At 35.1% G+C, this 72,089-nt stretch overlaps 2 protein-coding genes, 1 long non-coding RNA gene and 1 pseudogene across 4 annotated transcripts; 3 read left to right on the top strand and 1 right to left on the bottom strand.

Moving 5' to 3' along the window:
- Positions 1-76: 76 nt before the first annotated feature.
- Positions 77-1,461, bottom strand: LOC127833911 (uncharacterized). The gene is made up of 3 exons (XR_008027673.1): positions 1,334-1,461; positions 941-985; positions 77-725 (listed from the first exon to the last, which is right to left on the bottom strand). It is a non-coding gene; the product is annotated as an uncharacterized LOC127833911 (long non-coding RNA).
- Positions 1,462-7,992: 6,531 nt separating this feature from the next.
- LOC127833903 (putative nuclease HARBI1) lies at positions 7,993-10,715 on the top strand. 2 transcript variants are annotated; one of them, XM_052359420.1, is made up of 4 exons: positions 7,993-8,767; positions 9,536-9,716; positions 10,306-10,378; positions 10,503-10,715. In XM_052359420.1, the coding sequence occupies exons 2-4, from the start codon at positions 9,712-9,714 to the stop codon at positions 10,686-10,688; spliced, it is 264 nt and encodes an 87-aa protein (XP_052215380.1). In that variant the 5' UTR covers positions 7,993-8,767; positions 9,536-9,711; the 3' UTR covers positions 10,689-10,715. The 2 variants fall into 2 exon arrangements, with proteins under 2 accessions (XP_052215380.1, XP_052215379.1); XM_052359419.1 differs by having other exon boundaries at positions 9,525-9,716.
- A 29,660-nt stretch (positions 10,716-40,375) lies between these two features.
- Positions 40,376-47,085, top strand: LOC127835723 (uncharacterized; annotated as a pseudogene).
- A 15,794-nt stretch (positions 47,086-62,879) lies between these two features.
- LOC127835722 (uncharacterized) lies at positions 62,880-68,081 on the top strand. Its single transcript, XM_052362159.1, has 5 exons — positions 62,880-63,083; positions 63,758-63,945; positions 66,174-66,290; positions 66,798-66,919; positions 67,146-68,081. The coding sequence occupies exons 1-5, from the start codon at positions 62,916-62,918 to the stop codon at positions 67,811-67,813; spliced, it is 1,263 nt and encodes a 420-aa protein (XP_052218119.1). The 5' UTR covers positions 62,880-62,915; the 3' UTR covers positions 67,814-68,081.
- Positions 68,082-72,089: the final 4,008 nt, after the last annotated feature.

The following is a 72,089-nucleotide window of genomic DNA, read 5'->3' as shown; positions in this document are numbered from 1 at the left end:
ATTATATATGGAAAAACGTATGATTGTTTCACTTTACACACGCACATACGTTTGCAAATGTTTAGCTAAGATTTGCAGTAGATTTACGCTTGTTGCAAGAATGATATTTATTTTTGCATGCATTTATTATTGCATGTAGAATACGCATTTAATCCGAATGCATCAACTCTTGTAAGTAGACAAAATGGCACCTCCATTATAATGGCTTTTTACCGCTCTAAGACAGTGAAGGAATATTATTTTGGCGATGTCCGGAGGTGTTTATCAATAATTATTTATTAAATTTCATTAAACTTAATATGAAAGTGTTCAATCATACTGCGGTGCACGCGTAATTAATTTATTGCCCCTTAATAGATTGAAATTCAGGAAGGTTGTACGTCCGGAGCTGTTTCACAGTACCTATTTCACGAAACTTTAAACAAATATGCATCATCATTCGCCGATATTGTTTCTGTATGGTTCTCCGTCCTTCCACTTTCAATGTCCGGAGCTGTGTGACAGTAACTATTGCATGAAAGACTATAAAACTTAAATGTCATCATACTGCAGTGGTGCACACTTAAGTTCTGTCCGGATCGATAACTCAACAGTTAACAGTAAACCGGTGTCTGTAATGCAACGATCCCATTTTTGTCCTTACACATCTTCCGACCGTACGGTGTTGTCAGCCATGTTGAACTTTTCTGCAGGATGTTAGCGTCTTTGTGTTCACCAGGCTTTACCTTTGAAATAGATTGCAACAAAATCCAATCTGGTACGACATATTGACTAGGATTCTCACACAGTTTCTGAGTACCATGAAAGTTGTGACATAAGCTACAAGAAAACTTGCTTTTTAACATAAATATACATCTACTATCCAGAAAAATTTCTTACATGAAATTTCATGAGCACCTACAATTTCATCTGTAAAATATATGTTCCGTGTTTTACTTACGTCTATCCGCTAGGGCGCTTGACCAATATTCTTTTATGCTCGAGCCTGCATTAAAAAACCCAAAATATTTGTTAAAATGAACTAAAAACACATCAAGTTACATAACAAGTCAAACTTTTAAAGTGTCAAAGGCTACGAAGACACTTATAAGTAATTGTTTTATTTCGATGATACGATAAACTTTTACTAATCATAAATTGCCTGTGACTAGTAATTGTATTAATGGCTTGGTTATGCTAAAACACGTTACAGATATCTCTTTAAACCATTTTGTAAAACGTAAATCCGAATGAAATTTCTATGACATTTATACGAAAAGAAAAACCTAATATGACTGCTATATTTTTTTACAAAACTGATCATTGTAGTATTAATGATATGGACAACACATACGGTGAGTTGTTGCCAGGCTATATGCTGTGAAAATACTTTTTGCCACCGTTCGTTGCAGGGCCTCTGTGGCCTCTTTATAACTACATCCAGTCGCCTGCAGTTTTATGATTGGAAACAAACGATTATGAGAATATTTAACAAATTTTACATACATGTACTGTGAAAGATTTTCTGTACGAATATGTAGTTTACTTTGATACCAAAGAAGAAAATAATTATTGTATGACATTCGAAACCGATATACTTTTTTCAATTAATTATATAACTTTAAATTTTTGCCTTTACTATTTATATTGTTCGGACTCGACTTTAAAAACCGCGTAAAAAATAAAACGGGATTCTATGTCTATTGACAGTCTAACAGGCATGTTATATGGAGATATTGTACATTTTAAGACTTTGTTCTTCCCATTAACCTTTAAAATATTTACATTTCACGGATTAAATTTACACAAACACAGCGCAAGTTTATACTTTCGTGAATAAAATGTGGTTGTGCACAAAATGAACAAAATGTTACGCACTCTTATAAATAAAATCATGTTTTGAAAACGTATATATTATTGTAAGATAATACTTGTTACTAAAAATAAGCAAAGACCATACTCTATACCTCTTGCATGATCTCTGAACACGCTTCCTTGGCGAGGACGGATTCTGTATACGATGAAACTAGTCTGTAATTCAATATAGAAATGGTATTGGTTTTAATTTTTATAAGTTTAAGTTAAGTTTTTAACAAATGTTGATGGCAGTTTAAGTAAGCAATCAATTTCCCATGTTTTGTGAAATTTGTATGAAATCAAAGAAAGGGAAAGTTTTACATTGTGTATGGTACCGTTTGTCAGGAGAAATTGTGAATAAGCGAATAACACATATTTTTTCTTTACAATCGAACCTCGACTTTTATCGTTGATTGATTCAAAATATTTCGGCTCTTATCCTAAATATAAAGTGGTCATATAAATAAGGGAACACAGATAGCTTTCAATATAATTGGTATTTTGAATGCCAAGCGCTTATGCAATATACAGTTGCCATTGCTTGGCATTGTACTGTACTAAGTGCCTGTTCGTAATGCAACCGGATCATTGCGATACTTTGGTCTTTACGAATTTCTCATATAGAGTTTATTTATTTCGTTCGGAGCTCATAGAATTCGAAGTAGCTCTTGACTTTGGGCAAGTAACAGACGCATCAAGACCAATTCCACAACACCGTCACACATAGGTTTCGGTGGCAAGACCGAGTTCGAATACTACGCCGTTTACAAAGCTTTTCTGCTGTTAAAGTCAGTTTTTGTAAGCATTAACGCACATTTTGAAGAAGCTTAGTATATCAGTGCCTTGAATTTAATTGCAGAAAAGCTACCTTATTTATGACAATTACAACTTACCCGTTTTCTGAAAAGGTATCTTGGATGTTTTTCTCCACGACAGTCAGTGCCTGAATTACATGAGGAAAAAACTGATAAAAAAAGAACCAAATGATTATAGCATGTACACTGTTTCAAGAGTATGACAATACGTTAATGAAATTGTGCATTAATATTTGAATATGATAATCAATAGGCATGCAACGGAGAGTAATGTATGAATTAATACCTCTAACGTGAAAACGCAAAATCCATATCCGATGGAACTTTTTGGTGCCGCGTCTACGTTTGTAATAAATTTGCAATGGTTTTGCAACCACAAAACGTCACTAACATATATATATATATAAGATCGGAATGAAATGGCGATAGAACTTCGACCAAATTCCTATGAATTTATGTGATCCAATGGAGAGTAAAATATATATGACTTTCTTTTACAATATTGTTACCACTAGAACATGTAGAAATCCTATGAAACCATTGCTCACCGTTCTTCCACCGTCGATGTGACAATGGAAAAGCACGTTTTGTATGCCACAGGGACCTAGAAAGCATTAACTGTGGCCATAGTCGACTTGCAGTAATGAACGATGGTGTCATTTTAAGAGTCATTTACTGTGGCCATAGTCGACTTGCAGTAATGAACGATGGTGTCATTTTAGGAGTCATTTACTGTGGCCATAGTCGACTTGTAATGAACAGTGGTGACATTTTAAGAGTCATTTACTGTGACCATAGTCGACTTACAGTAATGAAAAATGGTGTAATTTTAAGATTCATTTACTGGGGCCATAGTTGACTTGCAGTAATGGACAATTGTGATATTTTAATTGTCATTTACTGTGGCCATATTCGACTTCCAGTAATGAACAATGGTAACATTTTAAGAGTCATTTACTGAGGCCAAAGTCGACTGGAAGTAATTACCGGTGATGTCATTTTAAGAATCATTTACTGTGGCCATAGTCGACTTGCAGTTATGAGCAATGGTGTCATTTTAAGATTCATTTACTGTGGTCATAGTCGACATTGCAGTCATGGACAATAGTGTCATTTAAAAAGTCATTTACTGTGGCCATAGTCGACTTCCAGTAATAAAAAATGGTGTCATTTTAAGAGTCATTTACTGTGGCCATAGTCGACATGCACTTATGAACAGTGGTGACATTTTAAGAGTCATTTACTGTGGCCATAGTCGACTTTTAGTAATGAACGATGGTGTCATTTTAAGAGCCATTTACTGTGGCCATAGTCTAATTGCAGTAATGAACGATGGTGTCATTTTAAAGAGTCATTTACTGTGGCCATAGTTGTCTTGCAGTAATGAACGATGGTGTCATTTTAAGAGTCATTTACTGTGTCCATAGTCGACTTGCAGTAATGAACGATGGTGTCATTTTAAGAGTCATTTATTGTGGCAATTATCGACTTTTAGTAATTAACGATTGTGTCATTTTAAGGGTCATTTACTGTGGCCATAGTCTACTTTTAGTAACGAACGATGGTGTTATTTTAAGAGTCATTTACTGTGGCCATAGTCGAATTGCAGTAATGAACAGTGGTGACATTTTAAGAGTCGTTTACTGTGGCCATAGTCGACTTCCAGTAATGAACGTTGGTGTCATTTGAAGAGTCATTTACTGTGGCCATAGTCGACTTGCAGTAATGAACGATGGTCTCATTTTAAGAGTCATTTACTGTGGCCATAGTCGACTTTCAGTAATGAACGATGGTGTTATTTTAAGAGTCATTTACTATGGCCATAGTCGACTTTTAGTATTGAACGATGGTGTCATTTTAAGAGTCATTTACTGTGGCCATAGTCGACCTTTAGTAATGAACGATGGTGTCATTTTAAGAGTCATTTACTGTGGCCATAGACGACTTGCAGTAATGAACGATGGTGTCATTTTAAGAGTCATTTACTGTGGCCATAATCGACCTGCAGTAATGGACGATGGTGTCATTTTAAGAGTCATTTACTGTGGCCATAGTCGACTTGCAGTAATGAACGATGATCTTATTTTAAGAGTCATATACTGTGGCCATAGTCGACTTCCAGTAATGAACAATGGTGTCATTTTAAGAGTCATTTACTGTGGCCATAGTCGACTTTCAGTAATGAACGATGGTGTCATTTGAAGAGTCATTTACTGTGGCCATAGTCGACTTGCAGTAATGAACGATGGTCTCATTTTAAGAGTCATTTACTGTGGCCATAGTCGACTTTCAGTAATGAACGATGGTGTTATTTTAAGAGTCATTTACTGTGGCCATAGTCGACTTTTAGTATTGAACGATGGTGTCATTTTAAGAGTCATTTACTATGGCCATAGTCGACCTTTAGTAATGAACGATGGTGTCATTTTAAGAGACATTTACTGTGGCCAAAGACAACTTGCAGTAATGAACGATGGTGTCATTTTAAGAGTCATTTACTGTGGCCATAGTCGACTTGCAGTAATGGACGATGGTGTCATTTTAAGAGTCATTTACTGTGGCCAAAGTCGACTTGCAGTAATGAACGATGGTCTTATTATAAGAGTCATATACTGTGGCCATAGTCGACTTCCAGTAATGAACAATGGTGTCATTTTAAGAGTCATTTACTGTGGCCATAGTCGACTTTCAGTAATGAACGATGGTGTCATTTTAAGAGTCATTTACTGTGGCCATAGTCGACTTGCAGTAATGAACGATGGTGTCATTTTAAGAGTCATTTACTGTGGCCATAGTCGACTTCCAGTAATGAGCAGTAGTGACATTTTAAGAGTCATTTACTGTGGCCATAGTCGACTGCCAGTAATGAACGGTGGTGTCATTTTAAGAGTCATTTACTGTGGCCATAGTCGAATTGAGGTAATGAACGATGGTGTCATTTTAAGAGTAATTTACTGTGGCCATAGTCGACTTGCAGTAATGAACGATGGTGTCATTTTAAGAGTCATTTACTGTGGCCATAGTCGACTTGCATTAATGAGCAGTGGTGACATTTTAATAATCATTTACTGTGGCCATAGTCGACTGCCAGTAATGAACGGTGGTGTGATTTTAAGAGTCATTTACTGTGGCCATAGTCGAATTAAAGTAATAAACGATGGTGTCATTTTAAGAGTCATTTACTGTGGCCATAGTCGACTTGCAGTAATGAACGATGGTCTTATTTTAAGAGTCATTTACTGTGGCCATAGTCGACTTTCAGTAATGAACGATGTTGTTATTATAAGAGTCATTTACCGTGGCCATAGTCGACTTTTAGTATTGAACGATGGTGTCATTTTAAGAGTCATTTACTGTGGCCATAGTCGACTTTTAGAAATGAACGATGGTGTCATTTTAAGATTCATTTACTGTGGCCATAGTCGACTTGCAGAAATGAACGATGGTGTCATTTTAAGACTCATTTGCTGTGGCCATAGTCGACTTGCAGTAATGAACGATGGTATTATTTTAAGAGTCATATACTGTGGCCATAGTCGACTTCCAGTAATAATCGATGGTGTCATTTTAAGTGTCATTTACTGTGGCCATAGTCGACTTTCAGTAATGAACGATGGTGTCATTTTAAGAGTCGTTTGCTGTGGCCATAGTCGACATTTATTAATGAACGATGCTGTCATTTTAAGAGTCATTTACTGTTGCCATAGTCGACTTTCAGTAATGAACGATGGTGTCATTTTAAGAGTCATTTACTGTGGCCATAGTCGACTTGTAGTAATGAACGATGGGTGTCATTTTAAGAGTCATTTACTGTGGCCATAGTCTACTTGTAGTAATTAACGATGGGTGTCATTTTAAGAGTCATTTACTGTGGCCATAGTCGACTTTTAGTAATGAACGATGGTGTCATTTTAAGAGTCATTTACTGTGGCCATAGTCGACTTTGAGTAATGAACGATGGTGTTATTTTAAGAGTCATTTACTGTGGCCATAGTTGACTAGCAGTAATGGACGATGGTGTCATTTTAAGAGTCATTTACTGTGGCCATATTTGACTTGCAGTAATGAACGATGGTCTCATTTTAAGAGTCATTTACTGTGGCCATAGTCGACTTTCAGAAATAAACGATGGTGCGATTTTGAGTGTTATTTACTGTGGCCATATTCGACTTTTAGTAAAGACTTTAGACTATTTATAGTCAAGAACAATAATTTCGATTTTAAAATAATCTTTAGTGGTAAAGGATGAGGTGTGCTAACGAATGCAATTTGAATTATTATTTTCTCACGCCTTGGCTAGACTTCTAGAAGGAAAGAACTGAAAAAAATACACTATTTGTTTTAAAATGTATTAGTCCGTCGGTACCGTACATATTACGAACAAACGTATTCGCTTTTAAATGTAACTTAAATCTTTTGAACATCATGCACAAACTATTTAGCGTTGAACTGTTTTGCTAAATAAAAAAAAATGTTGCATAATTTCGTGTTTCACTGCCTTTTTGCAGACAATGGAAAAGAGACATTTCAGACAATGGAAAAGAGACGTTCCCTTGTTTTTCATCCGTTTGACCACAGGCTCAGCCGCCATCATTACTTTAAGCGATGTTTACGTCTGCTGACAGAACGCGCGATAACTACGTCATGCATTTTTTTTTAGACTGCGTCACTATGTTTATCGGTTACAAAATACGTATATTTATGTAGTCGTATTTTATGTATGGTGCATTTACGATTTCGTTGATGAAACGGAATTTTTGTAAAGTCGTAAACGACTGCATAAATCTCGATACGTAATTTACGATCGTATAAAAAACGTAAATATTGATGAAACGGCCTCCTGCGAGCCGTTTCATCAACGATTTACGACTAGTTGTAAATTACGTTTTACATAAATTACGACGTTTCAGTGAAATAGCGTTTCATCAAGCAAATCGTAAATTTATCTTACATAAATTTCATACATAAATATACGACTGGGTAAGGGCAACCGTAAATTAACGTAAAAATGGCGGTCGTTTTCCTCGTCGACGATGAAAGAAGACGCAAAGTACCGATTCCAAGGCTGTTTAGAGAGAGAATAGTTCTCGAAAACTTAAGAGATGAGGACATTGTATCCAGATATCGTTTAAGTAGGGGCGGTATAGAGCGTTTGGTGGTTTTGATTGGGGAAGAAATAGCACCAACTTGCCGGCGATCTCATGCCAATGATCCCGTCACACAGGTATGTAAAAAGTGCGAAGAAACTTTTGATTTACGCAATTATAGTTATAAAATTGTATTTATTTTCAACCAACAAAGTAGAATTTAACCTTACAACTTTAGAGTAGTTGCTCTTTACAAGTTTGTTTACATAGCAATTGACAACACACATTTAATCGCAAAACAATCAAACGATGACTTTTGTATCTTTAATGAATAAAAGCTTATATTGATAATTAGGTTTATCTTAAATTGTTGTGGTGCTTAATCATAATTAATGTTTTACTCATTTTATATTCGTCGATGTGAATTTATCGAAGAAAATAAATGAAGACTTATTTACCCCACCCGCTAATGATGACCTTGTAATACTTCTACAAGTTGTGATTGAAAAATACTTACCAAAACAACAAATGTCTTTAAAATCATACGGTTATCCAAAGAGTCTCTTAAAATAAATTGAATGGTGATAATACCATCATGATTAAGAAAATTACTATGCATATAATTATGATGACATCAAAATACTGTTTGTGTTTGTTTCTATATTGTTTTCATTTGCTAACAATTTATTTATAAGATAATTCAATACTGCACCCAAGTCTGCAGTGCCCAATTATGCCATATAACTCTACAATCCCATTAAGATCTACTCTAAAGCCATTTAAAGTATTTATTTTTATCATATTCCCTTTTTGTGCATTTGTTCCCTTTGTTTGTTTTGGTAATGTGAAAATGAAAAATCATATATATAATTAATTCTTTTATTTATAGATTTTAGCATCATTGAGGTACCTTGCTAAGGGAGATTTTTACTCGGAAGGGGGTGATATCCACGGAATAAGCAAGTCGAGCTTCTGTCGGATTTTACAGAAGTTCATCTCAGCTGTAAATCAAAAGTTGAAAAATATCAGGTAATTGCCTTAATATTCCAGACCCATTCCAAAAATGTACTTAATGTATCATTTATTTTTGTATGCGTATAACTGTAGGCTCACAATATATGGATGATAAAGTTGTTTGTGCTATGCATAATGAAGATTCATTTATTTTAGGATAAACCCAGAGTATATTATATTTTCCATTTTCTGATGTTTTCTTCCTGATATATATATCTTGCGCTTATTTGAATCATTTTTACTTGCATGTTTGAGTTTGTATGCCCCCAGATCGCATGATCAGGGTATATTGTTTTTGGCTTGTCTGTCACTGTTTGTGTCTGTCACAAAACTTAAACCTTGGTAATAACTTTTGCAATATTCAAGATAGCAACTTGATATTTGGCATGCATGTGTATCTCATGGAGCTGCACATTTTGGGTGGTGAAAGGTCTGTGTTATCCTTCAAGGTCAAAGATATGGCTTCAAAGCGGGCAGTCGGGGGCATTGTGTTTCACAAACACAGCTCTTGTTAGTTATATCATAGCAATTCAAGTCAATTCATTCTCATCGGATCATTTAAATTATTTAGAATTGAAAATGATCAAGCCTCATTAAAACCTTAACCTAAGCTTATACAAAATAATGTAATAGACTTTCATTTAAGAGCTACAACCTGTAGCTACAATATGATGATCTTAAATTGTAATAAAACTATTTTAATAATGCTCACTTAATTATTTTTATTTTCAATTTTATACTCAGTTATATAAAAATATATTTATATTTTTAGATTTCCACAAGGACCAGCTGTTCTGCTTGTCAAGCAAGAATTTTTCAGAAAATGTCAGCTGCCAAATGTAGTTGGGGCAGTCGACGGGACCCTTGTACCCATTATCAAACCTGCTGAGGCTGAAGAGGCCTATGTGTGCAGGAAGGGGTTCCATGCCATTAATGTACAGGCTGTCTTTGACGCCAACATGAGGTAAATGTAAATATAGTATTATGATTTTTTATCATCAAATAATATATAAAAGAGACATACCATAAATTGAATCAAGCGCAATTGTCATCATCAAATAGTGTTTATTTATGTACATGCCCAAAAAACATTATGGCCCCTTTTATACTTAGATAATTGAATATTAAATTAAATGACACACCCCCAAAGTATACCCTCCTCTCCATGATGGCTTACGTTATACTGTCAAGCACTCGAATAGTCGAGCACGCTGTCATCTGACAGTTCTTGTTATAAACAACTGGTGGCAAGATGAATTATAGCAGATAAATGGTCTGTTACAACATTTTAACTAACTCTTTTGACCTGTTTATTCTTTTCAGCTCAATTCAACAGTAAAAAATGCCCATAATATCTTAAAAGAAAAAAAAAAACATGCATCTTGAGAAAGGAGAGTCAATTTTAACTTGTGTTCACAGAAGTGCCTTCATATTATTTTTCAGGACCTCCGCCATTATCAGATAAAGACATTGGCAGAGTCAATGCAAAGTATGTACTGTGGTTATCTTTAAAACCTGGTTCAAACTTACACAATCATGTACTATTCTTTAAGGTTCACAGATGTCGTGTCAAGATGGCCTGGTGCGACTCATGATGCTGCGGTGTTTGATAGCAGTGGCGTAAAGGTAACCTAGTTGCATTTATTTAATTTACCATAAAATAAAATATACTTAAGCTAGGTTGGTGAAATTTATTAAGATGCTATATCATAGACAAAGTGACTGTTCAATAAAATAGTTTAATTTACAGGAATATCTGAGCACCAATGATGTGGGTCATCTGCTAGGGGATAGCGGATATCCATTAAGGACCTACCTCATGACCCCTGTACCTCATCCCTCCAATGATGGTGAGCAAGCCTACAACGACCATTTATGTAGAGGACGGATAGTCGTAGAACGAGCATTTGGTGTTTTGAAATCACGATTTAGGTAATTTATTATATAAGCAGCGAAGTATAAGTCTCATCGCGACAGTTGTCAACTTCTATATAATCATTAGTTTCAGCTTAACTACTAAAATGTTTGAATTCATGACTTCATTAAGCTTTTTTTTAATGAATGAGGATTTTTGCAATAATGTTTCAGAAAAACGCTATAGGCCACGATGTCGCAAAAGTTATTTACGCGGGTATGACAATACACAGGGTCGAGTGTGTACACGGGTAATCTCGTTATCGATTTTTCCTGCTTGATGGCCCGATTTTCAGGCGTTTCGCATTCGCCGGAAAACTTGTAGAGGCAAATTTATTTTTGATGTAGGGGGATAAAATAATCGCAATTTTTTCTAAACAGTTTTAAGAAATAATAGCCAGTTGGATTATATAATGTCTGGCAGCAGCGTGAGCACTGGATTGGGATAGGTAAGAAGTTTGTATGAATTTTGCATTTATGAAAATTGCTTTTGATAACATCTGTTTGGAGTACGAGTGTAATTTTGCAAGTAAATGTAGCTGTGCAAGTTGATAAAATGACTTTTTACACTATGAGCATTAAAAATAACTATTTTGGCAACTGCCAAGTAGTTAAAACATTATATTTCGAAGATTGCTATTTTTCCGTTGCTTTTCTATCTTTCGACTGAATGTTTCAATCAAAGATATAGGCTGTACTGTCCAGAATTCGGGACCGTCTGAGCTGTTTAGTTAAGGGGTTGTTAAATTTTGGTGCAATACATGAAAGTTACTTTTCAGTGTATTTTCTTACATTTACAGCAACGATTGATGGATTAAGTGGTGCTGTAAAGGTCAACAATTTCCTGTCAGCCCTGGACATGAAAGAGGTCCATCCAGAGATTCTCAAACTGATGGAAAACCGGGCTGGGGAATTCATTGAAGCTGTCGCCAAAGAGTCTGCAAAAGATGCAGGTCAGGAGAAGATGGCCTCCGAGACACCTTCACTATGAAAAACTCTAACGGTCAACCGCGAGTTACTATTATGAAGAAAGTACTCGACAAAGTTCTGCGCAAGCTGGCAGCTTTCTTTATCACTTAAAAGTGTGTAAAAGTAACACAGCTGTTTAATTATGTGTGATTTGTAATAATTCTTGCTATCAAGCACATAGTTGTTCAATGCATACACATCTATCTATTTTCTTGAAATTTCTACAGAGTTGCAGCCCTTAGAGTCATCAAATGTCTCGTAGAGTGCTGATTTGTTGTTAGCTATATGAAAAGCATTACAAAACCTTTTTTATAATACATTGCAATTGTTTTTAAAACAACTAGTGATAATTGAATGCTTCGGCTATTTTCGTCGATTTTTGGTACATAGTTATGGTCCTTGTTTACTTTAGAATATGAATATTCTACAGCTTTTTATAGTGTATTTTGTTGTAAACAATATCCTTAAAGTAAGTAGGCCTATTTAATGGATTACAGTCTTTTATTTTGACTGTATATAAGTATTCATAAAAAATGGACACGTTTGTGCTTCAATATTTTTTATTTTTCATTTCTTTACATTGCCAAAGTTACCTCCCTTTCTTTTGAAAACACACCTGGAAACATACCATATTATTTCTACAATTTGTTAAGCATAGATTCAATATTAATATTGTGAGCAAAATTTTAGTGCCCCAACACACTTTCATTGAAAAAAGTGCTTACAAAATATTCCATATAATTTTTTTGTTCACATTCTTTTATGAAAAAGAGGGGGGTCACCATTGTTTATCTCAATGATTTTAAGTTAGCTCTGGTCACCATTGCCATACACAATATATTTTTGACAACTAATGTTTACTGATACTTTTTAAGTCAAGGATATTAGTGGGCAATGATAATTTGTTGTCTTTTTTCAGATTTAAAAGTTGGTTATTTCCATGTATTAGGTAAAATTTATCAAAAAAGATTCTTAACATTATAAAACTATTTGATGTATATAAAAAATAACAGCACATATGTTGATTTTTTTTTGATTTTTTTTTGTAGATATATCATTATGGTATACAAAAAAGGTTTTCTTGATAAAATAAATTTACTTCAATGATTTTGCTCTTATTTTTGTTGTCATATCGCATAACTTCATTTTGTAGAAATCCGAGAAGAGGGGTAGGTTTACTAAAATGTAAATTATTTCTTAATCTGTGGTTAGATTTTTTGATTTTGCACAAAAGATACTCTAATTGGCAACACAATCAGAAAATACCAAGATGAGATAGATCCTAATACGTGTGCATTACATTCCCTCTACCTTAAACAGACTGACGAAATGGTGTGATGATAATAAATCTGACTGTTCATTTGATTACCAAAGGGAAAGAACACAGTCGAATGTACTTAACAGTATAATTAACAAGGCTCTAAACTCTGGTCAAAAATTATATTGCATTTTTATTTAATGTTATGACAGTATAAATCGATCACTATTATGGTAAAATTAATCACCGAACGAATAAGCTCTAAAATGGCTTCCGCGCCCAAAGCGAGGTCATCAGTGAAATCAGCCGTCAGGTTAAACACTACAAACATCAGAATACATCAATTCACACTCTGGTGTGAAAAAAGGCGACCCATGCTCAAGCATTGTGTTCATGATGTTCGTTAATGACATTATTGAAAATATTGACTCTTATATTGAAGGAATCATAATGATCAACGATATTAAATTCTTTTTATTATCTTATGCCGATGATAAAGTCCTATTTTCAACTTCGCCAATATCAACCCAACTAATGTTAAATGACGTTGAAAACTATTGCAATAAATGCAAACTGAAAATCAATACTAGTTAAACAAAAGTTGTAATTTTCGAAAAAAGTAACCGACACACAAGTTTGAACTTTACTTTATATGACGAGCCGTTGAAAATCGTCACAACATTCAACTATTTAGGTGTAACTTTACTCAAAAACGGAAACTGGTATAAAACAATAAAATCAATAACGAAACATGGTAACAGAGCACTTCATCGATTTTACTCTGTTTTGAACCAAAATGAATTCCCAACAAAAGAAAAATTTAATCTTTTTGATAAACTAGTAACCCCCGTTCTTCACTACTCTGCTGAAATCTGGGGACAAGATTCAGGAAAAGAATTAGAGATTATTCATACAAAAATTTTAAGAAAAATCCTATTCAACAAATCAATCAGCACTGTATGGCGAATTAGGACGATACCCCTTATCTGTGATGCGTAAATTAGACATATTTAAATATTGGTTTAAAATAATATCATGTACAAATGATAGTCTCATAAAATGAAATATGAATCATTATCAAATGACGCAGAACAAAACATAACATACAACAAAAGAAATAAAAACGAAATAATAAATCTTTCAAAAAATATATATAATGCGAATTGTTTACGGAACAATTTAGAAACAAATTAATGTATCTATGTGTACTATTTTTCCCAGAATTTGATGAGTAATAATCAATATGAATGTTAAAGCGAGATTATACGATTTTTATATGTGTTGAATTATAATATATTGATACCAATATGTTATAATAACACACAATATGCAAGAAAAAGGATACATTTAAGACGAATTTCATAAAATGCAGCAAATACAAATTAGCGCCCCGAGCCGATTGTGACGAAGATAATTCGTACATATTTTCCTACAATAACCGATGCATTCGTCTTTTTAGTAAGTGTTCGTGTGTCGTATGAATCGATATCGCTGCAGGAATTTCAAATGAACCGTTAAACTAAATTTAGATTCACATCGTACATGCATGATATACATGCTGGCGAATTCGGCTGTACAGCCTTTTTCGATTTCAAAATTAAATATCTGGCTTATTTCGCGTTTTTCGACACATGTTCTTCTTAACTTTTATTTTAGTTTATATTGAAATATATGTATAATAAGTTTTTTACACATTTTATATTAATTAATAAATATTTGACAAGATCGTGTATACCCGCTTTAAAAATGAAACTTATATGTAGAACAATGTACTCTTTGTCCCATTATTCTATTAACAACTATCATTATCGATGTTAGACAGACATATCTTATGTTATGAATCAGTAACATATTTGTTAACTTTTTCCATTACATAATTTTTATAATTATTACCTCATTACATAACAATTATCATCCATGTCGTTACACTTGCGTATTTTGTATTATGCATTTGGCTAAAAAGCAATGTAAGTATGCTTAAGAGGTAATAAATGTTGTTGTTGTTGTTGTTGCTGTTGTTGTATTTAATATGATAATACATAGCGTGTGTCAGCTAAGTTTAACGATAATTGAATAAATTTTTTGTATCAAACAATCAAACGACAATGGATGAATACGAAACATATCTCCTATTTGTTAAATGTATAAATCCGTGACTACACAAGCGGTATAAGGTTGGCCTGTTTAAATGCGTTTTTGTGCTTGGTATATGTTTTATTCTTGAAACAATGTTCGACCATGCACGTTTGTTAGACGAAATTACAGTTTATAAATAAAGTACACGTTGTTTCACTGGCACTTTCGCTCGAAAATAGTTGGCGTCTTCTTTTGACAGGATTTCACTGATTAATTAATGAAGTGTAAAAATGTCGGTAAACGCACTTATACCCAACACATAAGGACCTTTTTGGAAAGAAACACACGTTTATTGTTCATCAAGTGAAATTTAATGTTATATGAATATATATATTGCACCCGCTGTCCCAATGAATACTTATTAATGTATGATCTCCAGTAAATAGAGTATTTAAAACCAAATACGTTAATGCAGGTAAGTGTCGTTGATATATACTTACATTGATAACCCAAATTCACTTTACTGCTTTCACGAATAGATCCAGTGGAAAATTTCGAACAGTGCCACTCATCGCCAGCATTACCGATATAATCACCAGATATGTGGCAGGTGACACCTGTTCCATTTATACACACACATTTCGACGATTTTATAGTTGGAAGGTAAGTTGCGTGGCAATTCGATTCATTATAAAATACTTTTGCCATATTTTGCAATATTTTATTTTTGCTTTGCATGTAAAATGTCCAGAGTCCGGAAGAACTATCATCATCCGTGCAGTAAACTTCCAATTGCGATGAACACTGTACGTTTACGGTGATATTTGTTGTCGATAACGCTATAAAAAATATATTTTAATCATATATGTATTTAAAATACTAGTACAAATATTTACAAGATAATTGTCTGTCACAATTCATGACAGTATGTCATCAAAATTGTGTGAAGAAAAAAAGCAGGAAAGCGCATTGAATAGCATACATAAATATCATACTGCTCCCAAATGGTAATTATATTGCAGAATCGAATCGAAAAAACTTCATTTTTCATAAAACGTAGCACTAAAATATTGCGACCTTGGGTCTATATAAGTGGTGACTTTTTCGGATTTTTATTTGGAGAATAAAGCGCGACCCAGTTAACATTGTTAAGGATCTCTTTTTAAATATTTCAAAATTTTTAATGGGATAAAGTGGAGAGCCCGCTCATTCGTAAGAGTTTTCTATAAGTGTCATGATCATTTTAAACAAATAAGCATTTGTTCAGTAAAGTGCAACCGCGCGTTTGAACGGTTATAAAAATGTCGGATCAGTGTGGGGACTTCATATTACAAACGCGCAGTTGCACTTTACAAGAAGAGTTTGTGAGAGAACAACTTTAAGCTGGATATGAATTAATAAAATTATAATTGAACAACTATATCATGTAATAATTAAGTTGAAACATGTGTTAAGGCTCAAAATATAAACTATACATATAAACCTGATCAGGTTCTTAACTTCCTTTTTGTTTGAAGTACCCGTTAATTCAAATAATTTAAACATACATGTGTTTTTATAAAAGCACGCGTGAATAAATTCTCTTCGCGGTGAATTAATGGCTTGAAAATTAATATCGTAATAAAATTGATAGTCACCTTCAATATCCCTAGCATGGCATTTCGTGCATAAGCGCTTAGATCTGTCCTTCTTGTTACATGTGCCTGTTTAGAAGGCTAATTTGATGAGTTGCTTTTATTTATTGAAATGTACAAAGTTGTTTGAAACGTCTACCACGGTGGATTTAAAACGATATGGAAGGTAGAGAGGTTGACAGGAGATGGATTTTACCAAACGTATGAAAAAAACGTATTTATGCAATAGTTTCTTCAAATTGAAAGACCAACTCCGTTTACATTTTTCATTCTTTTGAATCGTTCATACAATTATGACATGATTGTGTTATTTGATTGGATGAATTTACACAATAACGTTATTATAAAAACGTTCCTGTTGTAGCATAAACGGCAAATTTCTATAATAAGAATTTTAAGGGACCGTCAACCAGATTGACGAAAAAAATAAAAGTTTTAAAACGCCGTATTGTTTACAATTATTAGTTAATATTGATTATAATATCACAACTGGTATATTACATTACTTGAATAAGGTTGTTAAGTTTTCATATTTTCATATATTCGGTGATACAATTTTACTGGGTATGTGTACCCGGAATCTACCAGTTAACTATAAATATCGCAAGTAGATTGATCATCATCGGCACGTGGCAAACCCAGTAATGCAAATTATGCATGCGTAGTGAGTTGTATATATTTTATATATAAAATGATCAATCTACTTGCGTTATTTATAGTGTGTATATCGTTATGTCACCTATTTTCGCGATGTACTTTCGATTTCACATCGCGAAATTTTATTATCGAATATACTGAAAATATGAACTTTATTCAAGTAATGTAATATACCAGTCGTTATATTTTAATCAACATAAACTAATAATTGTAAAAAAAAATCAGTAATTTATAACTTTTTTTTCGTCATTCTTTATGATAAGTTAGACAGTATCGAATTCTAAAGTGAACAGATGTCTATCAGGTAACAATTTTAGACTTCACTCAACAAAGCCGTTAAGGTTGCATAAATAAACCTTTAACAGTCGATATAAACATCGAAGAGAGGGGTCCTTACATTTATAAATGAATATTTTAGATAATAATTACAAACATGCCCATGAGAGAGCCACAGTTGTTGAGTTTCGACTTGTATTAAATTTATTTATAAAATGTTAAAATCACCAGTTAAAGTCGCCAAACATTTATTCATTTATACATAATAACGATCAAGATGACGACAGTCTTCATATAATAATATATATATATGGTAAGGAAATCGACATTAGTTATGTAGATAAGTTTCGACTTCGAACACGAAAATGACAGTTTGTATGAATTAATTATTATAATATTTATAATAGGATATTTTACATCTGTAGTGGGCCGCACAGTATTATATTTAGTAGAAACGTAGATTTGTGGTTTTAACTTTAAAAAGGGCCATGTTTTTATGTACTTCAGTTCGGCACATTTTGAAATTAGCTTGTGAATCGCGGGGCAGGCCCGTAAGGGTCTGGTCCCCCGCCGTTATTTCAATTATTGGACTTCAATATTTTACGATCTCGAAAGTTACTCAATGTATCTTATTTATTGGAATATTTTGAGGACTTGTTCATTATCAGAATAAAATATAATGAACACTTCATCGGACTTGAGTATGCATTGTCATCCCTTCGAATTACGTGACACTGTTTATGAAATTCGGATACTTTAATAGTTCCCCAATTTCCCCAATTGGGTTCTGGATGATTGATACCAATGAGCATTTTACAAAATAGTATATGTATTCATTCTTAACGTATCGTATCCCCATTTTTTGCATCCATATTTTAAGGTTGCACCCACGAAAGAGTCGAACAGTTGTTAAGCAATTCTTTGTTTAATATCTAGATTGTTAAGATTGGTCATTAATACGGAATGATGGAACATTTAGGATTTAACAACTTTTCCAGCAAGAGAGTCAGCATTGTGTGAACACGAACTCGTGTCATTAAGTGCTGTTCCTAAATAATTGAAATCATCAACTTTATCTTAATTTTCACTTTCAAAATCATGACGAACATAGTCATAACGCTTATATCTATGGAAAACCACAACAACTTATGAAATACACGCTAATTCAAAATGGACATGGACTATTGATTTTGTAACCTAATAACTACGCAATAATGAAATAAATAGTCCGGGCTCAAGAAATACTTTCGAAATAACTAATATGAAAATAATATTAAAATCATTTAACAAATGATTTCGGAGCAACACGATAAACTTAGTAAATGCGAAAGTTTCAGTCGTATTAATTCTCTCTATAATAATACAATACTCAACGGTATTATAGCAAAAGCATGCCAACATGCTGTACAAAAAATCAATTCGAATCACTTAAAATGAACAATTCAATATCATGCGCAACTTTTATACACGCACATTGTTTATTTTTATCTAAACAAAACAGCGACAGTATATAATGTAAATTTAGTTGTATACAACGACACTGTTTTCCATAACATGAAATCTGGTTTTTAGATTTCGTAATAATATATTGCTTACGTTAGATAACCCAAGTAAAACAAACCATTAACTTACTTGCCATGATATTTGTTTGCACAGCAATTATTTGGATTATTACTGTCCAATCCATTTGCGTTTTGGTAGATTTCCTATGCGAACAAAAAAACGATTTACATACGTTGAGAAAGGCCTTTAATTCTAGATCTGCAAGCTTTCTTGCAACTTCGACGCAAACCAGGAAGAAAATGATCAATTGTTAGAGTTAAAGGGGCCGTCCAACAGATAAAGCGTCGTATCGACGCGATTCGATATTTTGTGAAACTACGAGGATTGCTTATATAGCTAAACAATACATACGCTCTGAATGTGAGCGTGGATGGTCGAGTTGTATAAGTGGGAGGCTTTTTACTCCAGGACTCCAGGAATCCAGGGTCAGTGGTTCGAACCCTGTTGAGGGTTACTTTTTTTTCTTGTTTAAATTGTATTCTTGTTTTTTTTACTGGAGATTTATAGTTCAAATGTTTAACTTTATCAATATAAAGCATTTAAAGCATTTAATGACAAGCTTCAATACATGCCAAAATTTGTTGGACGGCCCCTTTACAGGATACTGTCGCGTTACTCACTTCAATTCTTTCTACATTAATGAGTCAACCATAAAGATACAATTATAAATAATGTACATGCTAGTTAAACAAAGGATACACTGTGTTGCTGTTGTTGGTGGTGTTAGTTGCGGTGCTGTTGTTGCTGTCGTCGTTGTTGTTGTTGTCGGCGGTGTTGTTGTTGTTGGTCGTGGTGGTAGTGGTGGTGGTAGGGGTTTTGGAGTAGTTGTTGTTGGTGGTGGTGGTGGTGGTGTTGTCGTTGTTGTTGTTGTTGGTGGTGGTGGTGGTGGTAGATGTGTTGTTGTTGTTGTTATTGGTGGTGTTGTTGTTGTTGTTGGTTGTGGTAGTGATGGTTTTGGTGGTGATGGTGGTGGTGTTGTCGTTTTTGTTGTTGTTGGTGGTGGTGGTGGTGGTAGAGGTTTTTGTTGTTGTTGTTGTTGTTGTTATTGTTATTATTGTTGTTGTTGTTGTTGGTGGTGGTGGTGGTGGTGGTGGTGGTGGTGGTGGTGGTGGTGGTGGTGGTGGTGGTGGTGGTGGTGGTGGTGGTGGTGGTGGTGGTGGTGGTGGTGGTGGTGGTGGTGGTGGTGGTGGTGGTGGTGGTGGTGATGGGGTCGGGGGCGGGGGCGGTGGTGGTGGTGAACACGGATATTATACCAACCAACCCTAATCACCGTCTGTATGTTTAAGTCGGTAACGTCATAAAATGCGTAATTAAAAAAACAAACATACATTACGCATTAAGACAGTTCTTAGTAAGACAAATTTATATTGTACATAAGTTGTTATGTTTTATTTTAATAATAAACAATATTGTTTGCAGGTTAAGGTGAAAACTAATTTCTGAACATCTATACTTAATTCCGCGGTTACATAGTTTTGATTTGTGGTATTACTTAATACTTTTTGCTTCGCAAATAGTCTAAAACGTGTTTCAATAGGTACACAGTTGAAGGGGCTGCATATTGTTCAGCATCTATTTACATTTATATGGAGAGAATGTTTACATGTTATACAACAAAGACGAACAATATTTTAACATTTAGCATTGGGCAAACCGACAATCTGTGGTTATAAAAATCGATGGACATTACCAATTTAAATTTTATCATATTTGGTTTTGTGCAATATTTTGTATAAATGCGTAAATATTGGTATTCATCGTCAATACATGAATATGAGTGTTTGAGTTACATAAACAACACAGTATTTGGTTCCATTCTATTCCATGTTCCAGTTTCGACGGGTAACCTGTTATTCCTTGTGCGCATTCGTATCATGTAACCAAATGTGTATATAAACAATCAATAATGACTGAATTTACTAGAACTACTAATATCTGAGTACCATTCGTTAATAAACAGATAAGTTATTTATTGTTATACTTTGAATGAGCCAGGTGCAATTTGGAAAATCATGAGATTGCCAATTTCTATCATTCCGTATTTAACAAACATGATCCGTATACACTCTAACCAATCGAACTTTCCCTTGCATGCGTACTACATAAACTGTTGTAAATTTGATGTGATAATTTAAAACACAGTGGATGGACTAATTTAAACCAGAAAGAAATCATTATAATTTCAAAATCAAGTTTGAGGGGCTTGACTCCAGTTTCTCCGTATATAATACACGATGATTGGCCTTAACCCCTTATATATTTTCCGAAAATGTCATCTGAATTTTCTTATAATAAATAATTATTCCTAAACCCCCAACATGCACAACCGTACAAAAGTATAGGTTGAATCATCTTGTTAAATAGATCAATTTTCATATCTTTGTGTAAAGCAAGATTACTACATTTCTTGAAAAGATAGTACATGGCTTTGGTTGCCATTTCCGCTAGATTCTTTTTTCTGTTAAAAGAGCCGCTACTATTGAATAATATGCCGAGGTATTAATTATTTTTAACAACTTCAATGGAATGGTCTTTATAGTAAAATACATAATTAGCTTGTCTACCTTTGCTAAATATTACAATTTTTGACTTGTCTGTGTAAACAGTTAGTTTCCATGTGTCGCAATATTCAGAATACACATTTAAACAATTGTGTAGATCGTTAGCTGACTCTGCTTTGATAACAGTGTCGTCAGCGTACAACACAAATAGATTTTTTTTTAAATAACATATCGTTGTCATTAGACTTGATATGAAAATTTAATCCATGTACGCATCTACTATTATCGAACTAAAAATGTATGTCATTAAAAAAAATTACAAACAGTATGGGGGATAAATTTTCTCCTTGCCTTACTCCAACTGAACATGAAAAAATAGTTTGATCTATCGCCATTACACTTGACACATGATTTGGCATTGTAGTACATATTTTTTACAATATTAAGGAACTTTCTACTTATACTGTGCTGTCCTAATTTATACCACAATAATGACCTATTGATCGTATCATATGCAGCCTTTAAATCGATAAATGCAAAAAAAAAACAAGTTTTTCTTTTGAGTTATAAGAATATTAAGCATCGCATATAAGACAAACATATTGTCAGCTGCATAACATTTGAAACAACAATTTATTAACATGGCTGCATTGAAATCGCTAAGCGTTTCATTTACTCCTTTATTAAGCTAATATAACTGTAACAAGAAATATCTTTAAAAAAAAGATATACGGCGTAAATAGTTTAATGAATGAGATCAAGGATTGCGAATGTCTTTTTCTGTGCAGTTCTTAGCTGCATCACACGCAGTACGGGATGTTACGGGGAGTTTTCGCGGCTTATTTTACATTATAACATATTGCTGGTCATAAACCTATAGATACAAAACAGAAAACCAAAAGAAGAATGGAAGTGAAATTTAAACATATGAGTCAACCGGCCACACGAGAAGTATCCGTATTTATAGGCGCGTTCTTCGAACAAACCTGTTTTAGTGGTTTGTCGGGCATTGCTATTTGATTCGATTATTAACATTATCAATTATCATCGTGCTAATGCTTTAAGTAATATTATGGGCATTTTGCACTGTTGAATTGTGCTGAAAAGAATTAACAGGTCAAAATAGTTAGTTAAAATGTGGTTACTGATTAATTATCTGCAACTCACCTTGCTACCAGTTGTTTATAAAAAAATATATTTTATATTCGATATTCTTACGTGACCCACCCAGTCCTGTAAGCTGAAATAATCCGTAAAACAATTTCGTGTCTTTGTGTCGTATGAACAAATCTGCACTAAAACTAAATTTAGGTTCAACTCGTAAACGCATGATCAGTTGTCAAACGAAAGTACGGTTGATATTCAAATGCATTATTTTTCTCTTTCTGGTATATTGTTTTAGTATGATGATGCTGCATTAATTAATATAAGTGTATATGAAGTAGAAACATAAAAAATAATCAACGGTTGCGATAGACACCTATAAACTGTTTCATGCTCATAATATCACTTTAGTACATTAGGCAATATGGACGAATAATTATTGTTAAATTTATCAACAATAATATTTATCATTGTATTGTTGAAAACACATTAAGAATCTATTATTTACATACCATAATTATATTGCTGAGTATCTTCATTTAACATATTTCTGGTCTAAAGAAAATTCCAGGTATCCTAGTTCACGGATAGCGTCTTTATTATATAACGATTATTTTACTGGCCGCCAACTCCGGTGATGACCTGTATATAAACTCTGAATGTCCGCGAGTTGACCCGATATACCTCGCGGGTTGAAATGCAATGCTTTAAAGTGAGGCCTCGCTTCCATTGCTCTTTATACTTTTACATGTTAACATGTTGACAGGAATAAGGAAGTTAGTACTAAATAAGAGAACAAAGCCTTTTAAGTATAAACGCTCTTGCGCTGGTAATACTCTGAAAATAAAAGGTGTACGCACAAACTGTATTGATGTCGAGAATTGAGTGTAAAACTGTTCTATCTATTAAGCCTTTTCATTCGAGATAAAATTGTTTCATACAGTAAAACAGTGTTACAAAGACGCGGATATGTTTCCAATGTTCTGGTGGTATACTCAAATCAGCCAATGGAATAAATGAAGTGTATTCATTCGTACCTAGCCGCGGGAAATTTTATTGGAATTTTATTGGACACTTACAAAGGTCAAGTCAGGGTGAAAAGCTGGCTTATGCAGCTTACGCCGAAAAATAACTAAGTTATCTTTGTCATTCAGATATGCAAGTCTGTGGCACTTCTACCCTTATGTAAATCTATTGGTTCTCAAAGTTAGTTTAAGTCGCGTTGTGTAATTTATTTTTTGTTTTGACTTAAATGTTCCAGGTTCGTTTAACTACCCATCAAGTTTGCAAAGTAATAAGGCAACAAGTCTTTTTGTAGAATATACCAACTTTTATTCTTGATTAAATGATCGTATAGATTATATTGTTCTGTATATGATCCTTATTAAAAAATTGATACTAGATAGAGACAAAAATAAACAAGATACTCCAACACAAATATAATCCGTCCAATAAGTAAATGTCCAAATTTCCGTCTCCCTTGCACTATCCCGTGAAGCCGTTAAATTGGGATGTTCACTGTGCGAGTTCAAAACCGCTCAACTCGGATCGGCTCCCAGTTTGTTAAAAATACCCCGCTTTTATACTAATCCTAATATAAATGCTTATATAAATGTTTATATAAATGCTTATATAAACGGTCATGTTCTGAAAACGTGATGGTCTCAACAAGTAAACAAACTCCCCATCATCCTTTCAAAATTGTATCTTAACCCAAATCAACAGTAGTTCGTGGCCTGGTCAACACCTGTGTCACCGCCAAGAGCACCACATCATACGATGTCCCGAATTGAGTCCAGTCAGTCTACTATAACATAAACTAGATCATCCCATCGTATGACAATACATGTACCCTTACATGTATGATAGTCTATTGGGACAGGAAAAGTGTTACAAGTCGCGAAGATACCTGCAAATGTTTCAGATGCTCCGTATTTCATTTATATCTGCAAGTAATTTTGAACAGCAACATAACTGCAAACATTTAAAAATACGAGATTACTGTTAAGTTCTTCGACTTCCCAGGATAACAGCAAACATTTGTAATGTTGAGTTTGTCAGGATTGATTGATCTGGTTTTGTCATATTATCAAGCAAACTGTTTTATGTTGATAAATATTGTTGTTTTGATAAGTGCCGTACGTTTTATGTGGTTAATACGTAATATTTTGACTTAAAATTATTGTTAGTATTAATGTCTACAAAAGTGTTTTTATTCATAATTGAGCATCATTATTATTTGAATAGCTTAAATATTTGCAATCGTAGTCGTGGCTATTTGTTTAGAAATTCAATTGAAAGGGAGTTTAATGTTGTCTTGAATAGATGCATGCTAATCGTTACGGTTATCCCTCATGATTTGTTTAGTAAAATTATATAATAATAAGTAGTATAAGTAGCAGTAATAGTAGCATTAGTAGTGGCGGTGGTGGTGGAAGTGATGGTTCAGTTGTTGTTGTTGTTGTTGTAGTTTTTAGATGGGCGCTTTAGCGACCGTCTAATGTGCTTGATGTAAAATTCAGGTCGATACGGCCTGGGTATGATTAGCCCAATTCCCGCTTACACTACGCGCGAAGAAAGAGTTGTATAATTTATGCAAAAGGTTTGAGTTCTCCAATTATGTTTATTCACAATGGAAACATTATATTAATATCGTGTTAAATGCAATAGTTTCGAATGGTGTTTTATAGAAAAGAATTTAAAAAAACAATGATCGTATTGCACGTGTCGCGGAGGAGATTGTTTATGAATGATTAAAATAGTCCACTTTCTGCTGCGTCTGCGTGACGTAGTATTTTCGCTCATCTCATTCATAAATCTGAGGCTGGCGATAAACAAAGGGGAGTCCGGGTGAGAATTACGCACTAGTATAAGGTTACGCTTGTTTATATTCACGGGTCTCAATTAATAACACGTTGACCACGAGTTCAACAATTATTACCGGGATACGATAGACAACATAAAAATGATTCATTATCGCTGAAACAGTTAAAAAACATTTAAATAAAACAAGAATATTCTCTAAAAAATGTAGTCTTGCTGTTTTGAAATAAGGTTTGGAATTTTGGTTTCTAAATAACCTAATTAAAAACAAAAGTTTAATTATAGTGTTTTTTACTTTTAGTCGCATATTTACCGCATTATAATGTGTGTTATAATAGGCAAACCATACATTAGTAAAATTCAATCTGCCTTCGCACATAGAAGGAATGGGTCAATTAGGTGCTGCGTTTCCTTTGCTTACTTCAGTTAGAGGTCAATTCTTTACGTAAAAGCAATCACAAGGCCCCGGCTTCAGAGGAATTGCGGAGCGTTCTTACATAATTAAAAGTCGTAGTCGCATGGTATTTGCGTTTAGCGTCCTATTTGGTCACGTGGTTCTTTTTCGCGGGTGTTTTGGCATTCATGATATGAGGCTATTAATAGATGCGCCTGTCGATAAACATAGGAAAGTTTACGGGCGATAACAACGCAATAGGTTACGCTCTCACATACAACTCAATGACGTAGTACAGGTCGTAAATTGAGAGATTTGGGAAAAAGTTGACGCTTATTTATATTCTCAATTTATAAAACGTTGAACATAAGTTCAACAATAACTTCAGCGATACGATAGACTAAAAAAAATCATAATCGCTTAACCCGAATATAACAAACAATTTATAATAATAATACGAATGACCTGTTTCATAACCTCGTTGAAGCTACTACATCGGGTATTTCTGGAAAGCGTTCTTGGTTCTCAACACATAGCGGCGATCTTTTGTATTTACGGGTGCTAGCAACGCAATAGTAGAAGCTTAGTAGAAGGGTTAGCTTGTTTATATTCACAGTTCTCAATACATTGACAGTTGGATATGAGTTCATCAATTACTCAGGCATACTATAGGCAACCTCGAAAATGCTTTATAATCGCTAAAACCGAAAACAACTAAATATATTATATTAAATATATTTATAACAATACATGTCTTTTAAAAATGTAGTCGGCGTATACGCCGACTTTGAAATAAAGTTAGCAATTTACTTTTCTAAATAATTGAATACAATTAAACAAAAGTTAAACTATTGTGTTGTGTTTTTCACTTGTAAGCTGCATATTCACCGCATGAAATGTGTGTTAGCATTGTCAAACCTCACATTAGTGTGAGTAAATAAAAAATATACTACGGGAGAGCACTTCATATGTGTCCTCATATGCCTTGTTATGAGTATCTTTCTTCATTATCGAAATATATCGTATATTTATATTTGATTTAAACGCAGTTTTCTTTCGTCACATTTAAATCACACGTCAATAGCGCCGTCATGCGAAAATGGGTCTTATGCGTTTTGGCAAGCGTTTGTTAAACCCAACATGTGCTCTTGCGCAGTCAGGCCATAGGCGACGCTGTTCGCTTTAAAATCACTCAATATGTTACTTCTCCTTACCAGAAGGAGGGATAGCTGAGTGGGCTATTTATATGAAGGGCGCATATGGAATAAGACCCATTTTCGCATGACAAGGGTCATTACAAATCTCATTGCGAATTGAAAATCCCACATTTAAAAACAATGCTTTTTGATACAAAATTGAATTCAAAATAGCAAACTTGTTAATAATGGCAGCCTATCGACGCATTAAGGAATGATTTCCAGACGTGCTGACCAAGTACGGCAAACATTGTGGTATGATAATTAAACGATTTTCTTTTATCGTGACACTATACTATTACGCTAATGATTGTTTTCTCATCTTGGAGGCGAAATTGAAATTCTGCGAGATGGATTGTAACGCGTAATTGTAACAGGGCCACAATTTGTGTCGTTTGAGCATACAGAGAGTAGTCCGGAATTTCTTACACTGAACAGTGCTACATCCTTTGAATTGAGCACATACGCAGTGATGTAGCAAAAATTCAGAGGTTGTATCTCGTATCAGCTTATTAAATATTAGAAAATATTCATGCGTGTCTGTTGGCGTTATGTTAAAGTCACTAAGATGAAAACTGAAACAGCTTCGCCTAAAAGCGCATTAGTGCTCTATACCTATGTTTATGTTAGCGTTGTTGACACCGTGTGAACTGCTCGGGTAACAAGTAAAGCATAAACAGCAATGTTTATATACTTTTATTCCTCCATATACAAGATACGAAGATTATTGTATATTTTGAATTTGTATATGGTGTCAAAAATAAAAAGTTTTGTACACGGAACTTTCATTATGAATTTATATTCTTGGTGAGATAGTCATTTGATATTAGAAAAAATATTCCTTTAATATGATGGTGACTGCAAATTTTCTTTATATTAAGTTCTCATTACCATTTTCATCATACTTTCTTTGCTTTCAGAACTTCCAAAAAAGCATGCTGTTTTTATTTTGTCTTAGTTATTTCTATGAAATAATAAGGATGATAAAAAGTGCACACAAAACTCGACCCGTGCGCTATGACACACACTTTTTTAAGTTGAATGGCGTGTGTTCATTTCAAACTTGCGATTGATTTTGAAAAATGAATTGCGTGTTAAATTATGCAATAGCGAACATCTTCAGTGCCTTCAGCGCTTTGATTGTTGTTGGAAGTAGAAGTAGTAGTAGTAGTAGTAGTTATAGTAGTAGTAGTAGCAGCAGTAGCAGGAGCAGTAGCAGTAGAAGTAGTAGTATTAGTAGTAGAAGTAGTAGTAGCAGCAGCAGCAGTAGTAGCAGCAGCAGTAGCAGTAGTAGTATTAGAACTTCTACTCTCCCTATTACTTCTTCTTCAGCTGTAATAAAGTTTCAATCCAGTGTGAATATACAGAAACATACCTTTTGAGCATAACAGTTAATCAGTTGGAATTAATGTTTATATTTATCCACAACAAAGATAAAATAGGTAAATTAAAAAGCCAATAGCAGTAATAACCAAATGGCTACGTGAAAAAAAAATATCAGCGATTGCGAAATTTCCTTCCAGCTAAATTTCCTTGTTTACATGTGCCGAAATGGCAACATTATGATTTGATGTCGCATCGATTCAGAACGACAGTTTAGATCAGACGATCCCCGAGGCTAACCACTGTGCGCAATGGTTTGCGTTTTGTTGTTCGTAATAATATTATTTTACATCATTGGTATAAACAAAGACAAATATAAACAGGGGCAAAAACAATAATAAATATAAAGAAACATGTAAAACTAAGCATATAGCGAGGAAAAGTTGTTACTGTGTCCACGATTTATATGCGTATGTCCACGATTTAATTTCCCGAAAATGTTTTTGACATTGGTCGCTTGCCCTAAATCTGTATCATTTAAAAATCAAAGAACGGCCAATCGACCTAGAAACATGTATTAGGGTTTCGACTGCGCACCTTACTCTGAAAACTTAAAGAATTCATTATATTTTTGCATATATGACCAGTGTCATGCGAAAATGGGTCTTATGCCTCAACCGACAAGCGTAGCTCAAGACAAGCCTTAGCATCTGCGAATTCTGGCAAGGAGTTACCCTGTCCGCAAATTAGACCAACAAACCTTAGATTACTGTATAGTGGATAGGGTAACTCATGACCAGACTGCGCGGATGCTTGCGGCATACGACATAAGACCCGTTTTTGCGTTTAACGCGGTACATATATCTGTCTTTGTGTTCTTACAATTCCATCAACACTTCAGTAAAACATGAGCTGTTTGTAAAACATGCATGCCCCCCCCCCATATGGGCTGTCAGTTGTAGTGGCAGCCATTGTGGGATTACGTTTTTTGTCACGGTGACCTTGACCTTTGACCTAGTGACCTGAAAATCAATAGGGGTCATCTGCCAATCATGATCAATGTACCTATGAAGTTTCATGATCCTAGGCGTAAGCATTCTTGAGTTATCATCCGGAAACCATTTTACTCTTTCGAGTCTCTGTGACCTTGACCTTTGACCTAGTGACCTGAAAATCAATAGGGGTCATCTGCCAGTCACGATCTATGTCCCTATGAAGTTTCATGATCCTAGGCCTAAGCATTCTTGAGTTATCATCCGGATACCATTTTACTCTTTCAAGTCACTGTGACCTTGACCTTTGACCTAGTGACCTGAAAATCAATAGGGGTCATCTGCCAGTCATCATGAATGTACCTATCAAGTTTCATGATCCTAGGCGTTAGTATTGTTCAGTTTTCATCCGGAAACCATTTTACTATTTCGAGTCACTGTGACCTTGACCTTTGACCTAGTGACCTGAAAATCAATAGGGGTCATCTGCCAGTCACGATCAATGTACCTATGAAGTTTTATGAACCTAGGCGTAAGCATTTTTGAGTTATCATCCAGAAACTGTTTTACTGTTTCGAGTCACTGTGACCTTGACCTTTGACCTAGTGACCTGAAAATCAAAAGGGGTCACCTGCCATTCATGATCAATGCACCTATGAAGTTTATTATCCTAGGCCTAGGCGTTCTTGAGTTATCATCCGGAAACCATCTGGTGGACGGACCGACAGACAGACCGACATGTGCAAAACAATATACCCCCTCTTCTTCGAAAGGGGGCATAGCAAGTTGATAGTACATGTATATATAATTATTTCCGAACCAGTTTTCGCACCGTAAAACAAAAAACTGATTGGCTCAAAGAAATTTTGGGACAGCGCTAGCCTTGGTAGATAGACCCCACGACACCAGTACATAATATAATCTGCAAATGTGGTCCTAAACTGCATCCAAGAACGAGTCACTGGAACCTTGACCTTTGACCTAGTGACCTAAAAATCAATAGGGGTCATCTGCCAGTCATGATCAATGTACCGACATGTGCAAAACAATATACCCCCTCTTCTTCGAAGGGGGGCATAAATATGAACATAATTAAGAAAAAATTAGCTGACAACAACCAATTTAGCTTTAAAATTCCCGGTTACGTTATATTATTTTTTCCTTAAATGGGGTGCATTTAAGTATACTTAAATGTACCTGGGGTAAATTAAATAGTACTGAGCGGAAAATGACCAATCGAGCTTTACTGACTGCTGGTTGCAGTGCATGGGGGGACCTTAATGAGGTGTAATATTTGTGTATGGGGGGATCTAAACTGACTGCTTACGTATGTTAAACACTTGACTCCTGTGACCCCCTTTTAGGTTGGACTTTAGTGTTTATTTATTTATTAGCTTTATAATTCTGTTTTAAAATACATTTTTAGGGTCTTAATCTCTAAAATGGCAATAAAAAAATGCAATAAAGTTTACTGTGTGTTATTGTCAGTACATAATATGGACAATCTGGTGAGATTTGCATGAAATATTCATAATCTGAATGATCGTTTCATGAATATTTATTGTCTTCACACCTTCTTACTTTACAACCTGATCAGGCCAGGGAGAAAAAAGTGACTGTGTTGGTCATGCTCAGAAAGTCTTTTATGCATATCTACAGCCACAATATTAGTTTTTGTTAGGGGTTCTCTACACAAAGAACGTTAACAAATGAATGACAACTATTCTGCCTACCAACTTTAATGCGACTGCAGTTGTTCCAACTTATGTTTTTATGCAGAATGTCAATGATCTTCTTTACAAACAAATCGCATTTATAAAATTCAAAATTTTGGATTCGCATATTCAGCCAGTTTTTGAATATTCTAATAATTGTTCCAATCTTCGAAACTAAACATTATCAAATAATATTCTGCATGACAAATTACCCAATTTATTCTATAATTTGCACTAAAACAAGCTTTAAACTGGTTAAACTTTTAACCTTAAACTCAGCCGTAACCCTCATCCCCCAACTGAGAAAGGTTTTCAACAACACTATGTAAATAGATGTTTTCATATATATCAAGAAAATTAAGTTAGTGTTTTATTCACCTCAAACAGATCCATGGTTTATCTGTTCTGTATGTATTTTTTAATAAATAAATCATGTTTGATTTATGTTTATTTGACAGTGAACTTTTGTTTATAGTTAAGATGAGTTGGAAGTTAACCATGCGGGAGTAGGCTTAAGTTATTAAATGGCCACACATCATAATGACAATGACAAACTATCTATTTTTATTCCAATAAACAACTAAGATGTGAAATCATCTAACATTCTATTGTAGTCTTACTTGTAGTTTTGGACATTTTACTGTATGACAAGCAAGACTGGGCTTCTTTTTGCACTTTTTTTATGTTTGAATTTTGAAAACGATGAATGTGTTCATTGTTGATAGGAAGCCACATTCTGGGAAAACAGGGCTTAATGCATGTGGGTAAGTGTAGTCCCAGATTAGCATGTGCAGTTTACAAAGGCTAATCAGGGACGACACCCCCTGCCTGATCTGGATTTAATTCATACAAGACTTCCTATAAACAAAGAATTCCATGAAAGAGGAAAGTGTTATCTCTGATAAGACTGTGCAGACTGCAAATACTAATCTGGAACAACACTGCATGCACATGAATTTATTTATATTATATCCTGTAAGCTAAACCTCCCCCATTGCAGGTGATGCGTGAGAAGGCAGAGGAGCTGAAGGAAGGTCCCAATGACGGCTGCTACATCATGGGCCTGTTCGAGGAGGGGGCGTGCTAGGACCACATGCACCACCAGCTCACAGAGTCGCGGCCGAAGGAGCTCTACACTGACCTGCTTGTGCTGTGGCTCAAACCTGAGGCCAACCGCAAGACGCCCACCACCGGCATCTACGACTGCCCTTGCTACAAGACACTCATACGCGCTGGTTATTTTTGTTTGTTTACGGATATTTTGGCTTTTTTATCAACAGTATTGCAATCATATTATTGCTGTCAGTTTACGTTCTCGTCATTTAACGTAAGCTAAAACAACAATGTAAGTGTTTTACCAGTTTTAATTGCACATTCTGGCGCCAAAACCTATATATATGTGATATATGAGCAGCATCATGCAAAAATGATGGATCTTATTCCATATGTGGCTAGCACTAGCTCCAGACCAGCCTGCGCATCCACACAGACTGGTCTGTAGGCAAACTTGCTGCATATGGCATAACACCCATTTTCGCATGCTTCAGCTATTTCTGCTTGTTAAACAATAATTTTGCAATTTCCTGTAAAGCTTTACAAACAAAATAAGTGTTTGAAAAAAAATCCTTTTTTCAATGATAATGTGGATCACTACCAAATAATTTATTATTCAGAAGAAAAAATGATGATCATCATTAATTTTTGTCTATAATTATTCGGCTTTATTATGATCATAATGTCTATTAGCAGTTTTTGTGTGTAAAACTTCAAAACCTGTAGTTTTTATTATACCAGTAATTATTAGTCATTTTTCTCATTGTTAATTAAGAGGACAAATGTTTTTTCCGGCATAATGATTAAGTCATTCTGTGGTTAGGTACATTTTGAAGTGTCATTAGGGATACATGCCATCGTGAGAAAAACTAAAAACATATTCTCTGAAACATTTGTACTAATAACTACACTTATGTCTCTGGATCATAAATAACCTCATCTGATGTTAAGTTTTGGTATTTTCCCATATTTAGCTTCTAGGAGAAAGTTCATTATACTGGTCTAAATAATTTAGATCATATCACACAGTTGATGACTAAGTGATAAATATAGCTGTCACAGGAAGTATTGAAGTAATAAATATATTATCTAAGTGGGTGAAATATTATGATCTAAGAAATAAACCATTATTTCCAATATAGCCTCCCCCATTCACCTCCTCAGGGGACATTACTGGCCCGACTTTAACACTTGTATCATTGCCTATTGTTTAAATCTTGCCATTAATTTACATGTCCCCCTGGGCTCTATCAGATAGCCTCTACCATAATGCCATCATGAGTTGCCAGACAAATACATGAAACAACATAATATTTACTTGTCATCTTCATGACATGCTGATGTTTACAGGTAAATCCAAGGCTCAGTTTCTGAAACTTTATTTCCCCCTTGTTATAGTGCCCTAGTAAGACTTGAACCAGCTATGATTTTTGCGAAAAGAAAGTGCAATGACTGTTGAGTGATTTATTGTCCCCTACCGGATTCACCAGAGGGGACTTATGGTTTGCGCTCCGTCTGTCAGTCAGTCTGTCAGTCAGTCACACTTTTCTGGATCCTACGATAACTTTAAAAGTTCTTGATATTTTTTCATGAAACTTGAAACATGGAAAGAAGGCAATATGGACATTATGCACGTAATTTCATTTAGTTCCTAAAAATTCTGGTTGCTATGGCAACAAATAGACTAGAAATACTGCTTAAAATGGTGGTTTTCTGGATCCTGCGATAACTTTTAAAGTTCTTAATATTTTTTCATGAAACTTAAAACATTTATAGATGGCAATATGGACATTATGCACGTCATTTTATTTTGTTTCTATGTCAAAAATCGGGTTGCTATGGCAACAACAACAATTCTGACAACGGTGGAATTTCTGACAATGGTGGAGCCGGTAGGGGACTATATTGCTTGGCCATTGTCTTGTTTTAATTAGATTATGTGGTCTTTGCACATTCTTGGATGTAATTTATGGTCCTGTCTGTTTTCTCTCATATACTGTTTACTATTTAGGAACATTTGAGTCAACATTATTAGCCATTCTTTCAGCTGAGATATAATCTGTTTGTGGTTGTTGTTAGTTCACATGACAAAATGTAGATCCTGTTTCCCTTGTCTATGTGTGTGAGTGCAATTGCATGTGCAAAGAAATACATGCCTCCACTCCGAGTGATATAACTGGTCTGGTTTCTAATGTCAAATAATATTTTGATACCCTGTGTTTTCTTTGTCAATAAACCAATAATAGTAACAATTTTCCATCCTGAAATCAACACTTACAGTATACTTTCGCTTATAAGAAGCGTCTTATATGCGAAAGTATACGGTAAGCTATTTCCGTATTCAAATATTATATGTGCAATAGTTTGATAAAAACATATACTGAGATATATATAATTTTCAGAAGAAATTATTTCACTTTTTATAAGTTTCATAATGATAGATCTATAACAATGCACAATCCTAGACCAACTCTCAAATGTTGCTAGTACATGTATATAGTTATAATTTCTAGACAGTTGATTTAACAGGATTAACCTTGTGTAAAAATAACAAATCTGAATAAAAGAGCAAGTATGAGAGTAGTTTACCATAATGTATTACCCATATGTTCACGAGTGTTTATAAGTGCTGATGGGGTGTGATATCAATCAAAAGAAAGCCTTGAAATGTGCTGGATAAAGTTTATAGAAAATAATTTTTCAGCTTTAAATTTCCTCAGAATTCTCACTTTTGTAAAATCGTTTCAATGATAGTGTTTGAAAATACATCTCTTTGAATCATTGTAGCTTTCAATTCTTGATTTTTAATTAAACCTAGTCTGAACAGAAGATGTACGACATTCATCATGCAATTCTAAAATAACTTACCACTAATTGCCAGCATAAAGAGCCGACATGTATCAGCTATCTCCCTATTTCAAAGTCAAGGTCACACTAAGAGGTCAAAGGTCAAAATTGGGCAGAAAAACAGTGTTTATGACTTTATTTGTGACATTCGCCATGCAATTAACAAAATTACCACACATGACAAACAATGAGGATATAGCATGTTTTTTGTAACATTTATCTTTCCCTTAAACAAACGTAAAGATGTTATTTTGCGGTTAAAGGTTTAAATGCAGCTTTCCTGGTCTGTAACTTAATCATTTATCATTCAGTTTTAAAATATTAACCCATTTATGCCAAGCGTCTAGAAAGTTAAATGCAATGCAATTAAAAACAAGAGCTGTCTAAGGACAGCCCGCTCGACTATTCGAGTGCTTGACAGTATAACATAAGCCATCCATTTTATTTTATTTATTTATTTTTTTTTTGGGGGGGGGGGGTGGTAGGGGGATGGGGGGGTAGGGGGGAGAGAGGGGGAAATCATGTGGGCTGTGGTAATTTATAAGTTGTCTGAAAAAAAATGTGGGGGGAGGAGTAGGGGGTAGGTGGAGTGAGAGGGGGGTATAATGTGGGGTGTGGTAATTTATTAGATGTTTTTAAAAAAAAATGGGGGGTGGGGTTTGGGGGGGTGTAGGGGGGATTGAGGGGGGTACAATGTGGGTATGGAAATTTATTAGATGCTTTAAAAAAGCTTTAAAAAAAAATATTTTATTTTTTTGGGGGGTGGGGGGGTAGGGGGGGGTAGGGGGGTGGGGTGAGAGGGGGATATAATGTGGGGTGTGGTATGTTATTCGATGTTTAAAATAAATATGGGGGTGGGGGTGGTTGGGAAGGGGATGAGAGGTGGGCATAATGTGGGGTTGGGGTAATTTATAAGATGTTTAAAAAAAATTGGGGGGTGGGGGGGGGAAGGAGGGGTGGGGTGAGAGGGGAGTTAATGTGGGGTGGGGTAATTTATTAGATGTTTAAAAACAAATATTTTTTTTTGGGGGGGGGTGGGGGTAGTGGGGGAGTGAGAGGGGGGTTTAATGTGGGGTGTGGTACTTTATTTTTATGTTTAAAAAAAATTTTTTTTGGGGATGGGGGGTGGTAGGGGTAGGGGAATGAGAGGGGGGTATAATGTAAGGTGTGGTAATTTATTAGTTGTTTAAAAAAAGTAATTTTTATTTTGGGGGGTGGGGGGTAGGGGGTGAGAGGGGGGTATAATGTGGGGTGGGGTAATTTATTAAATGATGTTTTAAAAAACAATTTGGGGGGGGTTAGGTTGGGGGAGGGATATTGGTTGGGGTGCTGTTGGTAAACAAGTATGCAAAATATAAAAGCAATATGTCAAGGGACAATGAAAAAAATAACAAATGATCTCACACTGACATGAACAAATATCCTCTGTTTATTACACATGAAACTTAAACTTATTGCATATGTTTCCCCTGTATATAAGAAAGATATAATAGTGTATTACCTCCCCTGTTCTGCTTTTATTTATATAAATCAACAAAATTAAACATTAACACAATATTTAATATACAAAATATACAAAAAAATCTCATATTCTGATAATATTTTTACTGATCCACTTTATTTTAATCAAATGATGATGTTTCATTGGACTGATAATTTTAGAAATAGGATTACAGACCAGTTGCTTCAGTTATATTGTTCAGAGTTCGCCCTGTTGGTCGCGTATGCGTTCTTAAGTTATCATCCAAAAACCATTTTACTATTTCGGGTCACCGTGACCTTGACCTTTGACCTAGTGACCTCAAAATCAATAGGGGTCATCTGCGAGTCATGATCAATGTACCTATGAAGTTTCATGATCCTAGGCCCAAGCGTGCTTGAGTTATCATCCGGAAACCACCTGGTGGACGGACCGACCGACAGACCGACCGACCGACATGTGCAAAGCAATATACCCCCTCTTCTTCGAAGGGGGGCATAATAATGCAATAAGATTATAGTGTCTGGACTTTGTAAATTTTTGTTTTTAACCATTTTATTGCCAGAGTGAAGTGCTTTGACGTCGGTCAAAAGATTATTCAAGTCGGTTTGAATGAGATGCATACTGGACGCTTCCACGTAGGTCAGTAATATTTAAATAGGTGGGCAAACAATGTCCAATCATTGCATTTTGTATCTGTAAAGCTTAACTCTTATATAGAAAAAAACAGCATGCATTTATTGCGATTATCCATAATGCACTTATAAGCTTATTTAAATGAAAATCAAACCTTGAACAATAGCTAAGAAGGAATTTAAACTCTTCTTGCTTATCCCGGATCCGTATATTGACCATGTTCTGTTATATTTAAAGCCACACCTACTTACAAGTTGTTCGAGCGATCAACATTGAGTGAACACGGGTGTCATTTTGATAATAAGCACGAATTGTTCAATTTATAATCCATAGGACTTTCAAAATACAATTGACCTTTTAACACAAATTTATAGATTTTATTGAAGCAATAAAAAAGCCGGATTTTTCTCGCACTAGTTTTTTCCTTTGTGGTTACTTGCTTTAAAGGCACGCAAAAAATTTCTTGCCCAAAATGGCTTCCTCTATTATGCAAAAACCTGTGTTTTTATTATAGGCTAACGTTTGTGTATACCAAGACATCTAACTGCCTGACAAGCTGGTTTTTTAAGAGGCCATGACATTTTCATTCCAACAATTTATGCAATTAATTTTTAGCTCGGCTTATTTCGGAGAAAACCCGAGGTATTGTCATAGCCAGCTCGTCGTCCGCCGTCGGCCGTCCGCCGTCAGCCGTCCGCCGTCCGCCGGCGTTGTGCTAAAACGTTGACATTTTGCTCTACAATCAAAGGGCTCCCACCTACAACTTTGAAACTTCATATTTAGATGCACCTTGATGAGTTCTACACGCAACACCCATTTTTGTGGCACTAGGTCAAAGGTCATGGTCACTGTGACCTCTAAAAAAAAGTCTGAAAAGCTTTCATTTATTCAAAAATGCACCCGCAGCCCAGCGTTGGCACCAGTTATGCGGTGCTCTTGTTTCAAATAGCTTGGTCATTGTGAAATTTGAGATTATTTATTTAGACAAAAGTAAATTGACCCAGCGTAACTGATAAACACCCTGTCATGCATTTCAATTTTTAAACCGTTTAATGTGCGTGACGTATCACGTATTGAAGTGGTCCGGTGTTTTACAAAGCGAAATTATATATTCAAATTGACCCCTAATGTGTATATAATTTGATGTCAAACAAATCTTTTGTGTGCACATAAGCGTTTGACAGCGGGTGAGATTATAAAATCAGTGAGGTAACACACCATTCTTTTGATAGTATATTTGCAGCGATTAGATTTTGAAGGAATAACATAAAAACAAATTATGTTTACAATAAAATGCGATTTAAATAAACAACTTAAGGATGGTCATATTTCTTTTTCCTCCGATAGTTATTGTTTGGGTTTTTTCATTTCAACAGCGCAAAATAACATTACGCATACGAAACGAGTCATACTGTTTTGTACAGAAATATTTAATAAATAATTTTTACCACCCTTAAATCGTCGAGGCCGACAGTGTATGTATTCCGGTGTCAAGGCAAATGGTACTTTCGGTAACCTTCACCCTTCGCGAGCTCGTGTTAAATACAATTTCCCACCATTATTGACCGTTCATTCTGTTTAAGTAAGGTATGTTTAAGTCGGTAACGTCATAAAGCACGTAATTTAAAACAAACATACATTACGCATTCAAACAGTCCATTATAAAACAAATCTATATTGTACATGAGTTGTTATATTTTATTTTAAAAATTAACAATATTGATTACGGCTTAAGGGTAAAACTTATTTCTGAACATATATACTAAAATCCGCGGTTTATACTACACTCGAAACGGTGTGTTCATTGATTCTTTAGTAGTTGTTTAATTTGCTCATGTAGATTTTTGTAATTTGTTTTCAAATATTCAACTGACGGATCCGGGATTCGCCACGAAGAGGTAAAACACCTCCTCAGCGAAATTTGATATATGAATAATTTCAGTTTATCCAAAATCACAATCAAAACCTTGTGCACTTTGGAATTTAAGAAACAAAATACACTTAATATTACGTAATCAATTGTTGTTGTTGTTGTTATAGTTTTTATTTTTACACGTGATTTCAAAGTGCAATCATAATATAACAGTCAAATCTAAACGGATTCACCAAATGCATATGAGCGTCTAATATTAAAGTTGTAGTTTACTAACTTTAAACAAGGACGCATTTTTTCATAAATAGGAAGTCCGGCAAGCCATATCAAAAATGTTACACTTGTATTACACTTATGCTATTGGCATCTTTATAAAATTTGCTCAAATTTTTCATAAACTATAAACTCCCATTTCATTACAAAGTAGAAATAACAACTGTTCTTACTTTTCTTTTTTACCCACCATTCAGGCTGTAATGTATTTTGACTTTCTATCTAAATACTTTTAACAGTTAAGTTTTATAAGCACACAAACTTAATATTTTGACAATATTGATGTTATGTTTTTGATAGTTTTTTGTATTGCTATTTTTGTTCTTTTACTTTTTTATTTTTCTATTCTTGTCCATCTGCTGTTTTATTGCTCTTATTCGCATGTGTTGGTTAAAACAGGTACGTGTTACAATTTCAACGACTACACGTATTAACTTTGTATACCTTAATACGATTTGAATAGTCCTAAATAAAGTCCGTTTTATTTGAGTACATTTTTTTTTAACATTTCGATATGCGTAGGTTAAACATTTTGTAAAGAACTGAACGTAGAAAAAATAATGCCCATCTGAAAGACGCTAAGCGGTCTCATGGTCTATAAGCGCCCTGGGGATTATAATTGAGTTATTCTGAATTTGAATTTCGGTCAAGTGAAGTTCAAATAAACATTATTTATAGAAAAGCAACACCCACCCGAAGACGCTTCGCAGTTTATAAGCGTCCAGCAGAGCTTAAATTTTGGTAGTCTGAATTTCAATTTCGGCTTCGGTGAAGTTCAAATAAACATCGCTTAATTTGATTTCACATAAGAATTGAAATATGGATGGTGTTAAATAAAAATTATTTGACATTAGCTTCAGCGCAGCAAACGGATTTTTGTTATATACGTTTAAGAAAAATAGTGTCAACGTAATTTTGTATCATCTTTATATAATTTTAAAAAAAGAGACGCAAAGGTACTTCTTTATAAATACGCACTACATCGTTTTTTTTTCTAATCATAGAAAATTGGGAGATGGCGCATTTTTCTATTTCCTTACTGGTTGCTATGGTAACGGTGGTTGCTATGGTCAAAGGTCACGGTCGAATGATTGACCCTCCGATGAGGTCGACTGCGTGGCGATATGGTTTTAATACGCCTCCTAACTACAATGACATGGGGTTGAATTGCGGAGGGACTTCGGTAAGAAGTTTTGTTTCTAGTTGCAGTTCTTATTTGCAGAAATATCATCGCAGCAGAACGACAGCAGAAATTGCGATAAATATAATTATGGTCGGGGTCAATTTATAAATAAGGTTTATGTCCTTGGTTTATACAAAGATCAACGAGTATAATGTTAGTATTTTAATGTCTGTTAATGTTGTTGTGTTGTTGTGTTTTTAGGGGGGGGGGGCGGGTTTTGTAGGTCTCTATGCAGCTGGTGTTGTTATTTATGCTTTATGTCACGTAATCGTTCATAGTTTATAGACGACACATAGTTACTGGCAATGTTTATTACTCTTAAATTACCGGTGTGTAGCCTATCATTCGATGTCTCGTCATGCGCGAATTGCCAAGATGACGAGTTTTGCATTAACTCCCATTTTCTCGTGCCGCGCATGGGACAAGTCTATTCTATCTATTTATGTTAATTTCTCCGCATTACGTAGGATAAAATATTCAACAACACCATGTATCAGTTTCTAGTCCAATTTAATGTCTAACATACTTAATATTTTCGGTTATACAAATACAGTCTGATAGCTACATGATCGTATCTTTCTCGATCCGTACACCTCCAAGTCTAAACGCTAACTCCTCGTTTCCCTCTATCATCCGGCCCGTGAAACTCAGTTATGAATTCCATTGGTCAGTGTTCTATGCGTGGTTGTTTCTTATTGGATACATTACTTAAGATACTGAATCAATGAAGCCCTGGGAACGGGATAAACAAACCACTAAAATATTTACAAGCTTTATCCAACCTTTTGATGAGAGATTTAACTGAATAAACACTATTGCCTGACCAATACAAACATACCTGGCCTTGTGTCAACTATACTATTCTTTAATCTCTCCCTCATCGATAAGCTTATTTGAACATATGTGCACTTTGTGACTGGCATGTTTACTGGCCATTTTGATAAAATTTTCAATATTTTTTATATGAGGTAAATCCATATATTCCACCCATAATTTCTAACCATAATGTGACACTTTACTTCCTTGCAAACTTAATTGACCAAAATTATAAAATCGTGAAAATTATTCTTTCTGTCATGGTTAGGATATGAATAGCGAATATGTCAAAGGTGGAAATATGTTCTACCTTTTAAGGTCAGTGAAATTTTGTAATCACACTGTTTGTTCTCACTTGAGCATTTTTTTGAATTTTTAATAGGCGAAAAAGAATCATCTATGTCATCTAAACGGTGGAAGATATCAGTGGTCGGATTTCTTTTCTAGTTTAAGCATCAAAATAATTTCTATGTTTGAAGATATCAATGGACGGATTCTATTTCGGGTTTAACCATCACTTAAATGTCAATGGTGGAAAATATAACTTTTTAACATTTGGATCTGTCAAATGTAAATAGGTCGAACTTTGTTGGCCTCTTTTCTCAGCCTCAGTGGAATTCTCAACAGCGCGTTATGGCAATTGTGATAATGGCAAACGGATTCTATTTTTAGCATCAGTGGAGTATGAATGGCGGGAAATGCGGCGCTTGCGGAGATCCCTACGACGCCTGGGATAAACCCAACCAAACACCCGGAGGGACGTACGTCACAGGAACAATTGTCCGGAGCTATGAGAGTTCCAGTGTAATCGACATTAAGATTGAGGTCACGGCATATCACATGGGGTGGTTTGAATTCAGGTAGCAAATTATAAATATAAAGATATTTTTATTTACTTGTGTTTAATTTTTGTTTATATTCGCAATTTTCTTTTTTCGCGAATTAAGTTACAGGCTCGGTAAAATGCGTCTTGCCGCAGTGTATCATTCGTTCTCCTCTTTGACTGGAGTAAGTGTTTGAGTTTTCAGGTTTAAAATAGATAGTGAATGACGACCCGACTTCGCGTCGTCGAGAATTAATGAAGTGTACATTTTGAGAGAAAAGGGCGCACATTCGCCCTCTCCAAATCAATGCAAATTGTGTAGAACAGCACTTTTGTTAAGATAGTGAACATGTTAGGCGGGATTAAGAACTCTCTTCTTCGTCTATTTAATTCAAATTTTGCAAACTGTTACTTTTCTGTTATCTTATTATTATAATTATAAGGCATTTCAAGCGCTCAAACTGTTTTTACTAGATCCGCCTTACGCTTTTGTGTTCCATGAATATATTGAAAATAAGAGGAGCGCAAAAATATATTTAAAAGAATATGTTTTCACTTATACACATCTAATGACATGGTTAGAGCATTCATATTGCATTAAAATAAGAATCAGTAATAGAAATTGTGTCGATGCATAGGAATAAGTTCTTACTTTTTTTACAAGAAATCGTCCTGTTGTGTCATCAGTTCATCAATTTTACACTGTTACACTGAAACATATTCCCTGTAACGCGTATTCTCTGCAGTATTAATTTTATACAATCATTTTCATTGTTGTCATCTTTATTTAAAGCATAAAATCGTTTCGCCCTATTCATGAGTGTATGGTATACATTTTATTTTAGCAACATATTGTTTAACTTAATTATTTTCTTTCTAATGCAAACATAACTCCTTTCCATATATGTTTATTTTATTAAATTTCATAGGTTACTGTTCTTTAATACTCAATTATTCAGATTTAAGATGAGCGCTTAATAACTAAGAAGAAGCGCGATGACTGCCTGGTAACTAAGAAGAAACAATTGAAATTTGTGTTATTGAATATATATTATCTAATAATATAATATAATATATACATTGTATATCAATAGTATTGAAAAGGAAAAGAAAAAAGATACAACAGAACAATGACCGAACCTCGGGCTCGAATATAGGACAGGTGGTGGCATACGATAACGCGCTACATGACACTGTTTTATTGCGTAGATTAAACGCTATGTTGGTATAACACATTTTTACTAAAAAACTATTAAAAGCGTACACTTATTTTAAAATACATTGAACAATTATGCGATAAATCGTGAAATAAATCAGTAATATTGTTACGTCTTTAATTTTACTGCGTATACATCAAACTCCAGTCTATTTAAAAGGTTATGTCGAACACTCGATAAATGCATGGATTATCCTTAATGAATTTGCATGTAAATTCTTTCAATATCTTAAACATAATTCCCTATTCAAATTCAATGCATCGATGACCATTTCGGGATAAATGTTGTATAGAACTTCAATTAAGGTTCAAATGTCGCAATGGTCGTTAATGGCAATTTAGAATTGTCGGACAAAGCCGAGCTACGTAAGTTGTTCTCTTATTATTGCACTTGACACTTATTGAAAGTTCTGCCGGACAAAAGGCAAAAGGCCCACATACAAATAAACGCCTTTCCCTCCCGCGAGATCTTTAATTGATTAAATCCATACACTATAAACATTTTGTTTAAACATAAAGCAAACGTTAGAAATATGCATAAACTATGCATTGAAGGTATTTTTAAAACGTACGTACAATGATTCTGTACGTCAATAGCAATACGCCTGAATAGACAGCTTACTTAGCATAAAAGGTAACGCTGACCATTTTAATTTAGTATTTAATTTAAAGGGCACTTTGACTTTTCTGGGTGATAAATATTTTTTCTGAAACGGACAAATACAATGGTCTATATTACATTTATTGTTGAAAAGCGCACAAATAACATGAAAAGGATGTCTATTTAATTTTCTGATTTTACAGAAACATATGGATTTTCTATAAATTCTGACCCTGAACAGCAGATATCTGTGTTTTAAGGTTATTTTACACTAAATCTAATGCCGTGGGGTTCTAATAGGCATCTATTTGTATTTGTAATTGTTTTCACTATGTTTTGACGTCGCAAAATATTAAATGTCATAATCAGTTGTGTGTAACCACAAGACCACGTGAGAATGAAACGAAAGTGGGTAAATTCCACCGAAGAATGATCGCGAATATCTGATATCGATTTCGTAACGCATTTTTGTAAAAAGGGTTAACTGCACAGTAAACTTTTAGGTTGTGGCCCTGGAAAATTAACATTATTTTTCTAAAATTTCGGTATTTGAAAAGAAAAAAAAATGGGTATTTGTTTGAATTGAAAATGTTCATTTATGGCGCGTTTTGATGTTGATATTGCTGAAACAAATATGCGTTTTGATGTAGATATTGCTGAAACAAATATGTCTTCTTTTGTTAACTCTTCTTAATCGTCTTATTCTCCTTATTTCCGCGTATTGGGTTCCGTCTTATTTCGACCATGTATACTTTATTCGATCGCTCAATCAACATAAACACGAAATAATGTTAAACAAGATTTGGAATATTTCGTCATTGACAATCCTTATTTACTAGTGCGAAATATCTTGCGTACGGAAAAAACAGTAAACGCAACAAAGTTCAGCTTACCAACTTGTGTGTTTCGGAGATATTTGAAACAAACTTATTTCTTCATCTTATCGCGACCTAATACTCCAAGACTTTCGACCAGATTCTATTTTTAGAACATGACGATATTACATTCCAACACTAAAAATAAAAATAAATTATAATTTTCAGAATCTGTCCGTTGGATCCCGGAAACGGCAAGGACACGGAAGTGTCTATGGATTGCTTGAACGAGTACCAGCTGGAGGTCGGGGGAGCTAGCCAATCAGAAGACCAGTTTGTTACGAGGTCATTATTTGAATATTTCAGTTTCGAAAAGTACTTTTAGATTTCGACTGTCCGGTTAGCGAAGTGGTTGGTACACGCAATACTCGCCAAGGCTGTCGTGGTTCGACTCTCTCTCCAGGCGAATGAGAGTATTGTTGATGGTTACCATTCCGGGCAGGTGGGGTTTCCTCCAGGTAATCCGGTAACCCTTCATCCAACAATAAAACTTAAGCATCTTTTTGTAAAATCTCAATAGCAGAAGGGCAGCTACAGATCACAATTTGTATTTGGTGAGTCTAATAAGTTGACAAGTTGGAGGGCTGGGAGTGTCGCGAAAGGACATCATTAACTACACACATTTTCTTAATTGTTCTGTGTAAACGTTTTTGTCGACGACGACGATGATGATGATACAAGTGATGTTGATGATGATATTTTAGATACTCGATTGAGGGAGATAATACGCTAGGGGGTCAAGGGACCGGGATCTACAACCTCAAAGTGAAACTACCGGAAGGACTGGTGTGTGACTCCTGCGTGTTGCAGTGGATATGGCATGGGGGTTAGATTAATCTTACTCTCTCTCTCTCTCTCACTCTCTTAGTTGTGTCATGATTATGATAATGATGAGGAGGAGATTGAGGATAGGGCTTATGACAATAATTATAATAATTTTGTTGTTGTTGTTTTCGATGATGAAGATGATAATGATGAGGATCAGGATGCTCATGAAGACGATAATGAATATGTTGTTGGTATTGTTGATACTGATTATGATTATGATAGTGATTATGATGAGGAGGAGGATGGTGATGATGATGATTATTTCGATGATTTTTCTTATTTATTGCCAGGTAACAGCTGGGGTTGTGACGCGGACGGAGCCTGTGGAAAAGGCAAAGGTCCCCAGGAGAATTTCTGGAACTGCGCGGACGTGGAAATAATTAGTTCCGGTACGGCTCCAGTGACTCCGAGGCCGACGACCTCTCGACCGCCTTCTACGACGAAAGCGACGACCCAAATGCCGACGACCACAAAAACAACTCAGGTGACAACGAAAAGCAATCCGATGACCACCGAAAAGCCGACGACAACCACAAAGAAAAAAACGACGGTGAAACCAAACCAAACCACAAAAACAACTCAGGTGACGACGAAAAGAAATCCGATGACAACCGAAAAGCCTACGACAACCACCAAGAAAAAAACGACGGTGAAACCAAATTCCGATAGCGACGACACCGAAACCGCCGTCAACCGGATGTGGCTGCGTCGGCGTCGCGCCATTCAACGGTCCCGGAATGCAAGAATGGTGTTGCAATAACTGCAGACAAGGCTACTGTCCAAATACACATTGCAAATGTACTATTTACTAAATCTCTCAGAGAGCGTTGTCAACATTTGTGTCTGCTAATATAAACTGTCCTATCTCTTGTTCATGACTACGACAAATATATTGATTTAAGGATTGGAGTAGTTAAATACTCCAAAATGCTCTATCGTTTTATTAAAGTTAAACTTCTAACAAATGTATTACATTGTTTATCAATATGTGCTTCCTGTGCAGTGAATCCTTCCTTTAAACAAACATTAAAAATATATAAAAAAAAAACTTATAATTATGGGTTGCAACAGGAACAACAAAGTCTTTAATACAAAATGGTTTCATTCATGCTAAACTGGACATTTCTACTTAGAATAAGTCAATGATGTTTAAGGGTACAGTGTTTGAAAGTTAAACCGTAAAACTGCAATGTGTTCATGGTGTGTCGTTGAGAAAAAAGAAATATTAACACATTATCACCATGTCATCGTTTAAGCACAGTTATTGAGATGCTCTTTCGACAAAGAAAAGGAACGTCAATCTGTTGATTTTCAAACGAAAAACTTAGCACAGTTTTCTCCCCTGATTATCTTTTTATTCGTTCACTTTTGTTTCTATTGAAAGTTATGCAACATTCATATTGACAGATGATAATAAACATATTCAGCGTGAAATGCATTTGGTTCTTTAATATTCAATTTGAATTTCCTATCTTCCACTCGAATAACGCACATGAATATTGTATGTATTACACACAGTTTGTGTAGGGTCAATATTTTAACTAGAGACATTTACGCTTTTCTTAAGTATACCTGACTCAATTTATGCACCAATGGCACCGACATAAAAATTGTGATGTGGTAAATTATTTGTCAAGCTTTCTTTTCACTACAAGAGTAGTGGGATGTTAAAAATAGTTATGCGGTTCAAAATTAACACAATTTGTTCAAACGGTTCACAGGTTCAAGTCCGCGCTACAACCGTAACCTTAGAAAGCATGTGAAATTTTCTCGCACATATAAGAAGTAGATTTATAACACTTCCATTAGAATGTCCACATAAAAAATTGGTAATTGGACTGTTCGATTACGCGCTACTGTTACAAATCCACTCTTTCATCAAAGGAAAAGGAGGTACGGGTAGGCGTGCGCTAACGAAAGTCTCGGTGAGAGCACGGGCGCAGTTTAATGTTTAATGCATCATGGGTGTATGTGTGTTGGTGGTTATTTTGTTTTGTGCTGTGTGAAACTGTTTGGAATTCGGGCACTGGTCATCTATAGGGGATCTCTTGTTTCTTATGCTGATTTGTGTTTATTTATAGCCGAGAGGTTTTTAATCCAATTATGAATGCCTTGTTGTTGGTTATTTCCACATTTCCCTCTATGATTTTGCCGCAAGCTATATGTCTGATATACATTGTATTTGTTCAGAAAAAACACCATGAATATGTGTTATACCTCCGGTGCTGGTCCATGAAAATAAATGGTCCCTTCACTTTGGCTTACCACTTATGGCTTCATCTGATATTGAACACGATTGGTATAGACCCAAAATAGGGGAAAACAACAACATAGTACTTCAACTAAGCATACAGCAACGAAATAAGTGTGCTATGCCCACGTCTTTTTAACTCATCTTCATGAACTTGTTGCACCCTTAATACTTTGACATTATTCATTGGACCTACCTCTAGATTAAAAGGCAATTAAACTCTATTCAGGTTTGATATAACTTCTAATTTTTAGATTATTATTTTATTGATTTGCCTAATTTAACGTGTGTCAATCAAATGTCGTCTATAACAAACGTGGTGTGGCTAGCGCCAATAGCTAGCTCACCGACAATAACTTTAACCCTTTATATACATATATATATGAATGTATTCAAAATCCGTTACGATATATATATTGGTTTCACCAGTGGAATATACATAGTTCAATCACCGGCGAATGTATATTCTGGTTCCCGTCGTACTAAAATGTATTCTGGTTCCCGTCGTACTATAATATTAGTAACAGTAAAGTGTCAGGGGCTGGTAATCCAGACTAGGCGAATGTAATGTACAGCGATGGGCTTGAACAATTCGGAAAACTCGTGCACGAAAAAACAGAATGTATAGCAAACTAAAAAAGAGTGTAATTTGAGCTAAACAAGTTCACGACGATGGTGAGCAAGGCAATACTAAAACACGGATGTGTTCCCAACCCTTTTAACTGTTTCTTCGTCTTTTTGGTCAGATATGCGCAAACCAGAGTCACGACAGTCGGTTTTTATAAACGTACATAAAATGCAGAGCATGCATGCACATGATTCTAAAAATTAAAATTGTTTAGTGTGGAAACATCTTATTCGGAACACAAATGTAAAACAGCTTTATATCTTATATGTTTTTTCTCACATGAACATTCATATACTAACCAAAAAAGTTCATGGTTTTTGACTTTGAATGACAATCCATGACTCCATGCATTTGTATGTGTACCTCTTGTCAATATCTAATAGGAACAATTTATAAATGATGACATAAAAGGAGTGTGAAAACTTTGTCTTTTAGAGGCTCCTAGTCAACACAGTGGGCCCATATGTGCATGGCCAATATGGTAGCCTCCAGGCCATTCACAGCCGATATCTTTATTCTTATGTAAATAGTTAAGGTTTGGCTATTTTGTTTGTTCGTGATGTAATGGCACAATCTGCCCAACTATGTATAAAAATACTATTCATACAATTATATGATGATACACTGGAAAGTAGTTCGGTCGTGATTAACATCAAATACTTAAAGCAAAAATAAAACGCGTAACCATCGTACAAACGGATATCACGATTAAAAGCATGCGGACACCTTTAAACTTTCTTTTTTCGTGACGTGAAGTATTTAATTAACGAGCACTCTTTGTGACTAAGCGATATTCTAGATCGCCTTCCCCTAAAGTGTATCTAACATGATATTAAACACCTATTATGTACGAACATAGGCGTTTGAAAACGGGTGAAATTACCAAAGTAGCGGACTATGTTACACATTCATGACTTGTGTATTTATGATAGCAAAAGTGTATGAACAACGTGACACAAACAAAATCCTTGTAGGAGTCAACATGCTTTTAGAATGCATGACCTCAACTATTTGATTTCTATCATCATGGAGTATTTTGTTTTTTGTATACATTGTCGTCTTAAGAAATCTTCCCGTGGCAAAATTAAGCAATGGAAGATGCAAGACCCATACGTTCCAACTGCAGTTAACGTCGTTTAGACAAAAGTTACGTGCGCAGGAATTCAAACTAGGCATACATATATGGAATTGCATACACATTTAAATGTTTCTAAATTAAGGTTTAATATGTTTGCGCGACAATATAGCGTGAAACTATCCAAGGAAACCAATATCTGAAACCTTACCTTGCGGGTCATACTGTTCAAGTGAAAATATGCTTACAAAAAGCTTTCCTTAATTGTTAAATGGGATTGTCCACAAAATATTGTTGTATTTTTAATAAGATAATTTATGATAATACATAACTTACTGGTACGTCATTATGTATATTATATTTAACGTATATATAAGTATGACAATATATACTATTGTCAATACAATTAACAGAAATTTGATAATTACCCGAAATTTCAAGTATTCTTAAAAAAGTTATCTAAATAACTATCTTATGCTAGCTTTGAGTAAAGTCGATGTTCTAATGATTCTTGAAACATAGATGCAATCCTTTTAAATAAACGAGTTCAACCTTATTCGTAAATAGTTTTTCGATTTGCTATTAATTTCTAATGGCATCGCGTTGGAACGGTCAATAAAAAGCATAGCATCGGAGATTTAAACCGGTTTAAAGGCGCCACAATAGTGATTTAAACGAAACGTAAATATATGTATTGATAGTGTAACAAGAATTTGTATATGCAATCCGCTTAAAGGCATGATTTTAACACGAAGATAAAATGCACTTAATTTACGAAGACCAGATTATTTATTACGAAATTAATTTTCTTTCAGAAACCAATAACCAAGTATGTTTAAATAATAGCGAATTAAATTTTTGTAAGAAAAATTGTTTTTATAATAAGTATATGTAAAACGTTCGCTCAAGTATATTTGCTTTACCGAACAAGTTAACAAAACACATTGTAATACGATAAAATAATGTGTGCAATGTTAAAGTTTATTTTACAATCAACGTATCACATAAAAAAACATACTCGAGCACTGCGGTAGTATTCAATTATGTCGCAAAGCAAGTTCTTTTGTACAATATCAGAATGCTTTTGTCTTACTATAAACGTATTTTTCGTTGTTTATTTTTCGACGACGTTTCAGTCATCATTTTATTTATTAATGGCATATATTACAATGCATGTACAACGACAACACAAACAGCAACACAAATAATAACAAACGAAAGTATAATGACTAAATGTGTTGAGAATGAAACGATCACAGTTACTTCGACTGAAGAAATGTTGACAAAGACGGCAGATAAGACATATTTACATCGTCATATAATTATAAAATATGATAAAGTAGTATCAACTATGAAAGTAATACTCGTTTGTTATATGCCATACGGTGTGAAAAATATTTCTTCAAACTCTTAACTTGTAGTTTATTGCGTACGGATTGTTTAAATTGTGTAAACCATTTAACAAACGCGTTTATCAAGCTTCAAAATTATCTCAAATTTTATGTAATAGTACTATGTATACAAGTAATTTGTTTTTTGTGAAAGGAACAGAAAACAGCATAACAACCGGAAACGCAACTGTCACTAAAGCACACAACATAACAGCAACTGAAGAAAACGAACATAAGGAATCTCCTACAAAAACACAATAATAAGTAAACGGAATATATTATTTAAATATTTTTGAGTTTGAATTGTTAATATAAACATTGAAAGGGACTGCATGCTGTCCGACGCTTACGTGCCTTCCAAAGGAACACAAATTGAAAGGCGTATAAAACAGGACAAAGCGATAATTAATGCATTGTCACTTTACAGCCTTAAAGGCTCGAACGTTTTGAACAACAAATACCATGATTATTCTGAAATTTCAGAAGCATCATGGTTTCAGTATGTATGATTAAACATTTGCACATTTTTGCAAGTGCACCATACAAATCATCAAATGTATTGCCACTAGTTGTTCATATGTGTGCATAAATCAACATGTTCGTGTTGCTTTCAGTTACCCACGTACCTCTTATGATTGTCGGGACGTTTGTTTTGTTCGATATTGGACTCGTTTTGTGTATATACACAAAGAAACTGATTTCGTATTTGAGAAGTATAGATAGTACATTAAACTACCCGAATGGAAGTAAACACGATTCGATTTCATTTTAAAAACGTTTCTGCTCAATGCTTGTCTACGTTTTCATTTTATTTTGTAAATGGCCGTTAAGTTTCGGGGCTTTGTTAACGTTCAAAGTACAATCAACGTTTTAAATATGTTACGATTTTACTGAGTGTACTGCAAAACAATGATAAATATGATATAGTATGCTACTATGGTGTTAGGACAACTTGTATCAGTCGAGTTGGCTGTGTCAATTCACACAAGAGACACAGTGTAATATTCTATTATGGAGTGTTTGTTTTGACATATATGGTTGTACATGTATATACCACGTATTTTGATGGCAGAAAATCAATAGGTAAATAATAAATAGTGGCATTTATTTACTGCCATTGTAATTTGTAACGTATATGTTAATGTATCGATAACATTCTTGTTTAACATACACTTGTTCACCCGATTTCCTACTTATTAAATCAAACACGAACACAGGATCTTCCAATAAATAACAACGAGAACAATACAACGAGCATCATAAACATGGCCGCTGTATTGAACAATGTCACGTGGTCTAATGGTACTTCATCTTCAATGGAACCGGTAACCACGCGTAGCTGGTCTGGTTGGTATACATAATAGACAGAAACTTACGGAAAAAAACAATTATTAAATTGATTGTCCCATTTTACTTATTTCATTGTGCTTGATTTCAACAGTCGTATTGCTTTAATAGCAAATAAATCGATGTTTGTAAAATACTGTATTGGTACAACATCATACAGATAATCTATATAGCTAGGCTGGTTCAGGTGTTAATCCCGAGTAAATAAAGTTACAATGTATATGCAACTTGTAAGTCATTTTCTGTTTTAAACATGATTAAGCTTGTTTGTTCTTTATTATTTTCATAAATTAACAATAGTGAAAAAATCTAATCACAAATTACGTGATAATAAAAAATCATAACGACGTCGAAATGCTAGGTTTGTATACTGTTTTCACTTTCCCTTAGTTATGCAAAGCAGGCCTTGTCATGGAATAAAGTACTTTCACATGCCCTGTGGTTAAGAATATACAAAAGTTTAAAGAGTAGACATTAATACATTTGGAATTTGCTAACATAGATAAGTTGTTCTTTTCAGGTCTTAATACAAAACAACAATTCTAATATTATTTAAATTATTTTAATAATGTACTTTCCTAATAAAATGTTCGCATATTCGATTATGGATAGTTTCTTACAAACTGGTAAATTCGCGAACATGTGCGACGTAAATGTGTTATACTATATTTAAAATGCTTAAAATTGTGTAATAATATTTAGTTTTGTTTTTGCAGTAAGTAATTTAATAGTTGTATGCTTTTGCACAGTGCAAGCAATGGAGATGAACATCCAGATATGGCTAATTAAGAGTGTAATGATGATGACTCGTTGTACAGTTATGTGAGAAACAACACGCCACTACACCATGGTATAGTTTTAAAGAAAGTCCACGATTGTCTGCATTCTCTTCTCATGAATTGTAGTTTATGCGTTATTAAATCTCAAATCATATAATACATTGTTATATGTTTCGTACAATTTATTCCAACTAGACGATACGTTATCTGAAGGCATGGGCTTATATCGCCATGCATCAGAATACAATTACATATTGGTTAAATAAGCCTCAACTTATTTGACGATCGTTTTGTAATTTTAATTGGGTAATTCGTAATTTATACGAAGAATTACGATATTTGGGTACGTAACACGTTTGGTAACAGCTTCGAGCATCCAATGAAACATGTGTACCATTGTTAGGTTTTAACGAGTTTTTTTTCTTTTGCAGAAGTTTATCCCAAAATGAACAGGTACTGGTTAAATGTTCATACCCGTCTGTTATTCAGTGTTGGTTTCCAAAACAATAAGAATTTGTCATACAGTATATTTATAGAAGACATAATCTTCGTGAAAAACATATGCTTTTCTTAAGTTGTGATTGAGACCTTATTTAGTTTGAATGTAATTGTGTTCAAAGTGTCATTTAAAGTTTGTAATCCGGTGTTTATCACCAATAGAACATGCGCATAACTGTCTCAATTTTCGATATATGCCCTTACATGTTTCGTACATGTTTCGTGCACTTGAGGTATATTTCGATAACTCGTGAAAGTACTTAAATAAACTTAATTGTAATTGAAGGAGGGCGTTGACTCTGAACAGAACTAAACAATTGCTGTATGTGAAACCGGATGTTCAGAAATGACAATTAATGTACAAAAATGTATTTTGAAGCACGTTGAATTTTAATGCACAAATCCTACAAAGGACACTATAGGAACAAATATATCATGACAACTTTTACAACTACTACTTCTACAACTACTACAACTACTACAACTACTACAACTACTACAACAACAACAACAACAACAATAACAACACCAACTACAACTACTACTTTAACTACTTATACTACTACAACTACTACTACTACTATTTCTAATCCTACAACTACTACTTCTACAACTTCTACTACTACTACTACTACTACTACTACTACTACTACTACTACTACTACTACTACTACTACTACTACTACTACTACTACTACTACTACTACTACTATTACTACTACTACTATTACTACTACTACTACTACTGCTACTTCTACTACTGCTACTACTACTACTACTACTACTACTACTGCTACTACTACTACTATTACTACTACTACTACTACTACTACTACTACTACTACTACTACTACTACTACTACTACTACTACTACTACTACTACTACTACTACTACTATTACTACTACTACTACTACTGCTACTTCTACTACTGCTACTACTACTACTACTACTACTACTGCTACTACTACTACTATTACTACTACTACTACTACTACTACTACTACTGCTGCTACTACTACTACTACTACTACTACTACTACTACTACTACTACTACTACTACTACTACTACTACTACTACTACTACTACTGCTACTTCTACTACTACTACTACTACTACTACTACTACTACTACTACTACTACTACTACTACTACTACTACTACTACTACTACTACTACTACTACTACTACTACTACTACTACTACTTCTACTACTACTACTACTACTACTACTACTACTGCTACTACTACTACTAATACTACTAATACTAATACTTCTACTGCTACTAATTATACTACTTCTTCTACAACTACTACAACCACTACAACTTCTACTACTACTTTGAACAATATATTAGACATTATTATAGCACACATATGCAATGTGATTTCGACAAGCGTTGGCACTGATTTTATTTACATTAAGTTTTGACAACTCACATTATTTAAATGCTTTATTGTAAATATCGTATATTCTGTTTAAGGGTGGCAAGTTTATGCTGATAATATATGTTAATTTTAGGCAAGGGGGCATGTGGCTTTACTGTACAGGGGTTTGTTAATCTGCAGTCATTTGTTCTAACCAAACATTTACTTTTTACAAACAGGTGGTCAATGTTTGTTTGAAAAATACAGATACGAGCACATAATATGTTTTCAATGTTATTCTTTGTATATTTTAAAGCGTAGGCCGTTGCTGATCTGCCCTCTAAAATAATAAAAATAGTAAACATGATTTCAAATTGCGTCTACTAAAATTATTCGTCTTTACTAGTATGTACTTTCTGCGGCAGAGAGGAACAATAATCTTCAGATCCACTTTATAAAGATACGAACAACATGACTGTGCACTATACAACTGTTAAAAAAGACTGACCACTTTATAACAAAAAGTACAAAGACGACCCAATGCACGCTTGTAATGCATCAACTTTAGACAGTGAAACTTCTCTATATAGTAAAATAAGGGAAAGCGATCTTCGTGCAACTGCAAACCATTTACTGGACTCAGTTGATGATCTTGCAAACATGCATGGGCAAAAAGAAAATAACAATTGCGTCTACAACAGGGGAAGTCAAGATGATCCCCTTTACTCAGCTGTAAACAAAAAAGATGCACCGAATATAATTAGGACACATGTCGCTCCTGTGTACTCAATGGTGAGGAAGAAACCTGTAATTGCCGAAACATCGAATGGTGTCGTTGTTTGTGATCATACTTATGTTGACCCAGTCTATTCCATAGTAAACAGGAAGAACACCAGAGGTACTATCGATAAAACTAAAGTTCGATGTTCGATAATCATAGTAAATATGCCTAATTTAACGCTTTACATGTTTTCAAAGCTTTTTGTTTTAAATCGTTTCTTAAAATCAACAGACTATATTAATCAAGTAATTGGTGTTTCCAGACGTTGCGTTGTGCTTCTTTTATACCAGGATCTATCCATTGAGTTCTTATTGTTTATTATTAATCGTTTTAAATTTTTAAAAAATGATGTGATACTGAAAGAACATCCTCAAAACTAATTTTGTTAATGCAATATGCGCGTGGTTACATGCAATTGCTCTTTTTCAGGGATGGAGACCGATCTTTGGAATCAGTATAGGCCATGTCCTAATAGGGGTCTCCATGCACCCCCCCCCTCCCCTGGGATTAATTTTCACCTATACTAAGTTGTTCAGTAACTCAAGTAAGTAAATGTTTTCACATGTCTTAAAGATAAACTCAATTGAAAGTGTTCATATCAATCAGTTTCCATGGCAACTGCTACTCAAAATTGGAAAACGGACCAGGGCGACTATATCACACCACTGTTATATTATATCCTATCGTAATACAAGATAATTAGTGTTTTAACAAAGGCTACACATAGTGCTTTATTTTAAAGACCAAATTATATATTTATCTCATTTGCATATTCATGAATATTAATTAGAAACTAACAAACTCGGGAAAAAATAGACTGAAATAGTATAAGTACAGATTGTTTTCAGTAAATATGTGAATGCCAGCATATGTCACTACTTGCAGACATTCAAAAAGAGCGATATAAAGGACATTTCTTGAAGCTAAATAGATTTAACACGCCCCGAAAAGTGGGTGAGGTAAACATAAAAAACAAGGAAAATAACATAATCTCTTCCTATTAGTTATTCAGTTGCTAATTGCTGCTTTTACTTGTTCTTTTAATTTAAATAAACTGCTTAACTGTCTTCATCGCCAACTCTTTCCGTTTCAGTATTACTTTCATCGGTGTCATTATCTTCTTCAAGTTCATTTGCAATGTCCTCCAATACATCAACAATTTGAGGCGGGAGTATATCTCCATCAATCCAAAGAGGTTCAATCAGGCCTGTATCAGTGTTTTTGGTCCATCAATGTCCTTCCGTTGCAAGTGGTACATCTGAAGCGGGTATGTGTGACCTTTTCCATATGTCAACTTGATAATTTACTCTACGGATGTGTTGCAGGAGACATTGCTTACAGGGAGGTAACACTGACAAGTCTACATTCTTTGACGCATTTGGCCTATCATCACAGACCTCCTTTATTTTAAGAAAACGCAATTTATCTACCGAGTCGGTTCTAGCATTTCCATACATGACACACGTAAATATATCCAATTCACCCACTACTTCGTCTGCAACTGTCCATGTATTTTCTAAAGCAGCCATTGGAGCAACAGTTCGTGGCCTTTTTTCCATCAACTTAATAGGTTTGATATGCCCCTTTCCTTTGAAAGCGCAGATTGTTTCACAACCGCAATATTCACGTATACCTAAAAGTGCTGATCTGAACTCTTCAGTTAATGCCGTAGCTACTTCATGTCAAATAGTTTTCTATAATTGCCAGCACCAGTGTCAAAAAGTATCTTGCAACCGTCAAATAATTTAATGTAGTCAAAAATTATGAAGAATATGTCAATGTCAGGGGTTCGAATTTGAATAGTGTTGTAACCATGTTCTTTCCCATACAGGGCATACATAATTACTCTAGTGTCGGTTTCCTCTTGTGTCGATTTCAGGTCTTAAACAAGTGTCTTTTTAGTGGTTTCTCCATCTCTTGTTGTGAACTGAAAGGCTTCTCATTCACAAACCATAATCACTTTCCTGCCCTCTAGTTTATTTGCATATTCATCGCTCCCCCATGACTTGCACATGATCTTCACAAGTTGTTGCTTGTTTTCGTCATTTGTGAGGAAATTTTTCAGTCTGACGTTGTTTTTTTTTTGGTTTTTTTTTTGCCTTTCACCAGAATTTTTTTTCCACGTTCAAATAAAAATTATGATTTTGGTAAATTATTTTAAAACTCTTTGTTTCAACTACAAGAGTAGTGGCATATTCAATGAAACTGTAATACTCACAACGCAAGTTATATACGCAAAATAGTCATACGGTTCAAAATTTACACAATATGTTCAAACGGTTCATAGGCTCAAGTCCGCCCTACAACCATAACCGACTAACACTTGGTTTGCAAGCTCACGGTACCTGACAAATGTTATTAAAAAGAGCGCCCATGGTAAAACCGGATGTAACGGACGTTCCAACGCAAATATACATGTCAAACATTTTCTTTTGCGTAAACACTACCTATGCCCCATCTGAGAGAGCGGCATATAGATTTGTCGTTGCAAACATGCGTCCTTCCGCCCGTCGCTCTTGTTTAGTTGCCGTGCGTTACTCGAAAAGAATTGCTGCTTATACTTGAGAAAAATATTGGCAAGCATGTGAACATGTGCATCTGAGTATTTTGTTCTGATGAGCTGTGTGTTTTGACCTAATCAGAGTTATGGCCTTTCGAGCACAAAGAATACATTTAAGAACTTCTGTCGCGTGTAAATGCTGATTTTAGTAATTAAAGATTAACCAGTAACTTTGTTCTAGTTATATGGATTTGATTACTTATTAAGCTTAATATTTCATACAGCTTCTAATTGAAATGCCAAATAATTTATTAAAAAATCCATTTAAAGGGGCCTTTTTACAAATTTTGAAGTTTGTCATTAAATGTATTGATAAATGTAAACATTGGATACAAAAAGCTCCAGTAAAAAATCAAGAATACAATTAAAAAAGGAAAAATGGTAACCATCAGCAGGGCTCGAACCACTGACCCAATGGCGTCCTGGAGTAAAAAATCTACCACCTAGACAACACGACCATTTTTCCGAATATAGTGCCAGATGTATTGTATTCTTTTTTATTTAAGCAATCCTCGTGGTTTCTCAAAATATACCGACAACAACAGAACTTTCCAAATTATTAATTCGTTTCGCGTTGCAACGCTTTATTTTCGGGTTTTTTAATCGTCAATGATAAATATAATGCCTATTATAGAGCATGTAAATGTTCAGTATTACTGTTTCCTCACAAATATCATAACTAAAACGAAAATTTGCGAATCTAAAACAACTTTTTTCAATTTTGTCAATTTACACAAACGTGAAAAAGCTCCTTTAAAATGGCAACACAATTTTTTTAAGTTGGAAAACTGTTATTGACAAATTTTCTCGCACATATTAGATTTATAACAGTTCCATAAGAATTTCCACATAAAATATTGGTAATTGGACGGTTCGCTTACGCTCTACTGTTACAAATCCACTCTTTCATAAAAGGAAAAGGAGGCAGGGGTAGGCATGCGCTAACGAAAGTCACAGTGAGAGCACGGGCGCAGTTTGATGTTTCATGCATCGTGGGTGTATTTGTGTTGGCATTTCTTTTCTTTGTTTGATGCTGTGTCAAACCGTTTGGAATTCAGTCCATGAAAATAAATGGTCACTTCACTTTGGCTTCCCACTTATGGCTTCATCTGATATTGAACATGATTGGTGTAGACAACAAATAGCGTAAAACAACAACAGAGTAATTGAACTAAGCACACAGCAAAGAAATAAGGTTGCTATGCCCGCGTCTCTTTAACTCATGTTCATTAACTTATTGCGCGCCTTATACTTTGACATTATTCTTTGGACCTACCTCCAGATGAAAAGGCAATTAAACTCTATTCAGTTTTGATATAACTTCTAATTTTTAGGTTATTATTTTTCAGATTTGCCTTTTTTAACGTATGTCAATCAAATCTCGTCTGTAACAAATGTGGTGTGGCTCGTCGACAATGCGTATATTGCGAAGTTTAACATGGGTGAGAAGCTCGTGTGCCTATCACTGCAACAATAGCGAGCTCGCCGACGATAACTTTAAAATCCGTTACGATACATAAATTGGTTTCACCAGTGGAATAGAATTAGTTCAATCAAAGCGTGGCGAATGTAATGTACAGCGATGAGCTTGAAAAATTCGGAAAACTCGTGCACGAAAAAAAAAACAGAAATACAGAATGTACAGCAAGCTATAAACGAGCGTAATTTGAGCTAAACAAGTTTACGACGGTCATGCTAAGGTTGGTGAGCAAGGCAATACTAGAACACGGATGTGTTCCGAACCTTAGTCACGGTTTCTTCGTCTTTTTGGTCACATATGCGCAAACCAGAGTCAGGACAGTCGGTGTTGATAATACGCACATAAAATGCAGAGCATGCACGCATATGATTTTCAAAAAATCATTCGTACAGTTGAAAGATCTTATTCGGAACACAAATGTAAAACAGCTTTAAATATTATATTTTCTGTCTCACATGAACATTCATCTACTAACGAAATATTTTAATGTTATTTTACTTTGAATGACAATCCATAACTCCATGCACTTGTATGTGTACCCATGTCGATATGTGGGGATGACAGATTTTAAAATGAAGACATAAAATGAGTATGAAAACTTTGTCTTTTAGGGACTCCTAGTCTACTCAAAGGCACATATGTTCACATGTGGCCAATATGGTAGCCACCAGGCCTTTTGCAACCAATATCTTTATTGTTATGTACATAGTCACGGTTTGGACATTTTGCTCGTTGATGTAATGACAAAATCTGCCCAACAGTGTATAATAATACTACTCAAACAAATATATGATGATACATTGGAAAGTAGTTCTGTCGTGATGAACATCAAATATTACATGGAAAAAACGCAGACGTAATGTTTGTACAAACGGATATCATGATGAAGCGCATGCGGACATAGTCATGTCACCTTTTAACTTTCCTTTTTTGTGACGTGTTTTATTTAAGTTATGTGCACTCCTTGTGACTAAGCGAAATTCTAGATCGCCTTTCCCCTATTATGTTTCTAATTTGATATTAAACACTTAGTATGTGCGAACATGGGCGTTTGAAAACGGGTGAAATTACCAAAGTAGCGGACTATATTACATATTCATGACTTGCGCATATGTGAAAGCGAAAGTGTATGTACAAAGTGACACACACACAATCCTTGTAGGAGTGAACATGCTTTTAAAATGCATGACCTCAAATATTTTATTGTTATCATTATGGAGTTGATGCTGTTGTTTTCGTATATATTGTCGTCTTAGGAAGTCTTCCCGTGACAAAATTAAGCAATGGAAGCTGCAAGACCCATATGTTCCAACTGCAGTTATCGTCGTTTAGGCAAAAGATATTTGCGCAGGAATTCAAACTAGGCACACATATATGGAATTATATTTTCAACTAAAAAGAGCCCCTTTTAAAGTTAATGTTATCATGTTTGTGTAACATTTTAAACGTGCAGAATAAAATCGGATAGTCCTATTTAAACTTATCGATAATGCACACACATTTAAATGGTTCTAAATAAGGGTTAAATACGTTTGCGTGACAATATACAGTGAAACTCTCCAAGGAAACCAATATCTGAAACTGTATACCTCACCTTGCGGGTCATACTGTTAAAGTGAAAATATGCTTACAAAAAGCATTCCTTAATTGTTAAATGGGATTGTCCAAAAAAGCTTGTTGTATTTTTTATAAAAGATATATCGACGAATCAGGGATTTGCCACGAAACGCTTAAACAGCTTTTGTAACTGAAATAAGTAGAGTTTTTCCAAAATCGCGCATAATACCATTTGGTCTTTGTAAAATCACAAACACAATTCACTAGGTATTTTAATTAAAGTTATTACACTATTTAAAACGTGATTTCTAAGTGTAAAGATTGTACACTATTCAGTTTAATCTCAGCGCGAATTGAATGTTAGTGCGTGTCTTACACTATAGTTGACCTCTATATTTAATTCACGAATCAAAATAACCTATACTTAAATACGAGGAAGTCAATTAAGCAGTATCCGTAGGCAATTCTATTTTACTTACCACTTATTGCCTCGAAGCTATATTGTGATTAAAAGTTGATGAAAGACTGTCATAAAATCTGTATTTCAATTTAAAATGAAGTCTATATGTGTCTTAATTCACTTTTGGGGAGTTCTCTATAATTTTGATAAAAAAGGATTTTATCGCCTCATTCTAGCGAGACTCATTAGGTGCCTTTAACCCATTTATGCCTAGTGGACTCTCCCATCCTTCTAAGTTGGATCAATTTATTTCCAAAATTAGGGATGTCTAGTATATTTATTTCTATATTTAGAATATTTCTTACAGAAATTTCTGTAAGCAAACAGCGCAGACCCAGATGAGACGCCGCATTATGCGGCGTCTCATCTGGGTCTACGCTGTTTGCAATGTCCTTTTTTCAGGACGCTAGGCATGAATGGGTTAAAATTGAAAAGATTACCGTTTGAGTAAATAACTTTATTAAAACTGCTTCATTTAGAAGTTTAATTGTATAATGTGTTTTTGACATTTTCTCTAGAGATATCACCAACTGAATGTTGCTGTGTGTTTGTTTATTCTTTGCAGCAACATTGACGGCACGGTGTCCATTAGAAACAATCGATGCAAAGTGATGTTCGACGAATTGAGGTTGAACCAGCACACTTATGACTGGGCAATCTGATGTTCAGTCACTGTAAGGTGAGAACTTTCAAATTTTCCAAGTATCCGATATGGGTGAAACACTTTGTTAAAAGCAAAACGTGAAAAGAAACACCCACCCAATCGATGCTCGGCGGTATATAAGCTTCCAGCGCAGTTAAAATTTGGATCATTCTGAAATTCAAGTTTGATACAGTGATGTTAAACAGATGTTTAGTTAAATTCGGTTTAAAGAGTGCGCTTTGGATTGTTTCCATTGCAATAGTTTGACAGTTGTTTTAGAGCTTCAGAACCACTTAATGTTTTCGGGTCTTAGAAATATCAGAAAAATAGTAATTAAGCAATAAGTTAGATTTAAATAATACATATTTAAAAGAAGAGAGACGCGCACGTATTTAAAAAAAAGTAATTTATCGGGTTGATTAAGAAAACATAATCGTCTGGAAGATGGAATATTTTCATCTTTTCCTGTTGGTCGTTATGGTAATGATGGTTTCTGAGGTCAAGGGTCACGGTCGAATGATTGATCCTCCACAAAGGTCAACGGCGTGGCGATATGGTTTTGATACGCCCCCAAACTTTACGGACATGGGATTGAACTGCGGAGGGACTTCGGTTAGTAGTATTTTGTTTAAAGAAATTCAATTCAATATGTAATTGTTGTTGTTTTATTTTTATTTTATTCAATTTAATGTTTTGTATCGTTACTTGCAGTAGTGCAAGCAGGCGCGTGTCTATTGTCTTTTCTTTTTTATCAGGTGGGTTGTTTTCCTTTTGTTGTCGTTACGTTGCTGTTTGTGTTGCGGCTGCTGATAGTTTTTTTGTTGTTGTTGTTTAAGAAATAGTGAGAAATCAGTTCTTTGTTATCATCAGCAAATTGTCACGTGCTGATAATCTCTATGGTAGGAAATGAGTTCTGAATATTATATTTTAAGCAACAATAGATTTTGCAATTTCGGTAAATAGTAAGTGTGGCAAATTTGTTCTATTTTTAACATCAATAAATTGTCAATGGCGGTAAATGCCAATAGTAGAAAAGGTGTTCTGATTGAAGCATCCGTTGAATTGCAATGTCAATGACGTACCATTTAAGTGATAAGAAATCTGTGGTGTTTATAGCATAATTTCAATGTCAAGAGCGGTTTATACCAATGGTAGATTCGTCTGTTTGTTTTTCAGCATCGATGAAATAGGTGGAATGTCAATGGTGACAAATGTGTTCTGTTTTAACATCAGTGGAAATCTCCATAGTGGAAAATCTAAAAGTGACAAATGTGTTCTATTTTTAGCATCAGTGGATTGTGAATGGCGGGAAATGTGGGGCTTGCGGGGATCCCTACGACGCCGTACAAAAGCCCAACCAAACACCGGGAGGGAAGTATGTAACGGGCACAATTGTCCGGAGCTACGAAAGTTCTAAAATTATTGACATCAAGATTGAGCTCACTGCGTACCACAAGGGATATTTTGAATTCAGGCAAGTACATATAATATGTCTAGGTAAAAGACGCGATATCCATATTGGATAAAAACGGGGCTAAAAAAGCGAAATCATGATATAACAATAATAAGAAAAGGTCAGTTTTGATCAAATCGCCGAATTGAGTACCTATTTAGTTTGCTTTTGATTTTATGAAATACAATTTTTATCGTATTATTATTTTCTTGCGTTCGCACTAACGGGACATTATTGTCATTAATCACGACTTACTAAGTTTTTTCCAAAAATACGTTATTCCGTGGAACGACACAATTACAAGCAACTCTCAAATCTGATTCAGTGTAACCTCTTAAAATTAAACTGAAATAATTTATATGGCAATAAATTTTAAGAAGAAAAATATTAATGTGCATGTAATTAGATTTATTTTCGTCATAATAATAAAAAAAATATTGCTTTGGTCAAGGGTTTGACCATTTTAAAGCAGAAAGCTTTCAGAGGATGGTTACACGCCAACTATTATGACAATCTAAAAATCACTATTACATCCCGAGACAAAAACTAGAATAGTATGTGTAAAAAATAAAAGTTTCCGTGACTTTAAATCACTTCAAAACTGCCTTTTGGCTAGATGAATGATAGTAATTTATTCTAAACAACTCCAAAACGCCGAATGTAATTACTCTGCTTTTTTCTGGCTTTTGCTAAATATGTTAAAGAAAAGTTCCAAAGCTCTCAAATAGAACAATAAGTTCAAATCGCCTAACATATAAGAGTTGCATTAGTATTATATTATTCGGAGAAATAGACTGCAGATTTTAGTTAAACGAGAAAATAATCGAAAATTGTGCACAAGTAAAGGTCATATAATCATGGAGTGATTAATATAAATATCATTCGGGATAAATATATATAAAACATTTTTTAAACTTAAAGTAAGCACGAGACCAGTGAATTAATTGTTACTTGAATATTTATTTACGATCACAGTAAAACATTCTTTCAATGACCTCGCAAGGCATATATAAAATCCACGTAAAAGGAAAGGCGGATTGTTATCTTTACAATTAAAAAGAACCTTCTTAAATGCTGGGCTGAGAACAAATATTTATCTGACACTGACATTTGAATTATCGATACTGCATGTATTTCATGTATTTTAATGTAAAAATATAATAATGTTAATAATGTTATTATTTGTGCAAAAGCAAAATAACAGTTTGGATATATTCCAGTTGGAAAGGTGCTCTTGTTTGTTGTATGGTTTTGTATTATACATTTGTTGCACTTCACAGACGCAAATAATCGCTAATGTGGTTTGTGATTGTTTCCAGATACAATTTAAAAAATACATTTTTAATGAGTAAATCAAAGCAATATTCATCATGTGCTGTCATCAATCTATAAATTTGATCTCTTTACAACTTTTACTCGTCGTACGTCCTTAAATACGTCTAACATTATAAGCAAGTGAATTGCGTGATTATTTTGATTAAAATTTCTCTAGACGGTTGGGTTTTTTTCTTCCGCTTGCAAATGAATATCATATGACAGATTTAATTGTTCGTAATCGACGAGATTCGTGAGAATGAAAACAAAGAGACGGTTTATTTTACTAAATAACTTAAACGAGTATACGATATCGATTTCGTGCATCATTGTGGTCAAATGGGAACACTTCATTGTAGTCGCAGGTGCAACGGACTTTGATTTAAACTTTCTGTTGGTAGCAAAGTGAATTTAACCAGACATGTGTTTGCTCACTTTTCACAATGATATAAATTCTTAAAGAAAAAATAAAACATCGACTTGTTGACTGTTATTAAAAACGTTTTGTTTTCCTTTTTGCTGGTTAATATGTTGCAGCTGATGTTGTCACTTTCATTTGTGTTGTGTGTATTTGTCTGTGCTTTCTCTTCTTCAATAGTATGTATATGATTTACCTGCTCCTCAATTAATATTAAATTCATAAATATCCGAAAAAATTTCCATGTTCTATCAATTGTTCCTCTGAACGTTCAAGGTATACACTAATTTAAGGCTAAAAAGTAAAATCTAAACAAATGTGTGACTGTTTTGCGTCATGAAGTTAAAATATTTAAAGTTTTGGAAATTTTGAAAACCTTTGAAATGTAAAAAAGGAAAACACATTATGAGGGATAAGATAATTTGTGGATTTGTGTTTGCAGTAATGTCGCTGTCTTTTTATGAAACTAGATGCCATAGTATTTAAAGACTATAATAATATCAAATTTGAATTTAAGAATCTGCCCGCTGGATCCCGGCAACGGCAAAGAGACGGAAGTTACGATGGACTGCTTGAACGAGTACCAGCTGGAAGTTGGGAGAGCTGACCAATCAGAAGACGAGTTTGTAACCAGGTCAAATATTCAGATCATTTGAATTTCGTCATGTCTGTTTAATCCTTTTTTGCTGTTGTGTTTTATCGTTGTTTATAACATGCATTGTCGTAAGTGTTTATATCGTATTATACATTTAGTTATGCCCCTTTATGTTACACGTGAAGTACTTGCAAACTGGTTTGATTTTTTAAACTATTAACGATAGCCAATAGTCAATAAACATTTTTGATATTTATACAATTTTTGCATATCATATCATTCTTAATGTAACTGCATTTCTTTCTGCACTTAAGGCTACGAGTAAGAATTGATTACCCGGTAAGTGTACTTATGCGTTCACGATCTGAAGCTTCTATTTACATATTCACTCAAAGAATTTTAAGAAAAATAAATAATTCAACGAACACACACTTTGTAATGTCCCTTAAAAAATCAAGCACATCACTAGTCTGTTATTCTCTCAGCGTTTCTTATTTACTAATTTATATTTTACGCTCTTCATCAACCAAAATTTCGATATCGCAGGTACTCGGTAGAGGGTGACAATGCGGTTGGGAGTCAAGGAACCGGGATATACAACCTCAAAGTGAAACTTCCGGAAGGGCTGGTGTGTAACTCCTGCGTGATGCAGTGGATATGGCATGGGGGTGAGAATTAACTTGTTTTTTACCACGTTTAATTTATGACAATATCAGTAAATGATTATATTGATGATGATGATGATGATGATGATGATGATGATGATGATGATGATGATGATGATGATGATGATGATGATGATGATGATGACGACGCAATGACGACGACGACGATGATGATGATGCCTAAACTATCTGCGGAAACAGTCTTTCAATGTATTCTTGTCTTTGCTAGGTAACAGCTGGGGTTGCGACGCAGACGGTGCATGTGGTTTAGGTAAGGGCCCCCAGGAGAACTTCTGGAACTGCGCTGACGTGGAAATAACTAGTTCCAGTACGGCTTCCATGACTCCGAGTCCGACGACTTACCGACCGCCTTCAACGACGAAAGCGACAACCCAAATGCCGACGACCACAACAACCACTAAGATGCCGACAACAACCAAGACACAGACTACCTTGAAGCCGACGACGACGCCACTGTTACCGACAACCACGACGAAATCCCTGGACGACGACATCGACACTTCGAGTTGCGTTGGAGCTTCCGGCACTTCCAATTCGACCATGGACGCCCTATGCAAGATCATTTGTCAGGTACCGGAAGATTGCCTACCGGAGATGTGCATTTGCTTCGATTTCTGTCGCTCCAAGCTCCCAGCATCTTTTTCTGACCAGACCTGCAAAGATCTGTGCAGACTTTCCCCAGCATATTGCGAGTCCGACCTCTGCAGCTGCTACCAAACCGACGATATCCCGACGACAACACCGAAACCGCCGTCAAGCGAATGTGACTGCGTCGGTGTATTTCCGTTTGACGCGCCCTACATGCACAAGTGGTGTTGCGACAACTGCAAACGAGGAAATTGTCCAAAATCTCACTGTGCTTGTACTAGCTATTAAAAAAATGCAGCGAAGTCTTTGTTTGTTTTGTTTTTACTGTAAGAATTAAGTTTCTGAAACTGCATCAAATTCTTGTTTATAAAACCATATTTGTTCACATTCGTATTAAAAAGATTTTAAATTCCATATTATTTTAAGTGTATACCAATCAGTTTACAAATGTCCACAAAGGCTATGTTTGAAGCAACTCCTTCTTTAAACGGGCAGCAACATTGAGCATTGTTTAAACATTCATGTTTTTCTGTAATAAACGTGTTTTATTATGTTGTTTTGTGTTGTTGGTTTTGTTGTTTGGAAAAATTTCACACACAAATTGTTAAACTGTTCCGTGTTCATGTATTGTTGGAATTTTAAAATGTATACCACAATGAAAACAGTTGTATTAGTTACGTAAATGATACAAAGATGAGAATTAAGGGGAGATCAATTTGCTGTTTTTAAAAAGATTCAATGGGTTCGTTCGTCGCCCATGATCTTAACCCATTTATGCCTAGTGGACTCTCCCATCCTTCTAAATTGGATCAATTTATTTCCAAAATTAGGGATTTCTAGTATACTTATTTCTATATTTAGAATATTTCTTACAGAAATTCCTTTAAGCAAACAGCGTAGACCCTGATGAGACGCCGCATCATGCGGCGTCTCATCTGGGTCTACGCTGTTTGCCAAGGCCTTTTTTCTAGACGCTAGGCATAAATTGGTTAAAATATTTTCGAAAAATGCAAAATGTACAGTTTGAAGTGTATTTGCTAACAAAACTTCAGTTTCATTCGCCATTGGTACTTTAAATTGAGTCCAAACTAAATTTGTAACAATATTATCCGTTTGAATTCCGTTCTCCCTTATCATATCATCTGCTCATAGAAGTGCTCTTTTACCTTTGTCTGACGAGGTATATATTTTCTACCTGTAATTACTTTCAAGTCTTAAATAATGATTATTTAAAAAAATTCAAGGTCTAACTAAATTGCATCAAGTGAGAAGTTGTAATAGTATAGCAGTATATACACTGTGATAATTACATAATGTATCCCATTTCAAAGCATTCCATTGAAATAACAGAAAAAATACATTAGAAAGAAAAATCAGTATGTCAACTTTGTAAATGTTGAAATCCTAGTCTACTTTGAAGCATAGCATAGACTACTAATGCTAGTAAAATATTAAAATGCATACGAGTTCTCCCTCTTTGCGTCATATGCTCGACATGGCATTTAATACTAGTATATTAATAAATTAACTGCGGTATAGGAGAGATTTTTTTTTAAACTTATCTGACGGTACTAAGCCATCGTAAAATAGCTTACTTTATGAACATATAATTTTACTCAGCATCATTGTTGTAAGAGATTGCTTAATTAAAAACAAACATCAATTATTTATCAACTGATTAAAACGTCAAAACGTCGTCTTTATTTTGACGTGGCCTCTGGTAAATATATTGATTGATCTAATAACACGTTTATCTAAATCGATAGTCTAACGAACAAAAAAATATCTCGATATTTGTTAAACCCGTCACATACTGTTTATTACTATGCCAGCCAAACAAAATAATTACTATGCCAGCCAAACAAATATGAAGCTGTGCGCGTGAAGTATGTTTTATCATACGTTTACAATTTCGTTAGGTTACAAGCTTAATACAATTTATGACATACCGTAAACATTTAAAAAGTACAACTATGTTATAAAGTAGCATCCTTCGCAGTTCAGCTCTTATGTCTAGTAATCACACGTAAGTGAACGAATATATTACTATCTTAAAATAAATAACCACCTGTATATTGATTTCTATGTAAAACATGTAGATGGACATGCTTACAAAAACGGATATCGGCGTGTGCTTAGTATCTATATGTTTTGACAAGGTTTAACTGGCGAAGACAGAGAACATTAGAATATCAAATTCATTTTTCCTTCTATCTGTCAGTCATAATAATTGTTTGCCTGTTGATATTACTGTAACGTATTTACCATTTCTTCGGGATATATACAATGGCAAAAAACACCAGTGGTATTTTTCAACACACGGATTTTCGTGGGGCCTTCATTAGCCGTTAGATTAGACACTCAACTTCCTCAATTTTAACTGGAATCAATGAATATTTACACTATTAATGATTCATAATTATTGTATTATTCGAATGATGAACGTTTAATCACTATACAAGCCGGTTTCGTATGTCATGTGTGACTTGGATGCCTTCGATCATTTGGGTGACTCGGGTCACCTTAGGTGTCTTTGGTGACTTGGGTCACCTAGGGTGACTTGGGGTGACTTGGGTCACCTAGGGTGACTTGGTTTACTTGGGTCACCCAGAGTGACTTGGGGTGACTTGGGTCAACCATGGTGACTTGGGTTGACTTGGGTCACCCAGGGTGACTTGGGGGATGACTTGGGTCACCCATGGTGTCTTGGTTGACTTGGGTCACCCAGGATGACTTGGGGTGACTTGGGTCAGGCAGGGTGACATGGGTTGACTTGGGTCACCCAGGGTGGCTTGGGGTGACTTGGGTCACCCAGGGTGACTTGGGTTGACTTGGGTCACCTAGGGTGACTTGGGATGACTTGGGTCACCTAGGGTGACTTGGGTTGACTTGGGTCACTTAGGTGTCTTGGGTGACTTGGGTCACCTCGGGTGTCTTTGGTGACTTTGGGTCACCTCGACCTATATTAACGTGTCTGCAGAGTGTCCAATGTGTGCGTTATGCAAGGAGGACAATTAACCAGTGTAGTACAAGCGATAATTATTAGCTTGACCGACTCAGGCTGAACCAGGAGACCTGACACGTGCACTGTCTTATATATCCGAAGGAAATCTGTGACCCGGACTAATATATGAGTCTCTAGGCTACCCAGCAAGATATGGTAAATGCGCAAAATTGCTTGGATCGCCTTTACTCAAGAGGCTTCAAACGTCACAGAAATTTCCCTGTCTTGGGCTGATCTAAGAGACCAGAAACGTGCACTGTCTAATATTATCAAAGGACACCTGTGACCGGACTAATATATGTGTCTCTAGACTACCCAGCAAACTATGGTATATGCGCAAAGTTACTTGGGTCACCCCCAATAACAAGGCATCCAAACTCTCAGCTAGTTCCAATGGTATGTGGTCTCTAATTGCTGAAACGTATTAAACGTTTTGATGTGTTCGGCAATCGAACGCAGACTGACTGCTGTGAGTATCAGAGTTTATTTTCAGGTCCTACCGAAGTCTTTATGGTCCGACCTGCCCCTGTGACCTTTCAGGGGAAAAATATTAATTTTGAGCCAAAGTAGGTCAAATTTACCCCGGCTTCCCGGGTATTCGCCAAAGAAATCATTTAGATCCAAATATACCAGTGCACGGTGGCCAATGAGACCTTAAGGTGCACTGGTAGTTGACAATTCAAAGACGAATTCTTGTCTGTACGCAGCTGCACCAAAGGAGTGCAAGCAAGCAGCTCTGCCTTTAAGGCCCCTCTCGCTGTCACCGGCCGTCGTCTTCATCCCCGAGACAGTTTCCCCAGTGCGTTGAGCGTACTGAGTACCGCTGTCCCGGGGTCCCTCAATAAGGCCACCCCCTCGAAGTTCCAGGCATGCTTCTATACCTCCCCAGGAAAGAAGCCTGTTCTGGTCCGCCCCGTATTTCCTCCACACTGGTGGTCTTGCTGTCCCACTATCCCCGTCCCTCTACAGACGGGACCTCTGGCAGGTCCGGGTCAGCGAGCTCTCGACGATAGACAGCCGGTGACAAGTCCGCTGCATCTTGGAGAAGACAGTAATCCCAGCAGTGCGGAAGACGTCCGGCTCGAGGGTGACGGACTCAGCTGGATTAGCAGAGCCACCCGCAGAAGTTCTCCTCAACCGAAATCTTCTGCGGGGGACTCTCGCCTCGGTCGCGACGCGCACGCTCTAGCTGCTGACCGAGGACTGACTGTGTTACTTCTTCTTCTTTATTTTTTTATCGAGTGCACCGGGATTGTCTCCCATATGGCCATCGCCCCAGAAAGACGTGTTAGTTGGTTACAGGGGATAGTGCAAGATACAGGAGACACCCCGTTCCAGAGGTGACCCTGGGTCTTTTAGTGCCCGGTGTTTAGCACCTAGTACACTGCACCTCGATTTAACGTCTCATGCGAAAGACGAGTTAGTAGGTTAGGTGCAGCGGGGGATCGAACCAGCGATCTCTGGATTGTGAAGCCAGTGTGTTACCACCAGACCACGGATCCGCTACACTGACTGCTACCAGAGGAGCAGCGCTTTATATACTGATAGTTCACGTGACCC

Source organism: Dreissena polymorpha, chromosome 6 (genome assembly GCF_020536995.1).
Source record: "Dreissena polymorpha isolate Duluth1 chromosome 6, UMN_Dpol_1.0, whole genome shotgun sequence".
Classification (NCBI taxonomy): domain Eukaryota; kingdom Metazoa; phylum Mollusca; class Bivalvia; order Myida; family Dreissenidae; genus Dreissena; species Dreissena polymorpha.
Note: the sequence above shows the minus strand (reverse complement) of the source record. Positions and strands in the feature narration are given on the sequence as shown.

What these genes read in the sequence shown, in the direction of transcription:
- LOC127833903 (XM_052359420.1), top strand. An exon ending in TTGATAGCAGTGGCGTAAAG is followed by an intron (nt 10,379 to 10,502) that starts GTAACCTAGTTG and finishes TTTAATTTACAG; the next exon opens with GAATATCTGAGCACCAATGA.
- LOC127835722 (XM_052362159.1), top strand. Translation starts at nt 62,916, where the DNA reads ATGGAATATTTTCATCTTTTCCTGTTGGTCGTTATGGTAATGATGGTT. An exon ending in GAAGACGAGTTTGTAACCAG is followed by an intron (nt 66,291 to 66,797) that starts GTCAAATATTCA and finishes TCGATATCGCAG; the next exon opens with GTACTCGGTAGAGGGTGACA. An exon ending in GCAGTGGATATGGCATGGGG is followed by an intron (nt 66,920 to 67,145) that starts GTGAGAATTAAC and finishes TGTCTTTGCTAG; the next exon opens with GTAACAGCTGGGGTTGCGAC.